Source organism: Salmo trutta, chromosome 34 (assembly GCF_901001165.1).
Source record: "Salmo trutta chromosome 34, fSalTru1.1, whole genome shotgun sequence".
Classification (NCBI taxonomy): Eukaryota; Metazoa; Chordata; class Actinopteri; order Salmoniformes; family Salmonidae; genus Salmo; species Salmo trutta.
Window position 1 is genome coordinate 23,046,027 of NC_042990.1, and position 71,551 is coordinate 23,117,577.

Genomic DNA, 71,551 nt, shown 5'->3' on the forward strand with positions numbered 1-71,551 from the left:
GTATCCCTCCAAGCCCACATCCCCTATATTGTACCTTGTCAGTATCCTTCCAAACCCACATCCCCTATACTGTACCTTGTCAGTATTCCTCCAAGCCCACATCCCCTATACTGCACCTTGTCAGTATCCCTCCAAGCTAACATCCCCCATACTGTACCTTGTCAGTCTCCCTCTTCCTCCAAACCCACATCCCCTATACTGTACCTTGTCAGTATCCCTCCAAACCCACATCCCCTATATTGTACCTTGTCAGTATCCTTCCAAACCCACATCCCCTATACTGTACCTTGTCAGTATCCCTCCAAGCCCACATCCCCTATATTGTACCTTGTCAGTATCCTTCCAAACCCACATCCCCTATACTGTACCTTGTCAGTATTCCTCCAAGCCCACATCCCCTATACTGCACCTTGTCAGTATCCCTCCAAGCTAACATCCCCCATACTGTACCTTGTCAGTCTCCCTCTTCCTCCAAACCCACATCCCCTATACTGTACCTTGTCAGTCTCCCTCTTCCTCCAAACCCACATCCCCTATACTGTACCTTGTCAGTATCCCTCTCATACTGCACCTTTTCAGTCTCCCTCTAGCACAGGGGTGTCAAACTCATTCCACCGATGCCCTGGTGTCTGCTGGTTTTTCCCTTTCAATTAAAAGACCGAAACAACCAGGTGAGGGGAGTTCCTAACTAATCAGTGACAATCAATCTTTTCCTCTCTTCCAGCTGCAGTCAGAGGTGAGGGGGCTGCATGGTGTGTGTGTGTATGGTTGTGTGATATGACGCAGTTAAGTCATCATGGCAACCACCTACATGTGTACGTGTGCGAGTTTGAACGTGTGTGTGTGAAGCAGAGTTGGGGTTGAGATTCTATTTCAATGCACTTCAACAGAGACTTTATATGAATTTAATACTTTTAATCAATTCCACCTTTCTTCTTACTTACAATGATAAAAAATGAAATGGCCATTAAGAGAAACCTTCAAACATGCACAATAAGAAAAAAAACAACACTCTCTCCATGTTTTGCCAGTGGAGTTGAGTTTTGATCAAATAAAACCGGCAATAGAAAATAAAAGTCACTAAAGCATTGAAGCACACCAAGTCAGGGGGAGCATGGAAGAGTCCACATGCCCTGTCTGGGAGGGATGGCCATTCTGCTATGGCAGTGGTTTCGAAGTACTACTGAGCTACCCAACACCCCTTCTCTCTCACGTTTGGTCTAGCTCTAGTCTGGCCAGCATTGCTCAACCTAATACAGCACCTCTTCCTCCCTCCTCCGTGTATCTTACTAGTCTAAAGTGGCTTCTCAACTCCTCTCCTCCATCTGCAAAAACATGGGTGACAACATTATGGTGGATGATCAACATCAGTGCAGCCAGAGAGAGGAAAACTTGTTAAGACTATTGAGATACACATTTCTTTCTACTCCTCTCAGGTACTGGTCAAACTCTCCCCTCCCTCTCATCTCATCTCAGGTGCTGGTCAAAATCTCCCCTCCCTCTCATCTCCTCTCAGGGGCTGGTCAAAATCTCCCCTCCTCCCTCCCTCTCATCTCCTTTCAGGTGCTCGTCACCTTGATTTTCACCTCTCAACTCCTGTTTTGTGCTGACATCTTTATTCCCATTCTCTGTCTCCCCCTCTTTCACCTCATCCTTCACCTCCTCTTCCTCCCTGGGTCCCTGCCCCTGTTTTTCTCTGAATACCTCGACCCCCAGCATGCGGAGGTAGTGGAACCTCTCGTTGCGGGGCACGAAGGCTCTGATGGAGGTCTTGCCTCTCCAGCCACACAGCTCTATAGGACACTGAGGACCATCAGGGTTACTGAGGAAAGAGGGAGAGGACGGTAAGGGAGAGGGTAGAGGACGGTAAGGGAGAGGGAGGGTAGAGGGAGAAGACGGTAAGGGAGAGGGGGGGTAGAGGACAGTAAGGGAGAGGGGGGGGGGTAGAGGACGGTAAGGGAGAGGGGGGGTAGAGGACGGTAAGGGAGAGGGGGGGGGTAGAGGGAGAGGACGGTGAGGGAGAGATGGGGGGATAGAGGGAGATCAAGGTGAATTCCCTGATAACAGATAATATAACATACACACAGACAGGCAAACAAAATGAACACTTACCTATTGTCAGGCTGGTACTTTAACACAATGCTGCCCATTCCTGTGGAAACACAGAGGAGGAAAACATGAAGCACTACTAGTAATACAGACATGAATGGGCCAACACCCAACATGGCCTTAGACACAGATCATTGCTTTCCAGTTGAGAACACACACCTATCTTCTTGGCCTGTTGGTGAGCATCTTCCTCCAGTTTGCTGAGGTACGGGTTCTCCTGAGTCAGTAGAATCTTGATGTCCTCAACACTCACTGTAATCATCCTGGAGCGGATGTAGGGAAACAGAGTATATATACCCTGGAGGAGGAGAGAGGAATGAGGAGAGGAGAATGAGGAGAGGAGAGCAGAATGAGGAGAGGAGAATGAGAGAGGAAAGCAGAATGAGGAGAGCGGAATGAGGAGAGGAGAGCAGAATGAGGAGAGGAGAGCAGAATGAGGAGAGGAGAATGAGAGAGGAGAGCGGAATGAGGAGAGGAGAATGAGAGAGGAGAGCAGAATGAGGAGAGCGGAATGAGGAGAGGAGAGCAGAATGAGGAGAGGAGAGCAGAATGAGGAGAGGAGAATGAGAGAGGAGAGCAGAATGAGGAGAGCGGAATGAGGAGAGGAGAGCAGAATGAGGAGAGGAGAATGAGAGAGGAGAGCAGAATGAGGAGAGCGGAATGAGGAGAGGAGAGCAGAATGAGGAGAGCGGAATGAGGAGAGGAGAGCAGAATGAGGAGAGGAGAATGAGAGAGGAGAGCAGAATGAGGAGAGCGGAATGAGGAGAGGAGAGCGGAATGAGGAGAGCGGAATGAGGAGAGGAGAGCGGAACGAGGAGAGCAGAATGAGGAGAGGAGAGCGGAATGAGGAGAGGAGAATGAGGAGAGGAGAGCAAAATGAGGAGAGCAGAATGAGGAGAGGAGAGCAGAATGAGGAGAGGAGAGCAGAATGAGGAGAGGAGAGCAGAATGAGGAGAGGAGAATGAGAGAGGAGAGCAGAATGAGGAGAGCAGAATGAGGAGAGGAGAGCAGAATGAGAGAGCAGAATGAGGAGAGGAGAGCAGAATGAGAGAGGAGAATGAGAGAGGAGAGCAGAATGAGAGAGGAGAGCAGAATGAGGAGAGCAGAATGAGGAGAGGAGAATGAGAGAGGAGAGCGGAATGAGGAGAGGAGAGCGGAATGAGGAGAAGAGAATGAGAGAGGAGAGCAGATTGAGGAGAGCGCAATGAGGAGAGGAGAGCGGAACGAGGAGAGCAGAATGAGGAGAGGAGAGCGGAACGAGGAGAGCAGAATGAGGAGAGGAGAATGAGGAGAGGAGAATGAGAGAGGAGAGCAGAATGAGGAGAGCGGAATGAGGAGAGGAGAGCAGAATGAGGAGAGGAGAGCAGAATGAGGAGAGCAGAATGAGGAGAGGAGAGCAGAATGAGGAGAGGAGAATGAGGAGAGCAGAATGAGGAGAGGAGAGCAGAATGAGGAGAGGAGAGCAGAATGAGGAGAGGAGAATGAGGAGAGGAGAGCAGAATGAGGAGAGGAGAATGAGAGAGGAGAGCAGAATGAGGAGAGCGGAATGAGGAGAGGAGAGCAGAATGAGGAGAGCAAGGAATTAATGTGCGTGTTTGTGCATGCACCTACTTCCTGGGCGAGTCTGAAGGCACAGCCAAACTCCTCCCCGTCGCTGTTGCGAGACCACACCTTCACCCCTGTGTTGATCACCTGCAAAACACACAAAATAATGAAATCATTACACTTTAGAATGACTGTTTCAGCAACATATTTACAATTGCTTCTCATTTCAACGTTGTTATTGTTGTTTTCAATAATAGTGATAACAGTTTCTCGATTTCTTAAGTTATGCAAATATTTGTTTATTAGGTCAAATTGCTCCACTTAGGAGATGGCCATTTGAAATAAACCATTGCTTCTAAGAAAACGAAATACTTTCTCCCATCATTGAGCCAGAACCCTGTTTAGTATGCTGCTTGTATGTCAGTATGTGTGCAGTTCTGGGAACCGACTGGTGATGGACTCAGCCTGTCTGTTACTACTGCTTACCTGGAGGCTGAACCTGGGTCAGGTCTAAACATCACATTACCAGAAAGGAGGGGGGAGATACATAGGGAGAGGAGGGGGAAAAGGAAAGGGCGAAAGGAGGGGAGAAGAAATAGACAAAGAGCGGAATGGGGGAGGGAGGGGGGGTCTCTGTCTGCTTGGATGCACACACACGGCCACCTGTGCAGGAGCTGTGTGTACTAGGGGGATTTGGGATGAAAAGGGTCCCATCTGTTAACTGGGCTCCCCTTGATGGGCTGGCAGTGACACACACAGTTGTTGTTAGGCAGGGCGCCACATTGTTCCTTAGAGAACATACAGGTCTCTCTCACACACACACACACACCTTCCTACCTTCATTCGCTCACTGTTGTTGAGCATGACGTTGCGTAGCTCCTTAGAGACCATGTACAGATGTCTCTTCTTCCCCTCGTGGGTTCTGGTCAGAACGTTTATCTTGGGGAAGTCTGGAGACAGGTCATAGAAGGACCTGCAAAACACACATTAATGGAATAGATCAATAACCAGGGATCAATCAAAACATGTAAAGGTAATACCATCTATGCTTGGTCAAAACATTGTCCCCTCTGTACAGATAACGCTGATATCGAGCAGCTGCTTACATAGGCTACACAATCCACCAGACACCAAACACACTCACTCTATCGGTGGGAAGACAGGGTCATCTTCAGTGAGGAAGACAAAGGGGTCTTCTTTAAAACCATGCCTCTTCATCTTTTTATTGGGAGGAGGCCTGGAACACAGAACAGAGTCAGAATACACACACACTCTTCCCTCCCACCCCTCTCAACTTACCCACACACGTTGGGTTCCTTGATCTGATCGCCTGCCTCTGGCTCTTTGGGCGAGTCCTCTCCTGCCTCCTTCCCTCCATCTCTCTCTCCATCCTCCAAGGGCGTCTCAGGAAGAGGGGTGCCCACCGGAGAGTCCTCTGGCTGGGGCACGGAGCTGGATGACTGCTCCTTCTTCAACTGGAGAAAGATGGATCATAGTTCACTTTAACGGGAACTTCTCTCTGGTATATGAGCTACCGGATGGAGTTGCATTCCATCTGAGATGTGGGCTTATCCGTGAGTGTGTGGCCGTGCATGTACATGTGTGTGTACCTTGGGGAATGTTCTGTTCCAGGGCATGGGGGCTTTCTTGACCAGGACAGCTACAAAGAAGCCTCCCGTGTTCTGGTGATGGGGCAGGATCCTCATACTGAATACACACATACGTATACACAGTATATACAAATATTAATTAGAGGCAACAGCACTCTCTGCTGGTAGAAATCAAATCAACACAAACCAGCAACACTTCACAGGGATTTGAAAGTCTGTCCAGCTTTTATTTTTCATCTCATTAGGATTAGGTATGCAGCTGTGTGCACAGGTGTAGCAAATACATATACATGATTGTCATGACTGACATTTTAGGCATATTCTAACCAAATAAAGTGTGGCCTGTGTGTTTGTGTGCACGCAGGTGAGTGTACCATCTCTCCAACTTCATGTTGGCCAGTTTCTCTGTGTCGGTGGGAGGGAACATGGTGGGTCTGATCTGTGTGTGTCGGTTGGCTGGCACCTCGGACCAGTCCTTATACCACTGACCCTCCTTAGTCATCAACTAGAGATGGAAGGAAAGATGGTGAGAGAGATTAAGTGTGTGTGAGAGGTAGCGGTTGGAAGGAGAGGATGGGATGGGAGAGAGCGCAAAAGACTCAGTTATAAAACGGCTCAATCTGTAGTCAAACTGACATGGTGGTGGAAGATCTCGACTATTGTAGTGGCTAGACTGTCAGGCCTATCAAATACCTCTAGTAGTAGCTAGCAGTCATGTGTTCCAACAGTTATATACCTTCCATTTGGTGACTCCAGGCATCCATTTTAACCCTGGCAGATCAACTGACGCATCTGCTAATTCTAACGCACCTGGAGATAGACAAAGAGGGAGACAGAGGCAGTTATCACCTGTGTGTGTGTGTGTGTGTGTGACACTGTATTTGTGTGTGTGTGCATCCGTGTTACCTTCACTCTTCTCCAGTAGCGTTGCTATGACAGCTTCGTCCTCTATAGGGTTGAGTGAACAGGTAGAGTAGACCATCCTCCCTCCTACAGCTAGCTGCTCCACACCACGCACTGCTATACGGATCTGGAGACTGGAGACACACACAGGTTATCACACACACACATACATACAGGCACACACACACCTGCTCTTTCTCTCTCTCCTCACCCATGGAGATGCAGGCTGTTACTGGTGGTCCATTTCTTCCACACATCAATGTTCTTCCTCATGGTGCCATCTCCACTGTAGAAACACACACAGAATACTTTACTTTTTAGGAACACACTTAAAAATTAGGGAAAAAAAACAAAATAGGAGTTTGTCAGCTTCCCTGGATCGTCTAACTACACATCAGCCTTCCCGGACAGACTATCCAACAATGTGGTTACAGGAGATCGCTCTCTCTCCAGTCTCATTCTCTTCCCGGACAGACTATCCAACAATGTGGTTACAGGAGATCGCTCTCTCTCCAGTCTCATTCTTGTGGTCACATTTGCTTCCCCTACTAAAAACAAAACAAGCAGTAGCCTACCCAGTGCAGCAACCAATCATAAATTAGACAGAAGAGCCAATCATAAGACACAGGGTAGAACCATGAGGTTGATATCTCTCCATATATCTGACTGTCTACACATCATGTCTAGTCCTTTACCCCCCACCTTTCTCCCCTACTTCTCTCAATCGCTATTTACTTCCTTCTCTCAGCTAAACAGGTAACCAGGTTAACTCTTTGTTCACCTGCAGGGGACGTCGCAGAGGACGCGGTCGTAGAACAGTGTGCCCTTCTGTCCGTTCTCCGTGTCTATCTGTAGTCTGGGGATGCAGGAGGCATCATGGTTCACCACCATGATACAGGGGCTGTTCAGTCTCTTAGCCTGGTGCACCAGCAGGTAACAACGCTTGTTGTCCACGTCATTGGCTATCACAAAGCCCTCTGAAGGGGGAAGAGAGAGAGAAAGAGAGGGGGGGAGATGAGGATGCTCAGGATTACAATGTTTTGTTACATTGTTTCACATTTTAGTCATTTTAGTCATTTAGCAGACGCTCTTATCCAGAGAGACTTACAGGAGCAATTAGGGTTAAGTGCCTTGCTCAAGGGCACAGACAGATTTTTCTCCTAGTCTGCTCGGGGATTCGAACCAGCAATGTTTTGGTTACTGTCCCAACTTTCTTAAACGCCATCTTTTCTGTCACAAAGTAACAGAAAAGATGCATTCAGCAACTTACCGCCTTTTCCATTGGGCCACAATTCAGATACTCCAATGCATCAGGTGTGTGTTGTTACATTTTTCTATTGATTTGATTCTGTGCATGCGGATTACCTGGGAAGGGTACGTCCATATCAGAATGGAGCATCTCAATCAACTGGGCCGTCTTAGATCCAGGAGCAGCACACAAGTCCAGAATCTACCCACAGAAATACACAGTTAGACTATACATGTTCCAAGGTTTAGGGTCTAGGGACAGAACCTACCCACAGAAACAGTTACACTATAATGTTCCCAGATTTAGGGCCTAGGGACAGAAATGGGAGCAGGTCTTAGCCAGAAAGGCATCCAGTGTGTCGTTTACCTTGTGGTGGGGCTCAATCTTCATCAGCAGAGGAGGGATCATACTAACAGCCTCCTGTCTGCTGATGTTACCCTGTAGAGACCAACGTAGAGAAAGAAACATCACAGTACATAAGGCAGCCATACAGCTAAGAAACCAGAGATCCTCTTAAATTACTTTCTAATTCTTAAATAACACTCAAGACTGGTCTTCCTCACCGACTCGGTCTCGCTGACCAGGAACTGATGGAACTTCTCCAGGAGAGGAGACTTCCTCAGGATCTTCCTGCTCATGTTGGTGTGCCACGCTAGCTCATCTGGGTACCTACACACACACACACAATTACAGCAGATGACCCTTTGTGAGTGAGTGTGTGTGTGTGTGTGTGTGTGTGTGTGTACGTACCAGCTCAGAGGCTGAGGAGCCTCTATCTTCTGCCCGTCGATCTCTACCTCCTGGATCTCCTTGAAGTACTTGTTCTTCAGACAGTGGAGGATCTCCTTGGCATGGCTACATCAAATCAAAGTTTATTTGTCACGTGCGCCGAATACAACAGGTGTAGACCTTACAGTGAAATGCTTACTTACAGGCCCTAACCAACATTGCGATTTTTAAGTAAAAAATAGGTATTAGGTGAACAATAGATAGGTAATCAAATATAAAAACAACAGTAAAAAGACAGTGAAAAATAACAGTAGCGAGGCATTATACAGTAGAGAGGCTATATACAGGTACCGGTTAGTCTGGCTAATTGAGGTAGTATGTACATGTAGGTATGGTTAAAGTGACTATGCATATATGATGAACAGAGAGTAGCAGTAGTGTAAAAGGGGGGTTGGCGGGTGGTGGGAAACAATGCAGACCCGGCCAGGTCTCTGACCTCCTCTGGCATCTGCAAACTTAATGGTGGTGTTGGAGTTGTGCCTGGCCACGCAGTCGTGGGTGAACAGGGAGTACAGGAGGGGACTGAGCACGCACCCGAGGGGCTCCAGTGTTGAGGATCAGCGTGGCGGATGTGTTGCTACCTACCCTCAACACCTGGGGGCGGCCCGTCAGGAAGTACATGGGGACAACCCAATGGACAATCCTTTTTAATACACTTACAGGTTTAACAGAGTGGTGTTCTGGAAAGCAATCTTCATAAGTATGAATCCTGACGTAGAGCAAGCATAGCCTGGTCCTAGACCTGTGTCTGCTGCCTCGCTAACCCCCTATGGTCATTGTCATGTCAAATTATCATGATCACAAACAAATCTGGGACCAGGCTAAAACAAGAGTGGGAGTGTATAAATCATCATCCCTTTACAAAAACATATACAGTGGTCAATTCCAACTAACAGTTTGTCACCTCACGTACAGGGTGAGAAAGACCACTTCCATCTGTGCCATAGAGGATCCAGAGTCCATGGATGTATTTATTAGCGCACACTGTAACAAACCGTTTCTCAACAGAAAACATCTGGCAAACAAGAGTTTCTATTGGACAAATGTAGATAGGTCCCACCATGTTCGGTATTGTTTACTTCCTAGTGAATACACCCCTGACCACTTGGCAGAGGTCTAGCTTAGTAGCTTCCCTTCTGTACCTCTTGTATCCAGTGATGCGGATGGTGGCGGGCAGCGGTTCTCTCATAGCCTCCATGAACTGGTCAAACTCCCCCTCAGGCACCAGGCCCAGCTCCCGGTAGTATGCCTCAAACAGCTTGTTCTCCTTGATGATGTCAGCGTAGCCTGCACCCCAACCCTACAGGACAGAGATATGATAGGAGAGGGAAGACGCCAGGCGACAGGGGGAGGAGAGCAGATGAGGGGGGAACCGAAGAGGAGACATGGGAGGAGAGGAATGGATGTGGGTTTTCTGAATTGCAGCCTCAGATGGATCGATATTGATAGAGTTTACTATCATAGTACAATAGCTATAACCTGGTCCCAGATCGTTTTTTACTGTATAGCCAACTCATAGACATGCCAGCACAAACATCTGGGACCAAGATAAAATAGCTAGCTACACATAGCTATGTCAACAAGTCATTATAAGCAATGAGTTGTGCAGTAGTAATCAAATCAATGTTGCTGGGAAGAAATTAAATCTCTTTGACTCGGCATACAGTAATTTGAGGTGACCTAGGCAAGTTAGCTGCAGTACGCTAAATTAGCCGGCTAGCTATGAAGAGCTATCAAAACTTACAGCATTGTCCCGGTTATCCCTTCCACCAGGCTTGCTATTATTTTGATGCTCCTTCTTTCTCAGTCGACTTCTCTTCCCCATTTTGGAAACACACACCACTCGAAATATGAACCTGCGAAGCAACGTTCTGATGTAGCTAAATGTATTTTACTAACAGGGTGGTTGAAACGCGAATGGTACTGCACTCGTGTTCTGTTTCATCCTCTGACGCACAAATGTGAGACAGGACCCCAGTTTATGGGTGGCGATGTATCAGCCTAAGAAATAGAAAATATCAGCGCAACATTTTGGCCAACTAAAACCTAAAACACACTCAAATATGTTTTCGTTTTGGAGATAGTCAGACAGTAACAAATGATGTGTTTTTGTGTGTGCACTAATACCCCTTCCTCCAAACAATGTCTGATCAGCGATAAAGTCCTTGGCTTATTCCTCGCCAGTTAAGGAAACAAGGGGCAATGGCTATATAATTTGTTTGTTTTTTTAAAACGGCAGTTTGCATAAATATGTAATGGAATTAATCTAAAATGACTAATTTCATATTTTTACCAGTGTGGTGGTTTCGCCTGAACACACCTTGTAGTTGAATAACATTGTATCCATTTTCAATTGGCTAGATAATGACGATGCAAAACAAAGTGACTCGATTGGTTCATTAGGAGTCATGCTCCTTTATTTATCCTTATGATTGGACGATGGAACTGAGCAGACCAGTGAGATGATCGCAGTACGCATCCTTGTGCAAGTGACATATGTGTTCATTATTGCCTTGGATACATTCACTTTATTTACATTGTTTTGAATATAAGTGTAATTTCTTAAACTATTTGCAGCTTATCTGGTAAAGATGGACAGTATTCTTTCAAAGCTTTTCGCCTCCGAGACAGAAGAGTTGTATGTTTTGGACTGCCTGGCATACTTCATGATTTTCATGGCTGCTTGTACCTTCATAACTTTACTCTTTGAGAATGTCCCCTATGGCAGATACGCAACAAGCAGATATGGATTCCCCGTCAACGTCAAATTCGCCTGGTTCGTGCAGGAACTACCTGCTTTTCTGGTGCCACTGTGCCTTGTGCTGTGGACTTCTGCTGCGAAAACCACTCATCTTCCCAATCAGTTACTGCTGGTCATGTACTTCTGCCACTATGTGCAAAGGTAAGACCCAATGGTTAGAAGATTGTACTTCACATGCATACAAAGTACTGTGTTACTTTGACAAACACTAACTGTCATATCTTCTAGGTCAGTGGTTCTCAAACTTTTTGTTGGTTACTGTACCACCAAGTACATTTTGCTCTGCCCAGAGTACCCCCTCATATGCAATTGCATTCTCAATTGTAATAACAACACATTGCTAAATGATGTGCCAACGTTGTAACTGGAATGCAGTGCATTCCCAGCCATGAGACACATGCATCCTAGACAACAGGTGGTGAAATTATTCATCAGTTGTATTTATTTTCTTCTAGATCTCTCATCTATCCATTTTTAATTCGTGGAGGGAAATCTACACCATTTGCATCGTTCGCCTTGGCCTTTGTGTTCTGCATCTATAATGGCTACATGCAGGTCAGATACCTGAGCCACTATGCAGAATACTCTGCTGATTGGGTTACCAGCCCTTGCTTTATCACAGGTAAGAGACATGGCTGACATGACATACAGCATAGGGTCTGTATTAATGCATAAACCACACATCCACAAATAACAGTTGTCTATTTCTATATGTTCCCATGAATTTCTTCTTGTTCTAGAGTTATCCATGTCATGCTATCCAAAAAATACCTTACATTTCCTCATTTTCACCTCATTGGTTGCCTTATACACACTGTCATTATAAATCAGCTTCCCCATTGGTTGATTTTCAGGCTCTGTGCTGTGGTTGGTGGGTTGGTTGGTGAACCTTCACTCAGACCACATCCTGAGGAACCTACGGAAGCCTGGAGAGACTGGCTACAAGATACCAACAGGTAAGATACCTGCTACCAGAGAGAGATGTAGAGAGACAGGTTTCCCCTGACCAGATGCCATGACCGTTTTGGACAGCATGCTGTAACATTTTCACATCAGTTCTCTCACGGCCTTCTGAACACATTGTAAATAATGGCTGTAAAATGTGTCTATGCTAGCAACAACCATAGTAGCACACTGATGTTCAAGTAGAGGTCAGTGTTGCTTAAAACAGGGAGTTCACTCTTTCCAGAGGGTGGATCCGGTATTCTATTTTAAATCCAGGGTTACAGAGAGTACAGTGTCACTATGACACAGCAGCAGAGAGGGTTGAAACCATCACCTTGTGCCTGAGGTGAACCGTTCATAACTGATGAACCAGTTGAAACCTGTCCACCCTAAAGCCTTTGTTGAAATGAAGGTTTTTACGGTAGAGAGAAGAATGCAGTAAGTCTAGTCAGACCGTATGAAACATTCTTACATTTTAGTCATTTAAGTGCCTTGCTCAAGGGCACAGACAGATTTTCCACCTAGTCGGATCAGGAATTAGAACCAATTCAGTTACTGGCCCAACGTTTTTAACCGTTAGGCTACCTGCCGCCCTGCAGGCACTCCTGGAATCCAGAGAAACATGATGGTTTTAGAAGAGGAGTGGTGAAGGCAGTGGCTGTACACAGTCTGTGTTCAAGCAGGGGGAGGACTGCAGCCATCTATGGTCTTTAGTGCCGTGTTTATGAATATTTTTTATGCTGCCGTATTTATCAGTCTATGACCTTTACACTCAAAATTGAGATCAACCTTCAGTGACTTAGAAGTGGGTTGAACCCAGAGACTGTGAAAGGATCTGAAATACAATGCTACAGTTTCACTGGAAACTGACCTGAGACCTGAAGAAATTGAAACGGGTAGATTAACGTTTGTCTTTAGCGTTTTTCTTCCTTTTGTAATAATGCCTCTTGAATGCTTTACTTAACTGCAGTTTATAAAATTATATTAGGGATCTCTTTCTCCAATTATCCAACCACAATGATAATTTGAATGGTCTTGATGAAAATAAGTGTGAAATTGTATCAGAGGTGGGTTTTCTGTATTGCAGCCTAGGATAGAGCTCACAATCATAGTACAATGGCTATAACCTGGTCCCAGACCTGTTTGTACTTTATAGCCAACTCCTTGACATTGGAGTTATTTTGCAGACGCTCTTGTACGGGGTGTCTTACAATAGTGTGTGTGCATACATTTGTACTTTTTCGTACTGACAAGCCAGTGAATGATCATAGACGTTGGCAAGACAACAAACATATGGGTCCAAGATAAATTAAATTGATGGGCACTGATATGGAAAATCTATATTGAAAATCCGTTGCATTTTATCAAACATATCTGTTTGAATGAATAACATTGCAACTGTGTGGATTTATCTTCCAAGGCTTTGAAGTTCAGATAACTGCTTCCTGATTTTCCCATGGGCCAGGTGTGAATGTTCTGGGGGCCTAAACTAGCTTGAAAACAATGGAAAGCCTGTTGATGGCCCATCAGCAGGCTGTTAAGTATGCTAAGTAAATAGCCTGTGAGAAGGTTCTGTGATTGCAGGAACAGTCATGAATTGACTTTTACACAATGGTGTAGGTTAACAGCAAGGATAAACCAATATCACGATATGCCGTGCTCATATCAGTATTAAATTATCAATATTTGTGCTCACCACTAAACATTAGTATTGGGGAAGGAAAAAAAAAGACATACATACATACATACACAGTACCAGTCAAATGTTTGGACACCAACTCATTCAAGGGTTTCTTTAGTTGTTCCATTTTCTACATTGAAAAAATAACACATGGAATCATGTCATAACCAAACAAGTGTTAAACAAATCAAAATATATATTTTAGATTCTTCAAAGTAGCCACCCTTTGCCAGCTTTGCACACTCTTGGCATTCTCTCAACCATCTTCACCTGGAATGCTTTTCCAACAGTTTTGAAGGAGTTCCCACATATGCTGAGCACTTGTTGGTTGCTTTTCCTTCACTCCATGGTCCAAACCATCTCAATTGGGTTGAGGTTGTGTGATTGTGGAGGCCAGGTCATCTGATGCAGTACTCCCATCACTCTCCTTGGTCAAATAGCCCTTACACAGCCTGGAGGTGTGTTGGGTCATTGTCCTGTTTAAAAACAAATGATAGTCCTACTAAGCGCAAACCAAATGGGATGGTGTATCGCTGCAGAATGCTGTGGTAGCCATGATGGTTGTGTTTTGAATTCTAAATAAATCAGTGTCACCAGCAAAGCACCATCACAGCACCACCTCTATGCTTCACGGTGGAACCACACATGCGGAGATCATCCATTCACCTACTCTGCGTCTCAGACACTGAGTTTGGAACCAAAAATCTCAGTTTTGAATGTAGAAAATAGTCAATATAAACTCTGGCATGAGTAGGCGTGTCCACACCTACTCATTCCAGGGTTTTTCTTTATTTTTGCTATTTTCTAAATTGTAGAATAAAAGAAACTATGAAATAACACATGGAATCATGTAGTAAACAAAAAGAGTGATAAACAAATCTAAATCTATTTTATATTTGAGATTCTTCAAAGTGGCCGCCCTTTGCCTTTGGCAGCTTTGCTCATTTATTAACAAGCTTCATGAGGTAGTCACCTGGATTGCATTTCAATTAACAGGTGTGCCTTGTTAAAAGTTAATTTGAGACAATCAGTTATGTTGTGACAAGGTAGGGTTGGTATACATAAGATTGCCCTATTTGGTAAATGACCAAGTCCATATTATGGCAAGAACAGCTCAAATAAGCAAAGAGAAACAACAGTCCATCATTACTTTAAGACATGAAGGTCAGTCAATACGGAACATTAAAAACTTTGAAAGTTTCTTCAAGTGCAGCTGCAAAAACCATCAAGCGATACAATGAAACTGGCTCTCATGAGGACCGCCACAGGAAAGGAAGACCTAGAGTTACCTCTGCTGCAGAGGATAGGTTCATTAGAGTTAACTGCACGTAAGATTGTAGCCCAAATAAATGCCTCAGTTCAAGTAACAGACACATCCCAACATCAACTGTTCAGAGGAGAATGCATGAATCAGGCCTTCATGGTCAAATTGCTGCAAAGAAACCACTACTAATGGACACCAATAATAAGAAGAGACTTGCTTGGGCCAAGAAACATGAGCAATGGACCTTAGACCGGTGGAAATCTGTCCTTTGGTCTGATAAATCCAAATTTGAGATTTTTGGTTCTAATCGCCGTGTCTTTGAGACGCAGAGTAGGTGAACGGATGATCTCCGCATGTGTGGTTCCCACCGTGAAGCATGGAGGAAGTGTGATGGTGCTTTGCTGGTGATAATGTCTGTGATTTATTTAGATGAAGGTACATTTAACCAGCATGGCTACCACAGCATTCTGTAGCATTACGCCATCCCATCTGGTTTGCGCTTAGTGGGACTATCACTTGTTTTTCAACAGGACAATAGCCCAACATCTCCAGGCTGTGTAAGGGCTATTTGACTAAGAAGGAGAGTGATGGAGTGCTGCATCAGATGACCTGGCCTCCAATCACTCGACCTCAACCCAATTGAGATGTTTTGGGATGAGTTGGACCGCAGAGTGAAGGAAAAGTGCTCAGCATATGTGGGCACTCCTTCAAGACTGTTGGAAAAGCATTCCAGGTGAAGCTGGTTGAGAGAATGCCAAGAGTGTGCAAAGCTGTCAAATGCAAAGGGTGGCTACTTTGAAGAATATAAAATATTTTGATTTGCTTAACACTTTTTGGTCACATGATTATTTGTGTTATTTCATAGTTCAGATGTCTTCACCACTATTCTACAATGTAGAACATTTTTTAAATAAAAAAACCCTTGAATGAGTAGGCGTGACCAAACTTTAGACCGGTACTGTGTGTGTATATATCTATATATTTTAAGTCAACTAACTCTGTTAGCTTCCATGAATGTACCGTGTGGCTCCGTTGGTAGAGCTTGGCGCTTGCAACGCCAGGGTTGTGGACTCGATTCCCACTGGGGACCAGTACGAAAAAGTACAAAAATGTATGTACCCACTACTGTAAGTCGGTCTGGATAAGCACATTTGCTAAGACTAAAACCCAGACCTTGGATCAGTGGAATCTTGACTGGCGCAGGTGATAAACATGCGACACAGGCCTGGTTAATCAAATTGCTGTCGTGACTGTTCCTGTGGTTCTACCAAATGATTTACATATACACTAGATGACTGATAGGGGGTGCCATTCATTCTCCTGGGCAGTGTCAATATGGTTGACTGGTGGCTTCAAAGCCTTTCACTGGTCAATACATAGCATCAGCAATCCAGGGTTTATATACTGTTCATCACTGGTTGTACCCTGTCTTATGTTCTCTCCTGTAGGTGGGCTGTTTGAATATGTGTCTGGAGCAAACTTCTTTGGCGAGATAACAGAGTGGGCGGGATTTGCCCTGGCGGCTCATTCTGTCCACAGCGCATCCTTCTCTATCTTCACTCTCATTGTTCTTGCCAGCAGAGCCTTCGCTCACCACAGGTAGGAAACACACACATTCCACAGGCACACAGATGAAGACACACACGGTTTGGGGTGAACTACACCTTTAACACTTGTAATACTATAATAGTGAATTCATGTCCTCCTGTCTTTCCTTCTCTCTAGGTGGTACCTTCAGAAATTCGAAGACTACCCCAAATCCAGGAAGGCGTTGATACCATTTGCATTATAATGATTCACTACAACAATCCAACCTCCAACAGCCCAACGCAACGAGCTGTGACCCTATGCTACATCAGCTGGGGTCTGGTTAGGTTTGTTATTGCTGGTTTGTTTGTGTTTACCTCAAGAGAAAATGTACAAGAATGAACACAATGAGTACTGACAATTCTATTCACTGGGAAGATATGAAGAGTTCTAGAAACCACAACACCACTGACAAGATTATTAGACATTCCCTGATGAAGGCTACAATGCCAAGTAGAGGCAATTTATTACATTTAAAATGTTCCTCCAAGGGTGGCTGGATATATTTTTCACATGGTTGCACCTCATATCACCATCAACTTGGATATGTCCCGCAATGAGATTTACTATAGTATGTGGTGACTATTACTTTTACGATAAGTTCACCGCGGACCAACCAACAGTACCAATCCATCTTACAAGGGTTCAGCTTCATTTCAACACGTCCCCTAACCTCTACCCTTCCCCTAACTCCATGAAGCAGCATGTGCATCTCTCGCCCTCTCTGTTGCGTGCAGGCTGAGATTGTGTGTTTTGATGGTTGGCTCAATCTGTCAGTAGAGCTCTAGTTTTCCCGGTGAGACAACCCAGTGCTAGAAGGACTGAGAATTAACTTACTGTCAACACACAGGAATGCACAGACAGATTTCACTGCTTGTGGAAGAAACTAGCTCTTTGTATATTGGTGCACTCATGTGCGTGTTAGAGTAATCTGTCATGAGCAGTGCTGTAGTCTTCCCCTATGATTTGTAGTGCTAGCAGCACTGAGGATGAACCGAACCAACCCTTCGCCACACACACACTTAGTGAGGCGACCCCAGCCTTAGGGCTGAAAATGAGGTTCTGAACCAAAGAGATACAAATGAGAGAAATGCTCCATTCAGTCAGTAAGGCCACTGGATTAGCCTATCACCCAGAGCTTGTTGCTGCCATAGAGAGAGACCAAAAGAAAGGGAGAATAAAAAGATAGAGTGGGCTAGTGATGGAGGTAGAGAGAGTGGGCTAGTGAGGGAGTGAGCAATACTCAACCAGACATTCTTGCTCTGGGGGTTTTCCTTGACTCTGTCACATGAAGCATGTGAGCAGGGAAGAAAGCAGACATTATGCAAAGAGCGCGTGCACACACACACAGTACAGAAGGTGCTGCCAGTAGGCTCCAGCTTGCCTCATTCCATTACAGAGTTTAATGGGCTGGAAGATGGCTGTGTGTAGGGTTGACTGCAAATGGTGTCTGGAATCGCTCTCTCTTTGCGTGTGTAATGATGAACACCTCTAGTTATGTGTTCCCCGTCTCCTTCCCAGGCCTCTGTCTTCACATGTTTATAGTATAAATCCTGTAAGTGAGTATAGTATATTTCTAATTGGGCAGCAATACTTTTTTTTTACTGAAACATTGGATTCATTTCAATGATATGTCAGGAATGGAATCAAAATGAGTAACTGAATTGGAAATGCTGAACTGCACTGTGGACTCCCTCTCTCTCTGTGTGTGTGTGTGTAGTGTTCTCAAGCTATTACACCCATTGCCCCAAGCAACATATTTGTCTGAGGTAAGAGCTCACCTTGTGAATTCCTTATGGTCTTAGGACAGCATTGCATTTTACTCACACTGAACTGAGCTGTTAGCAAGCAGGTAAATGGGTTGTTGAGCTCCTTAGCTTACCAGGGTCATTCAGGGAGAGACTAGGATCAATGACTTTAAAAAGTCACCCAGCTTGTGGTAAAACATTATCTTTTTTTACCTCTACAAGGACCATGAAGTCATTTAGACATAAGTATCTTCTGATATAAGAGGGATGCTCCAAATGAAACGACCTGTTAATGTAATCAATTAAATGTATTTTTTTTTATTGCCAATCTGTCATGCACAAAGGCTGTCCAACATTTTGCCAGGGTTATTAAAATTTCTCATTACCATGTTGACTGATTACTTATTTCAAATTAACTTTATCTTAGCTGTCTACTCCTATTATGATACTGGGTGCTGGTATTGAATTATTCATAATACATATTTTGCTGTATAAACATGGTCAACATTTTTTCAAATATTTACTTTTAACAGCATTGGGTGGTTTGTAATGAGTCAAATTGTGTGGCAGCTGAGAGCGAGGTGTGTGTCGTTACCACAGCTACAAAGCCAAAATTGGCTATATCTAAAAAATATATATAAACTAAAATGCATTTTTTGGTCTTAACTTAAGGATAGGCATAATGTTAACCACACGGCTAAGGTTAGGTTTCAAATCTGATTTTAAGAAGAGAAATTGTAGAAATAGGCGAGGGTTTATGACTTTGTGGCTGTGGTAACTGGGGACGACCGGGGTGTGTTCAAGCCGATCGTTTAAAATCCTACAGGCATGCGCACGGCGCTTCGGTTTGAAGAGAATACGCCATATTGAATCACCGTAGACTTCTGCTAGCGATTTTCAGCTAGCTGTTTGAAAAGGACAAGTCTTCTAATGGTCTTCATTTGGCGTTACCATTTCTCTCTGTCTTTAACACGGTTTATTATCACATTTCTTTAGTCAGGGCAGTAGTGTATTTTTAACGGACACATTGATTTGCTTGAAGGGGGTACAGAAAAAAAGTTGAATGGATCCGAGGGTGGCTTGGAATCAGCCCGAGCAGAAAGGACCTGCGAACGCATTATGGATGGGAATCTGGGAGACTTCTCAGGTACGGGCGACCTCCGGCCAGCATCATAATAATCAGAACCACAACCTGTGTGTAAATTATCCAGCGTTGGACGTTTATAAAAATGTTGCGGCATCGAGCAATAGCATTTGCAGCAACACCACTGCTAGTCTGAGCAGCAGCCATCACTGTATTTCAAACCGCACTACTTTTAATCACGGCACTGCATTTTCCTCCTTCGGGTCAACGTTACCCAAAGGCAACGTACAGAACACATTGACCCCATCCAACGCGAACGGTAACAGTGTAACGACAGATTTGTTGGGAGACAGTGAAATGCCCCAAAAGACGGAATCTGGAACGGACAGTCCATCTTTGAACTGCTCGTTGAGAAGGACTTGCGGTGGCAATGTAACGGGAAATAGTAATAAAAACCCTGGAGGTGCCAATCTGTTTTTTAGCTTCAGTGAAAGCGTGCATAATAATGTCAACCAATACCACCACCATCAAAGGCATCATCAGTATCACCCTCAGTACAATTTCCAACATAATTGTGTGAAGCGTCACCCGCCATCACCCTTAAATAACCACACACACCATCCAGGCCGAAGGAAAAGTGACAACAAGGCGAGCACCTATGGGATTAATTACTTGCTTTCTAACTGGACTAATGACAACCATGTTAGCTCGGGGACTGGGACTCCTTGGAAGACGAGGAAATACAGCCCCGGTGTTGATGGGTGAGTATTTTTGATAGAGTCATTGCCCCACGGATTGTTTGACGCCAACGCACAATGAAACAGATATTTCAACGGATGTATAAATGTGTAACATCCGGTTGGCCTTTCACTCACTACCAAATATGGTGATGAGAGGAAGCCCATTGGCCAGCTGTGGGAGAAGATTGAGCAATATGAATTTTGTTGTGCCGATCTCCATACAGTTTTCTGTATGCTTAGCTATAATATGTAGCTAACAGAGTGGATTGAGTTTTGTAGACTTTACCCTTTGCCAAAGTGAGGGAAAAAATGCGTTGTTTAGAAGTGCAAGGGCGAATTGAGTTATTGCACACACACGTTTCACAGAGTAGGCGTTCCTTAACGGAAATATGCAATTAAATACTGGAACGCGCCAATAGAATCTCACTAGCTCGTGCTTGGCTCTGCCCACTGATTAATCTGCGCCCATTGGAAACAACAGGCTCTAGTTTATCTTGAGCTAGTTATACTCTTTGGCTAACTTGCTAATGTTAATCGCGATAGCTAGCTATCATGGTTTCCTATTCCTATTAGTTAACGTTAGCTACTTTTATTTATGATTATAAAAATATGTCATCTTGTCATGCCTAAAGTCAACCAGTTAACGTGTAATTTGTGTTTGTTTGATTTGCTGCACGGGTGATAGTAATTCGAATGTTAACTTTTAGCTAGATTGGACTGCAGTGGCTAACCAGTTTTTACTTATTAGCAGTGCGTTAGCTAGCTTGCTAAGCAGGTAGCGGCTAACTAATGCTTTGGTAGTGTTAGCTTGCTAACTTATTTGTTTATTTAACATATGAATGGTTGTGTAAATTCTAGAATATAAATTTAAGTCACACAAACTTAAAAAGGGGATCATAGTTAGCCACTGAGGATGAACCTCTGACTCAATCTTCAGTTATTCAACTACATTCCATATATTATTGTTGATTAGATTAGCTAGCTATATATTTACAAGTTGGTGACCACTGCTATAAAATCTGAGGCTGCAACAAGTACTGCCAGGTGACTTTAAGATTAGAGGTCGGCTGATTAATCGGAATGGCCGATTAATTAAGGCCGATTTCAAGTTTTCATAACAATCGGTAATCGGTATTTTTGGCCACCGATTAGCCTATTTATTTGTTATTTTTTTAACACCTTTATTTAACTAGGCAAGTCAGATTAAGAACACATTCTTATTTACAATGACGGCCTAGAAACGGGGTTAACTGCCTTGTTCAGGGGGGATTCGTTTTTGCAACCTTCGGTTACCAGTCCAACGCTCTAATCACCTGCCTTACATTGCACTCCTGACTGACTACCTGTTACGCGAGGGCAGCAAGAAGCAAAGGTAAGTTGCTAGCTAGCATTAGACTTATAAAAAATGATCAATCTTAACATAATCACTAGTTAACTACACATGGTTGATGATATTACTAGTTTATCTAACGTGTCCTGCTTTGCATATGATCGATGCGGTGCCTTAATTTTCATTGAATCACAGCCTACTTTGACAAACGGGTGTTGATTTAACAAGCGCATTTGCGAAAAAAGTACTGTCGTTGCACCAATGTACCTAACCATAAACATCAATGCCTAACAGGAATATTTAGACCTAGTCACCCGTTAGATAAAATACGGAACGGTTCCGTATGTCACTGAAAGACAAAAACTTGTTTTCGAGATGATAGTTTCCAGATTCGACCATATTAATGACCCAAGGCTCGTATTTCTGTGTTTATTATAATTAAGTCTATGATTTGATAGAGCAGTCTGACTGAGCGGTGGTAGGCAGCAGCAGGCTCGTAAGCATTCATTCAAACAGCCCTTCGCTGTGCTTCAAGCATTGCGCTGTTTATGACTTCAACCTGGGTGGGTATAATTTGTGGAACGTTCCAACAGGAATCTATTCCAAAAACTTTGTAAATAACAAGGTTTCCAAAAAACAACGCATACAAAGTTGTATAGCGGCAGAATGAGATACCGGGTAGGGAGTGGTCTAATTTCGTTGCGTTTTTCACTCATCACGTTTATTCCGAAAAATGTCTGTCCTCACATGTCTGTTTGCCTATGGACAAACATTAAGAATAAGCTACGTGGTGAGTTGATGCCTATTCGACAGCTAGTTAGCTAGGTGTGTATGCGTTGCTACTTTGTATGCGTTGTTGGTTGGCAACCTTTTACTTTACGTTTTTTGGAACAGATTCCTGTTGGAACGTTTCACAAATTATACCCACCCCTTCAAGCCTATCAACTCCCAAGATTAGGCTGGTGTAACCGATGTGAAATGGCTAGCTAGTCAGCCGGGTGCACGCTAATAGCGTTTCAAACGTCACTCGCTCTGAGACTTGGAGTAGTTTTTCCCTTCCTCTGCATGGGTAACGCTGCTTCGAGGGTGGCTGTTGTCGATGTGTTCCTGGTTTGAGCGCAGGTAGGAGCGAGGAGAGGGATGGAAGCTATACTGTTACACTGGCAATACTAAAGTGCCTATAAGAACATCCAATAGTCAAAGGTATATGAAATACAAATTGTATAGAGAGAAATAGTCCTATAATTCCAATGATAATATAATAACTACAACCTAAAACTTCTTACCTGGGAATATTGAAGACTCATGTTAAAAGGAACCACTAGCTTTCATATGTTCCCATGTTCTGAGCAAGGCACTTAAACATTAGCTTTCTTACATGGCACATATTGCACTTTTACTTCCTTCTCCAACACTTTGTTTTGCATTATTTAAACCAAATTGAACATGTTTCATTATTTATTTGAGGCTAAATTGATTTTATTGATGTATTATATTAAGTTAAAATAAGTGTTCATTCAGTATTGTTGTAATTGTCATTATTATATATATATATATATAAAAAGAAAAATATTCGGCCGATTAATCGGTATCGGGCCTTTTGGTCCTCCAATAATCGGTATCGGTGTTGAAAAAATCATAATCGGTCGACCTCTATTTAAGATACCTAGATAACTACTATATTAGGAGTAAGAAAGCTATCAATAAATTACATTTCATCAGATTTGCTGAAAATACAAAATCATGTTTTAACAATAAATCTGTTTGTTGCCAAAAACATGCATACAAGAGTTCTCATTATTTACTTTTAGTATGCACAGAAGCATCCCAAAGGATCACGTGTCGCATGTTTCGTCACAATATTGTTTTGGACTGATGCCCGGTTGAGCGTTCTACTCGTATGCATCGTCGATGAAGATTTAATCAAAAGTGCATTACAGTGGCCTGGAAATACTGTCATTCCAAATGAGTCAAATAGTTAGTAGGGAAACCTTCTGTCTTAATTTTGATGTCGCCAGATTTACTTTAGATGTAGTATAACGTTAGCTAGCTTTCTAAAATTAAGGCCACCAGATTTTAGCTAGCTATTTTTGGCAAACTTTGCTAGCTGACGAGAACATTGAGATCCGTCAAGTAATTTTGACGACGTGATAATGCTGGCAAAGTTGTTTCCTACTAAATGTTTTAGTTCCCTAGCAATAGTGTAATCTAGAAGCAATAGTAGTTAGCCTCCGTCCAGAATGACTGGGTTTATCATCACTTTGGGTCCGCCGGCAGAGGGCGGCTTGAGAACGTTCATAACAAGGGCATGACGCGACCGTGTGACGGAGGAAGCACCCAGTGGCGATTTTAGCATGTAAGTCTTCGTGGGGAAAAACAAATACCACTAAAAGTGGGACATATGCCAGCAAAGCCAATACACAACACGTAACAATACATTAATTGAACTCTAACGGTGACACATGGTGGCCACAAACTGTTAGGGCATATATAAAGCTATCCCAATATCTTACCACTGCTACACCTGGCTATCAGCAGAGCCTTGTCTGGCAGTGAAACAGTCGATTCATTCTCATTTACTGCCTGTAAAAAAAAACATGGCTGACTTGCTTAAACAAATGTGATTTCTAATGACAATTGGGATATACAAACTATGGCATAAGGGGACGACAAGCGGATAAGAGGCAATCCGTAATTTCGATTAAGACATTAATGAGCGAGCTAGGACATACATAATCAATTTAACTATTTGTTTGGTACTTTTGAAATGTACAGTGACAGAATTCAGAACATGGGCCGTTCTTAGTGTTTTCCCTGTATACAAAGTCAGAACCGTAGGATAAATAACAGGGACATATAAGCAGACAATGAAAGCTCTTACAATATTCAATAATTCTCTAAAACAGGCTGTAGACTACCTGTGCTCCGCCAAGTCAGAACAGTGGGTTAAGTTAAGAGGGCTAAATACACCAAATTATTAGGGTGAGGCACATGGGCTACTAACAGCTTACTACACAATATACACTTAGTATTACTTTCTTAGCTACAGTATACATATCTCCCTGGCATATTACATCATTTATGCAGCAGCATACAATATTATTGTGCTGTGCTCACTTGAACAGGAAGGAGGCGCGGCGGTCCTTCGTGGGCAAATTTGGTCATCAAAGTCTGGCATTCTCTGGATTTATGGTGCTTTCAACTGGGAACTCAGAAAAAAACAAGGTCGAGTCTTGATGAGGTCATTGATCTTCAGGCCGTAGCTCTAGAAAGAGGCCTCAGTTCCCGACTTACAATTCCGAGTTGGATGACCGTTCAAAACTTATTTCCCAGTCGGAGCCCGTTTTTTCCTGAATTCCCAGTTGTCTTGAACTCACTGAAGTCAAGTTTTTGTAGTTCCGAGTTAACCTGTTATGCGGAACCCCTCGACAATATCCGGTGAAATGGCAGAGCGCAAAATTCCCAAAAAATTATTTGAAATATTTAACTTTCATACATTCACAAGTAAGCTCTAAGTCTAGCCATCGTGTCAGATTTAAAAAAGGCTTTACAGCGAAAGCACACCATACGATTGTTTGGTCAGCGCGTAGTCACAAAAAAACATACGGCCATTTTCCAGCCAAAGAGAGCAGTCACAAAAAGCAGAAATAGAGATAAAATTAATCACTAACCTTTGATGATCTTCATCAGATGGCACTCATAGGACTTCATGTTACACAATACATGTTTGTTTTGTTCGATAAAGTTCATATTTATATCCAAAAATCTCAGTTTACATTGGCGCGTTATGTTCAGTAATGTTGTGCCTCGAAAACATCTGGTGAATTTGCAGAGAACCACATCAATTTACAGAAATACTCATCATAAACTTTGATGAAAGATACGTGTTATTCATAGTATTAAAGATAAGCTTCCCCTTAATGCAACCGCTGTGTCAGATTGTGGAGTCAGTAAAAGTCAGAAATAGCATTATAAATATTCCCTTACCTTTTGATGATCTTCATCGGAATGCACTCCCAGAAATCCCAGTTCCACAATAAATGTTCGTTTTGTTCGATAAAGTTAATCTTTATGTCCAAATACCTCCATTTTGTTCGCGCGTTAGGTTCACTATTCTAAATGCACAAGGCGCGCGCACGAAGTCCAGACGAAAAGTAAAAAAAGTTCTATTACAGTTTGTAGAAACATGTCAAACGATGTATAGAATCAATCTTTAGGATGTTGTTATCATAAATCTTCAATAATATTCCAACCAGACAATTCCTTTGTCTTTAGAAATGAAAAGGAATGGAGCTCGTGCACACGGCCGCTAGCGATAAACAACTCATAGCTTTCAGCTGGTCCACTTACTCAAGGTGGTCTTATTCTCTCCCCTTTACAATAGAAGCCTGAAACAATGTTCTAAAGACTGTTGACATCTAGTGGAAGCCTTAGGAAGTGCAATATGACCCCACAGACACTGTATATTGCATAGGCAATCACTTGAAAAACTACAAATCCCAGATTTCCCACTTCCTGGTTGGATTTTTCTCTGGTTTTCACCTGCCATATGAGTTCTGTTATACTCACAGACATCATTTTAACAGTTTTAGAAACTTCAGAGTGTTTTCTATCCCAATCTACTAATATGCATATCCTAGCTTCTGGGCCTGAGTAGCAGGCAGTTTACTCTGGGCACGCTTTTCATCCTGATGTGAAAATACTGCCCCCAATCCCAAAGAAATTAACCCTCTCCTCTCCCTGTTCCCCTGTCCCTCCCTAGTCTCCATGAGGAGGTGGTGGACTTCTACAACTTCATGTCTCCCCAACCCGAGGAGGCTTCTATGAGGAAGGAGGTGGTCAACAGAATCGAGACTGTTATCAAGGAGCTGTGGCCTACTGCCGACGTGAGGACACACACACACCACACCAGCACATCAGACATTTTAGCCATTTGTTTACAAATATTGGTACAATAAAGTTTTTGTTTTTTTCTAACTTTCTCTCTCTCCAGGTGCAGATATTTGGCAGCTTCAGCACTGGACTCTACCTACCCACAAGGTAAGATAGCAGCCTTGTTGTGTAATGTGTTGAATCTTGTTCTCAGAATTTTCTCCAGGTGCTTGGCCACCAGTTGACCTACCACCATCTTTCTCTGTTGCCATAGTGACATAGACCTGGTGGTGTTTGGGAAATGGGAACGCCTCCCGTTGCAGCAATTGGAACAGGCCCTCCGGAAACACAACGTGGCGGAACCTTTCTCCATCAAAGTGCTGGACAAAGCTACGGTGAGTTGGTGCTGTGTTTTAAAAGAATGCTTACACGATCTGTTGGGATAGCTTCAATGCTGTTCAAACTGATAACCTGTTAAACTCAGTGTTTTGGGCTCTGTACTCATTCAGTCAATTTCATTCAGAAAATAGAAAGTGACCTATCATTCGAAAACTACAGCACTTGTCTTTTTGGAAATTGATCTCAAATCTCACTGCTGGTGATGTCATAAGAATGCCCCCACTACCGTCCACCCTACAGGCCATAAATCATGTGCAAAGGTCATATACATAGTGTGTATAATTTGGGTCAAGTGACAAAAAGTGGAAAAAAATGGTATGCATGGAAAGGGTACACCCTGGTGGTCCTCATAATGCAATGCATTTCTTTTCCATCCATATATAATATAACATTACCTTGAATGATTCCTCCATATTCGCCGTTGATCAATCTCAAATCGTTTCCAATGGGAAAAGTAGTTTGAAGTTTCCTTGGCTGTCTGTGTTATTTAAAAACAATACGTGATAACTAGAAAGTCCTGATCAGTAGGGTCATTTTAAGATGTCAGGCTTCAAAATCCGTTCAGCCATTTTTGCACAGTGAGGTACTACCCAAACCAGATCAAACCAGACGCATCTATTTTTTGTGTTCCAAAGTCACATGTGATCTTGCAATGGACGAACTGGAAATCAGACATGAGATTTGATTATACCAGTAAAAAGATTACAACTTCAGCTTTATGTATATCATTCCTGTAAGATGAAAAATTAATGCATGGCACCTTCCACAAGCCCTGCGCTTTTAACATGGCTGTGTCCTTTTGGAATGGTAATTGGTTATTTTATTTCAAACCTAGACATTCAAATCTCTTATTCCCCAACTAAGGGACTATTTTGTAAAAAACAAATTGTCACTGGCCTACACACAATAACCCCTCATGTCAAAGTGTAATTATGTTTAAGGATTTTTCTTTTTTTTTTACAAATTAAATGAAAAGCTGAAATGTCTTCAGTCAATAAGTGTTCAACCCCTTTGTTATAGCAAGCCTAAATACGTTTTAGGAGTAAAAATGTGGTTAACAAGTCGCATAATAAGTTGCATTGACTCTGTGTATAATAATAGTGTTTAACATAATTTTTTTAATGACTACCTCATCTCTGTACCCCACACATACAATTATCTTTAAGGTCCCTCAGACAAGCAGTGAATTTCAAACCCAGATTCAGACACAAAGACCAGGGAGGTTTTCCAATGTCTCACAAACAAAGGCATCTATTGGTAGATGGTAAAAAAAGCAGACATTGAATATCCCTTTGAGCGTGGTGAAGTTATTACACTTTGGATGGTGTATCAATACACCCAGTCACTACAAAGAAACAGGCTTCCTTCCTAACCAAATTGCCAGAGAGGAAGGAAACCGCTCAGGGATTTCACCATGAGGCCAATGGTGACTTTAAAACAGTTACAGAGTTTAATGGCTGGGATAGAAGAAAACTGAGGATGGATCAACATTGTAGTTAGTCCACAATACTAACCTAATTGACAGAGTGAAATGAAGAAAGCCTCTACAGAATAAAAAATATTCCAAAACACGCGTCTTGTTTGCAACAAGGCACTAAAATAATACTGCAGAAAATGTGGCAAAGCAATTCCCTTTTTGTCCTGAACACAATGCAACACATTACTGAGTACCACTCTATATTTTCAAGCATAGTGGCTGCATCATGTTATGGGTATGCTTGTAATCGTTAAGGACTGAGTTTTTCAGGATAAAAAAGAAACGTAATGGAGTTAAGCAAATCCTATAGAAAAACCTGGTTCAGTCTGCTTTCCACCAGACACTGGGAAATTAATTCACATTTCAGCAGGACAATAACCTAAAACAGAAGGCCAAACATATACTGGAGTTACTTACCAAGAAGACCATGACAGAGTTAGTTTTGACTTAAATCTGCTTGAAAATCTATGGCATAACCTGAAAAATGGTTGTCTAGCAATGATCAACAATCAATTTGACAGAGCTTGAAGAATAAAAAATAAATAAAAATGTGCAAATGTTTCACAATCCAGATGTGGAAAGCTCTTGAAGACTTACCCAGAAAGATTCACAGCTGTAACTGCTGCCAAAGATGATTCTAACATGTATTGACTCTGGGTTAAATACTTATAAAATAAAGATGTGTTACTGTTTATTTATATACAGTACCAGTCAAAAGTTTGGACACACCTACTCATTCCAGGGTTTTTCTTTATTTTTACTATTTTCTACATTGTAGAATAATAGTAAAGACATCAAAACTATGAAATAACATGTATGGAATCATGTAGTAACCAATATATTTGAGATTCTTCAAAGTAGCTACCCTTTGCCTTGATGAAAGCTTTGCACACTCTTGGCATTCTCTCAACCAGCTTCATGCTGAGTGTGCATCAGTCACCTGGAATGCATTTCAATTAACAGGTTACATTAAGACATGAAGATCAGTCAATGCAGAACATTTCAAGAACTTTGAAAGTTTCTGCAAGTGCAGTCGCAAAAACCATCAAGCTCTATGATGAAACTGGCTCTAATGAGGACCGCCACAGGAAAAGAAGACCCAGAGTTACCTCTGCTGCAGAGGACAAGTTCATTAGAGTGATTGGCCTCAGAAATTGCAGCCCAAATAAATGCTTCACAGAGTTCAAGTAACAGACACATCTCAACATTAACTGTTCAGAGGAGACTGTGTGAATCAGGCCTTCATTGTCGAATTGCTTCAAAGAAACCAGTAAAGGACCCAATAAGAAGGAGAGACTTGCTTGGGCCAAGAAACACGCCCAATGGACAATAGACCGGTGGAAATCTGTCCTCCAAATTTGATGTGTTTGGTCTGATGAGTCCAACCGCCATGTCTTTGTGTGACGCAGAGTAGGTGAACGGATGATCTCCGCATGTGTGGTTCCCACCGTGAAGCATGGAGGAGGAGGTGTGGGGGTGCTTTGCTGGTGATGCTGTTGGTGAATTATTTAGAATTCAAGGCACACTTTACCAGCATGGCTACCACAGCATTGTGCAGTGATACGCCATCCCATCCGCTTAGTGGGACTATCATTTGTTTTTCAACAGGACAATGACCCAGCACACCTCCAGGCTGTGTAAGGGCTACTTGACCAAGAAGGAGAGTGATGGGAGTGCTGCATCAGATGACCTGGCCTCCAATTGAGATGGTTTGGGATGAGTTGGACCGCAGAATGAAGGAAAAGCAGCCAACAAGTCCTCAGGATGTGTGGGAACTCCGTCAAGACAGGTGAAGCTGGTTGAGAGAATGCCAAGAGTGTGCAAAGCTGTCATCAAGGCAAAGGGTGGCTACTTTGAAGAATCTAAAATATATTTTCATTTGTTAACCTCTCTGGGACATATGGGACGGTAGAGTCCCACCTCGCCAACAGCCAGTGAAATAGCAGAGCGCCAAATTCAAAACAACAAAAATCTCATAATTCAAATTTCTCACACATACAAGTATTACACACCATTTTAAAGATAATCTTCTCGTTAATCCAACCACATTGTCTGATTTTTCAAAAAGGCTTTACGGCGAAAGCATAGCATTAGATTATGTAAGGGAACAGCACCTAGACAAGAAAAACCACACAGCCATTTTCCAAGCAAGGAGAGGTGTCACAAAAAACAGAAATGCAGCTAAAATTAATCACTAACCTTTGATCTTCATCAGATGGCACTCATAGGACTTCACGTTACACAATACATATATGTTTTGCTCGATAAAGTTCATATTTATATCCAAAACCCCCATTTTACATTGGCGTGTAATGTTCAGAAATGTTTTGCCTCAAACTTCCTGTGAATGAGCACATCAATTTACAGAAATACTCATCATAAACTTTGATAAAAGATACAAGTGTTATGCACGGAATTATAGATAAAGTTCTCCTTAATGCAACCGCTGTGTCAGATTTCAAAAAAAGCTTTACGGCGAAAGCACACTTTGCAATAATCTGAGTACAGCGCTCAGATATCAAAACAAGCCATACAGATACCCGCCATTTGAGTCAACAGAAGTCACAAATAACATTGTAAATATTCACTTACCTTTGATGATCTTCATCAGAATGCACTCCCAGGAATCCCAGTTCCACTATAAATGTTCGTTTTTGTTCGATAAAGTTCATATTTATGTCCAAATACCTCCATTTTGTTCACGCATTTAGTCCAGCACTCCAAATTAAATAAGCGCGTGAGTTTATTCCAGACGAAAAGTAAAAATAGTTCCATTACAGTTCGTAGAAACATGTCAAACGATGTATAGAATCAATCTTTAGGATGTTTTTATTATAAATCTGCAATAATATTCCAACCGGACAATTCCATTGTCTTTAGAATTGAAAGGAAAGGCAGCTTGCTCTCACGGCCGCGCGCATGTTTGAGCTCATGCCAATTTTCCAGACACACGACTGAATCAGCTCTTATTCTCTTCCCATTCACAGTAGAAGCCTGAAACAAGGTTTTAAAGACGGTTGACATCTAGTGGAAGCCTTAGGACGTGCAAAATGACCCCACAGACACTGTGTATTAGATAGGCAATCACTTGAAAAACTACAAATCTCAGATTTCCCACTTCCTGGTTGGATTTTTCTCAGGTTTTTGCCTGCTATATGAGTTATACTCACATACATCATTCAAACAGTTTTAGAAACTTCAGTGTTTTCTATCCAAATCTACTAATTATATGCATATTCTAGCTTTTGTGCCTGAGTAGCAGGCATTTTACTTTGGGCATGTTTTTCATCCAAGCTACTCAATACTGCCCCCCTTTCCTCAAAAAGTTAAACACTTTTTTTGGTTATTACATGATTCCTTATGTGTTATTTTATAGTTGATGTCTTCACTATTATTCTACAATGTCAAAAATAAAGAAAAACCATTGAATGAGTAGGTGTGTCCAAACTTTTGACTGATTATTATTATTATTATTTTATTTTTTACAAATGTTAGAATTTTTCTTCCACTTTGATGTTAGAGTAGTTTGTGTAGATTGTTAATAAAATATTACCATTTAAGTCCATTTTAATCCCACTTTGTAACACTAAAAATGTTAAAAAAGTAAAGGGATGTGAATCCTTTCTGAAGGCATTGTAGATGGGGTAATTAACTTATTAAACTTCCTATGTGAATGCAGCCTATACACACCGCTGTCTTACCAAAATAATGCAAATGAAATGCTGAAAGTAGTAGCCTAGTTATTCATTCATGCATGCACATGATTTTTTGGTGAATAGCAGTTTGGCAACTGCGAACAGATTAATGCGAAAGAAACACTGGTACCAAGTAGGCCGAGGTAAACAAAATATCAGATCAATAAAGGCATAACACAATCTATATTTAGGCTAGTTACATTAACAGTAAACAAAGCAGTAAATAAAAGGCGAATGGAGATCCAAAACATCCTACTTCAGTGAGATACAGCTGTCTTGCTAAATAAATAGGCCTATAGGCCCGCTTCAAACATGGAAAATCAAAACGAGTTCAGCAACACGTTTTCATATGACACATTCCACTTTTGTGGATCAAATTTGACCCACACAATCAATTAAGCAATGCCAGCCTACCATAACCATGTTTCTAATATGTACATTTCCATTTACAATCACAAAAACCACTAAGCTACCATTGAAACCATAATAGAATTGATCTATTTCCATACGGAAGCATACAGATACAGTTGAAATCAGAAGTTTACATACACTTAGGTTGGAGTCATTAAAACTCGTTTTTCAACCACTCCACAAATTTCTTGTTAACAAACTATAGTTTTGGCAAGTCGGTTAGGACATCTACTTTGTGTATCACACATAATTTTCCCAACAATTGTTTACAAACAGATTATTTCACTTATAACTCACTGTATCACAATTCCAGTGGGTCAGAAGTTTACATACACTGAGTTGACTGTGCCTTTAAACAGCTTGGTGAATTCCAGAAAATTATGTCATGGCTTTAGAAGCTTCTGATAGGCTAATTGACATCATTTGAGTCAATTGGAGGGGTACCTGTGGATGCATTTTAAGGCCTACCTTCAAACTCAGTGCCTCTTTGCTTGACATCATGGGAAAAATCAAAAGAAATCAGCCAAGACCTCAGGAAAAAAATGGTCGACCTCCACAAGTCTGGTTCATCCTTGGGAGCAATTTCCAAATGCCTGAAGGTACCACGTTCATCTGTACAAACAATAGTACACAAGTATAAACACCATGGGACCACGCGGCCATCATACTGCTCAGGAAGGAGACGTGTTCTGTTTCCTAGAGATGAACGTACTTTAGTACAAAAAGTGCTAATCAATCCCAGAACAACAGCAAAGGACCTTGTGAAGATGCTGGAGGAAACGGGTACAAAAGTATCTATATCCACAGTAAAACAAGTCCTATATCGACATAACCTGAAAGGCCGCTCAGCAAGGAAGAAGCCACTGCTTCAAAACCGCCATAAAAAAGCCAGACTACCGTTTGCAACTGCACATGGGGACAAAGATCGTACTTTTTGGAGAAATATCCTCCGGTCTGATGAAACAAAAAGAGAGACCGTTTGGCCATAATGACCATTGTTATGTTTGGAGGAAAAAGGGGGAGGCTTACAAGCTGAAGAACACCTTCCCAACCGTGAAGCACGGGGGTGGCAGCATCATGTTGTGGGGGTGCTTTGCTGCAGGAGGGACTGGTGCGCTTCACAAAATAGATGGCATCATGACGGAGGAAAATTAGGTGGATATATTGAAGCAACATCCCAAGACATCAGTCAGGAAGTTAAAGCTTGGTCACAAATGTGTCTTCCAAATGGACAATGACCCCAAGCATACTTCCAAAGTTGTGGCAAAATGGCTTATGACAACAAAGTCAAGGTATTGGAGTGGTCATCACAAAGCCCTGACCTCAATCCCATAGAAAATTTGTGGGCGGAACTGAAAAAGTGTGTGTAAGCAAGGAGGCCTACAAACCTGACTCAGTTACACCAGCTCTGTCAGGGGGAATGGACCAAAATTCACCCAACTTATTGTGGGAAGCTTGTGGAAGGCTACCTGGAACGTTTGACCCAAGTTAACCAATTTAAAGTCAATGCACCCAAATACTAATTGAGTGTATGTAAACTTCTGACCCACTGGGAATGTGATGAAAGAAATAAAAGCTGAATTAAATAATTCTCTCTACTATTATTCTGACATTTCACATTCTTAAAATAGAGTGGTGATCCTAACTGACCTAAGACAGGGAATTGTTACTCGGATTAAGAGTCAGGAATTGTGAAAAACTGAGTTTAAATGTATTTGGCTAAGGTGTATGTAAACTTCCGACTTCAACTGTATGTACTGTAGCTATACCCTGCGGCATCTTTTGGATTCTTGCATTGGAATTATATAGATTTCCGCTTATATCGTGCTGTACCACAATAGACGCCCGTTTAATTGCCGAGACCATTTGAGTGCTTTTGACCAAGAAGTGACCGGTTGGTGTGAATTGTTCGCTGCGCTCTATCACCACCATGGACAGCCCTCTACACACTAAACGAGGCTGTTGAAAACCTAGGCTGTTGGCTAAGGTAGTCATTTTGCCATTCCATACCCTAGGTTTTTGCTGAAATGACGCCACTGGCTATACCACCAAGATTTTGATAAAAACCAACCAGCAAGATTGTTTCTTTTCAGAAGAGTTGCAGCCGCCTTGATGCTCTGTGGAACTTCCTGAGTTATTGATCATTCCATTATCCCTGAAATATTCTTGTAAGATCCCCTTCAAATGACAGTTGAATTAGTTGAGCTTTCCTCAGATGTAGCATGCTTCTTCTGTGCTGTCTGAACACGTTTGTCAGTGGAAAATGAGATCCATGTGTCAGTGCAGTAAACACGGTCAGCGTAGTGGAGAGAGAACCAGAGAATCGTTGCAGTATATAGTGGGGTCCTCATTGGAGCTGGAGCGGGTGACTTTTCGGCCCAACTGGCGAGCGACACTAAACTCTGCTTCCACCAAATCTGTTTTGCTTAGCTCCAGTAGGGGTTTCACCTTTTTCCCATCTAGAAAGTCATGGCTCTCCAGGTCAAAGGCACACAGGGCCTCCACCATTTGGCTGTTGTGTTCGCTGAATCGTTCTGACATTTCACCAATGACGGTATCCAAGATGTCTTTTACACTCAGTCTCCTCTGTCCTGCTGGACTACTGTACTGCTAATAACACTAGCACTTTTTGCAGCTAGCTAAGAAGCTAACTAAACTCTGTAGTGGTAGGGCGTGAAGCAGAGTTGCGTGAAGCAGCTTCAACGGTAAACATGACCCCACCCTTATAAATGAAATATTACAGGTGGAGGCGTATCACGTTATCCATTTAGCCAATCACCCAAAGGAGTCTAACCGCCCCAGTGGCTTTCCATATCCCCATTCACACACTGCGGTGCACTCTGTCCATTGTACTGACGCAGTGCAGCAGAAATACAGATTTTGCGCCAACCTGTCACTCAATCATCATTTAAACATTTTTGCTATTTTTATATAGGGACATAACTTAAGCTGAGGGGGCACAAGTTTAAACTGAGGGGGCTAAGCCGTTTTTGCCCCCTTGTGGATCCGGCTCCGGCTCTTTAATAGTCATGACGTTGCTGTACAGCTATATCAGAATCCCACGGCACTTTCCCTTCTAACAGTGCTAAGCATGTGTTTGTAGGACTTATATTTCAATTTCAAAATTATATCTAATTAGGGTAGGTTACAGTTTGTGTCGCTTAGAAAATGACACCAGAGAGCGTCAGAATTGAACAGGGTTAACAAGTAGATGAGACTTAGTTGAATGTAAGGATTGGATCTGAGAATTGAGCGGGAATGAAATTGAAATGGATGTGAAATAAACTTTGTTTATTTTTTATAAAAAGTCAATGTTTCTCTTTTTCCCAGGTGCCAATCATCAAGCTGACTGACCAGGAGACAGACGTCAAAGTGGACATCAGCTTCAATGTGGAGACGGGAGTCAAAGCTGCTCTCTTCATCAAGGACTACACCAAGGTGAGAACACTAGCATTTGTAGTTTTTGTTTTAGCTTTATTTTCCCAAGACAGAGATGAGGTCGTCATTTAATAATCACGTGAAACACTATTATTGCACTCCGAGTGAGTTCATGCAACGTATTTTAACTTAAGCACATTTTTACTCCTGAACTTATTAGGCTTGCCATAACAAAGGGGTTGAATACTTATTGACTCAAAACATTTCAGCTTTTCATTGTGAGTTAATTAGTAAAAAAATAAAATAAACTTAATCCCACTTTGACATTATGGGATGTTGTATGTGCATGTGTAGGCCAGTGACACTAAATGTAATCAATTTTAAATTCAGGCAGTAAAACAACAACATCTGGAAAAAGTCAAGGGGTGTGAATACTTTCTGAAGGCACTGTATGCATTTTAAATTTGACTCTATACTCCAGCATTTTGGATTTGAGATGGAGTGTTCCATATTGGGCGAGAACAGAATCTACACCTGCACATTGGTTCAGAGTGGTGTCGTCTACTGTAATGTAGGGTTTTCCCGCTCAAATGAACTGTGCTTTTACTTCTCTAGCCAATCTTATTAGTTCTGCAGTAGTGCCTATGCCCTTGGGGTTAGGTGGAGATTTGGTGATGGGCCTACAATATGCTGTCAGTAAAGGAATTTCTCTGACCTGTCCTTTATTCAATGACATAACCCAACATGCTTCTGTAAGTCACCAAAAGCATAACGTACGAGTCTTTGTTCCATTGACAACCGCAGCCCCAAAATCAGCATATAATTTAAAAATGAGAACCTGTAAAAAGGAGGCAAATTGTATTTCAAGTAGTGATCCTCATACTAAGTTACATATTTTCATTAAATAAATACTTTTTCATCGTCTTAATTTTAAATAATTCCTGCTTTTAATAGGTGCTCTGCTCCTCAATGACTGTGTAAATTGAGCAGGGATTCGATTCTCTCCTTACTGTTTTTAATCTCTCTCGCCATCCTTCCCCCCTTTCGCTCTCGGGCCCCCTACAGAGGTATCCCGTGCTGCCTTACCTGATCTTTGTGCTGAAGCAGTTTCTGCTCCAGAGAGATCTCAACGAGGTGTTCACTGGAGGAATCAGCTCTTACAGCCTCATCCTGATGGTCATTAGCTTCCTCCAGGTACACACACACACTTTGTGTAATCTAGTATGACAGTGTACAGTTATGGCACTTGTAATGTTGTCATAACATGTCTGCCTATTCTCTCTCTCTATCCATCCAGCTCCACCCAAGGATTGACGCCAGTAGCCCCAACATCAACCTTGGCATCCTGCTGATTGAGTTCTTTGAGCTGTACGGCCGCCATTTTAACTACCTGAAGACGGGCATCCGCGTCAAGAACGGAGGGGCCTACATGGCCAAGGAGGACATGACGAAGGTTATGACCAATGGTTACAGACCCTCCATGCTCTGTATAGAGGACCCACTGATGCCAGGTGTGTGTGTGTGCGCATCTGATGGTGTGCAGGACTGAGTGTTTGAGCGACGATGTGTATGTGCGTGCATCTGATGGTGTGCTGGACAGTGTTTGAGCGAATGTGTGTCTTTTCCATTGGTAATGATGTTGGCCATAGTTTGTATGGGCCGATTTAGGTGTTTTAACCGTGTGTGTGTTCCAGGTAACGACGTTGGCAGGAGTTCGTACGGAGCCATGCAAGTCAAGCAGGTGTTTGACTACGCTTACATCGTCCTTGGTCACGCCGTCTCACCGCTAGCACGCTCCTACCCCAATAAGGACATCGACAGGTTGGTTCCCCTCTCTTTCAGAATGTCTTCTGTGTCCAGCTGGGCCTAGAAATGTTTGTACATGAATAAGTACAGAAGTTATCAAAGTAAAGATTGTCAAATAAATATGGTGGTTATGTTGGAAAGTGTAACTCATCCACTGCTGTGCAACATTTTAAATCCTGCCCTTTCCTATTTCTCACTATCCCTGCAGCACTTTGGGGAGGATAATCAAGGTGACCCAGGAAGTGATTGACTACAGGGAGTGGATCATGACGAAGTGGGGAGGAAGGCACCTCGCCCGCATGGAGAGCCAGGGTAAGAGAAGTGTGTGTGTGTGTGTGTGTGTACGTGTGTGTAACCCCTGCATAAAATAAGTCTTGACTGTCTTTTATGGCAGGTTTTGTGTGTGTGTATATATTGGCCTGTGTGTGCAAGGGTAACCTTTTGTTGTCTTGTTTGGGAAGTGTGTGTTGCTGTGTATAATAACCTGTTTCTCTCTTTAGGTTCTGTCCTGGAGCAGGACCCAGCACGGTGTGTGTTGGGTTTAGGTGTGGAGGAACAGAGGGACTCAGTCTCCCCTCACAGTGCAGACTCCCCCATGTCCCTGTCCAGTCCTCACCAACACTCCTCAGCCTCCTCGGTCTCCTCTCTGTCCGGGTCAGACAACGTAAGGGCACAGACACACACAATAAACACACACACTGCAGTCTTTATGATGAACTATCTAAATGCAATTGTGTTAATGATTTGACAGCTGATCATGTTTTAACCCCTCCCCTCTGCTGTGTGTTCCAGGACTCTGATTCGACGCCATGCCCTGGCCGCCCTCCGGCGCTGCCCCCCTACACCCTCCAGTCTCTGGGTATGACTCTACCCCTGGGCCTGGCACTGGGCAAGCCTGGCATCAACCAGCAGCACCTCATCATGTCCCCTGGCTCACAGGTACAGAACCTAGCAACTACTGACCTTTGTGTTGTTAGAGATGGGAGAGTTTAGCGTGATGGATCAACATGTTCTGTGAGTGGGACATGAAAGGTAGACTCAGCGACGCATTAAGTATAAACGATATCTGGCCAGTTTCCGCAACAACTAAGAGTGTTGAAGCACGAGGCTAAACTTCTGCTGTTTTGGTCCCGCAGACACCACGTTGTAGCAGGGTGAAGTGCATCCGTGCACATCCACAGGTATCCACAAAGTCTGGCATCTTAATGTCTGGGGTGCTGCTTCTGCCAGCATCATACCACAGTATACCTTATACGTTTATAAAAAAACAGCATTCCTCAAATTCCAGCTCCATCTTATCATTAAGATTTGTCATATATATTTCAATGAAATGGTCTCCATGCCTTGTGTTTTTAGTACTCACATCCCAGTAACAGGGATTGTGAAATGGTGATCTAAAGCGGTTTGTGATTGGACGTGTGATGGCTCAAAATGTCTCTCCCTCCCCTTCCTTCCAGGCGTGTATGTCTTTGCCCAGTGGCCTGACGATGCACTCCTTACCTGGCAGACAGGTGGGTATAGACATGACCCCCCCTACCCACCACCCTGCCCACCATAACCCTCATGCCCCCTCCAACCCCCAGCCTCTGTCCAGCCCCCACCCCACCAGCCACTCACACCAGGTAGGCGCTGGCCGCAATAACGGCTACACACACTAGACTGGGACAACCTCTTTGTCTTTCTCTCTCCTTTAAGACTCTCCTCACCTCTCACTTTCTTATTTCTGCTCTCTTTTTTGCTTTCCAACGCATCTTGCTTTCTCTTCTCCCTCTTTCTCTCCCCCCTGTTTCTCTCTGTTCTCTCAATCTGTCCCTCTTGGTTTCATGATTACATTGTTGTATTGAATATCTCCAAGATTTAACTGATTATAGGATTCCTTTCGTAGAGCACTTTGTGTGTGTGTTTCAGGTTTCAAACACTCAATGACTTGAATTCTAACTCTTCATCACTTCTCTCTCTCTCTCTTTCTCTCTCTCTCTCCAGAATGGTCCTAAGTTTCACGTGAAAGGCTTCCACAATCCAGCTGTGGTCCACAGTCCCGCCCTGGCCAACCGCGCCCACACACACCCTCTCACACACGCTCACACACACTCACACACGCAGTACCGCAACACCTGGCGCCGTCGGAAGAGGGACAGCCTGCCAGTAAGCCTGAGCAGATAAAGGATAAAACATCCCCTTTTTCCTCTCGTCCTCCCTTCATCCTTCTCTCATTCTGACTGATTGGGAAGACAACTTGATGAGACAATGCTCCCTGCTGTTCAACTTGGAGGACAGGCAGGCAGAGGCACCAGACCAGCATTGGGATTCATTCAACACTTTGGGCTGCTGAACTTTGGCCTCAAGGAGGGAAAGAAGTGTAGCTCTGGGAAAACTCCTTCTCCATCGCTCATCCTCTCCCCATCTCTGCATGTTTTTTACTGCGCAATGAACCAACGGCCAACGATACAGGAACGAGCAGTGCGGCTAGCGAACAGAACGCAGCGTAACCCAATGTGCATTCTGACCCCAGAACTTTTCCGCAGCTCTCCAGTCTTTCACTTCCTGTTTGGGATCCACCTTTGTTTTCTTTTCGTTAATGTTTATTGTTCACATTAATATAAAAAAAATTCTGCTTTGCCCTTTTTCACATGCGTTCGAGGAGACTGAGGATAGTGACATCTTTGCCAGGTGGAAGTAGTGAAGCCCAGTGTCGTGTGGTAAATTGAGTTTATTTTAGTTTTTTGGACTGGGTTGCGTTGAGAAGGCCTTTGTCCTTGAACCCTGCAGCCAAGCTGTATCTTTTTCAGTGTTCACACAATGGACGCTTTCTAATTTGTGCAATAATGTGTTCTATTTTTTTTATCTTATCAATCTTTATTTAATTTTATTATTCGTGTATGTAAAGGCATTTTGGTGTTATGTTTTTAAGATTGTAGTTTAAAAAAAAAAAATTGCCAAGAGTTTACAGAACCTTTCCCCAGATGGCCCCCGGTCTGGAGAGTGTGTGACGGAGTGTGTGTCTGTGTCAAGAGTGTGTGTCAATTGCTGAGTTGTGTGTATCTTGTTGGTGTCAATGTATAGTTGAACCCCCCCCCCCCCCATGGGTGTTTTATAATGTGTGAAAATGAAGAATCATAAGCAGCTAAGTCACTTCAGACTACTGCAATGCAACCTCTATTGTTGGCAGGTTAAACGTCTGTAATCTCACATTGTCTCACTAGATGGAGCTCTTACTACAGCAGAGTCACAGTGGACTGACTGACTGAGCTCTTACTATAGCAGAGTCACAGTGGACTGACTGACTGAGCTCTTACTACAGCAGAGTCACAGTGGACTGACTGACTGAGCTCTTACTATAGCAGAGTCACAGTGGACTGACTGACTGAGCTCTTACTACAGCAGAGTCACAGTGGACTGACTGACTGAGCTCTTACTACAGCAGAGTCACAGTGGACTGACTGACTGAGCTCTTACTACAGCAGAGTCACAGTGGACTGACTGACTGAGCTCTTACTACAGCAGAGTCACAGTGGACTGACTGACTGAGCTCTTACTACAGCAGAGTCACAGTGGACTGACTGACTGAGCTCTTACTACAGCAGAGTCACAGTGGACTGACTGACTGAGCTCTTACTATAGCAGAGTCACAGTGGACTGACTGACTGAGCTCTTACTATAGCAGAGTCACAGTGGACTGACTGACTGAGCTCTTACTATAGCAGAGTCACAGTGGACTGACTGACTGAGCTCTTACTATAGCAGAGTCACAGTGGACTGACTGACTGAACTCTTACTATAGCAGAGTCACAGTGGACTGACTGACTGAGCTCTTACTACAGCAGAGTCACAGTGGACTGACTGACTGAGCTCTTACTACAGCAGAGTCACAGTGGACTGACTGACTGAGCTCTTACTATAGCAGAGTCACAGTGGACTGACTGACTGAGCTCTTACTATAGCAGAGTCACAGTGGACTGACTGACTGAGCTCTTACTATAGCAGAGTCACAGTGGACTGACTGACTGAGCTCTTACTATAGCAGAGTCACAGTGGACTGACTGACTGAGCTCTTAATCACGCCCAATACCATAGCTGTTGTTTTTAAAACCCTGTGTGTGCGTGTATCAGTCAGGAGGACTTAGTCACCTAACGTTTGTGCCATTTCCGCTACTCAGTCCTAGTGTAGACTAGGGCTGAAAACTCTTCCCCATTGCAGGAGTTTGGCACAAGGCAAAGTACATATTGTATGCCCCAAGTGTGTTTCTGTTGGTGTGTGTCTGTATGCCTGTCATTGTTTAAAGATGTGCATGGTCTAGTGGCTCTGAAGGAACAGCCAAACTGACCTGAAGATTGGTGAGTGGTGTGAAATGGCACCCTAGCCCCTATGTCAAGTAGTGAACTACATAGGGGACAGGGTACCATTTAGACATGCCCTAAAAGACTAGGTGCTCTAAAGGCTAAAGGGTCTTTCTTCTTAGTGGGGGAGAAAGTTCTGGAAAGTTCTGGAACAATGGAGGAAAGGGAATCATTTTGATTCCATTCTGGAATCTAGTGTATATTTGATTGCCAGGTACTTCCGCTAGTTAGTTGTCGTGTGTGTGTGTGTGTGTGTGTGTGTGTGTGTGTGTCGTCTCTGCAAGTATACAGCCCCACACACACACACGAGTGACTGTGTGTGGCTGAGGCTCAGCGCGGTAGCTGCACACTGAACATATGATGTTATTACTATGCAAGTGGTTATTTTTGAGTGCCCCAGTATTTCTGTTTCCAATGACAACCACTGCTTCTTGGATCGGAGTGACGTTACTGTAAACTCCAGTTTGAATGACTAGGCCTGTAATTGGTGGGCTAGGCTAGATGGTGGTTAGCCAGCCTCAGCCCAGTTACAAGTGAACCACAAAACTGTCTTTGTATGCAAGTCCTGATGTTTTAAAAGTCTCTAGTTTTGTATTTCTATTTCTATCTGGCAGAAAGTCTATGGAAGGGGATGTGTGTTTTAAGTGGTCAGGTATCTGGCTTGTCTGAGCGAATAGCAAGACTTTTTTTTCTTCTTTTTTTTCAAATGACACCCTATTCTCTATATAGTGCATGCTATTGTACCCTAGTGCTGTTCTAAAGTAGTGTCCTATATAGGGGTTAGGGTGTCATTTGAGTGCACATGAGGAGCGACTTGCACTCTGTAGTGGACGACTTCATACCCTTCGTAGTGCACTAGAGTCCTCTACCCTTACTGAGACTGTATTAGGCGCCAACGTCACTCTCTGTAATGTTACTATAGAAACTTTTAACCACCAATCAAAACTCGACCTGGCCAATATACCGCCTTTGACAGGGTCGTCGGCCCCAAATGGCATCCTGTTCTGAATGTATTGCACTACTTTTGATTAGATCTTTGTAGTGTCTTGTGGAAGGTAGCTGGGCTATATAGGACATAGGGTGCCATTTGGGACTCAAGCTGTGTCTGCTTTTAGAGAATAGAACCAGCATCTGTCAGAGAGAAGAGCTCAAACACTATCTCTGGTTGGAGATTTGTCAAGCCTGTCAGTTGTCCATTTTTACAGATTCTATTAAGACTGAAATGCAGTGTGAAGTCTATGGATTCAACTCTGTGTGCATCCCAATGGTCTACACAAGCTTCCTCCCCTCATGTCCTTTATCTGATCTGAAAGAAATTGGAACAGGTAAAAGCCAATTCTTTGGTAGATCTGCCATTTTGTTTTCACCGATCTACAACCCTACTGATCGGAGAGATGTGGAGGAGAGGAAGCCTCTTTAGACCATTGAGAACAAGAAACACATGTACACATAGATGCAATGTAATGCACTCCATTGCATCACAATGAGGGATTTTAAACTTAACGGCCGCCATTTTGTGAAAGGTGGCGGCTCTTCTGTCATGGCCAACTCATCTGAAGAGGAACTCCTAAAATGGTCGCCAAACTAGCGGCGGTCACGGAGTGACAGCCTGGCTTTTGTTTTGAACATTTTTTTTATGTACCAGTATATTTTTTTCTATCTTATTTTTTAATAAACATCATAAAACTGCCAGTTATCATAGTGATCTTGTCTTGTTTTTGTATGCTTAAGTCCCTTCTCTACAAGATCCAGAAAAGCGTGATTATAAAATGAGGTCAAATGTGATCCTGTACTAATGCTCATCTACACTAGGTGGCACACCCATAGCAAAGATTTTTATAACTAACCCAAGATGGACCAGAGCCTGTCATTTCATAGTAGGCAGAACAAGCAAGGAGGTGGGCAGAGCCAAGCATGAGCTGGTGAGATCCTATTGGCCAGTTCAAGTATTTATTTGCATATTTCCATTAGGGACTGCCTACTCTGAACTGCATGTGTGCAATAACTACATTTTTTTTAAACTTTGGCAAAGTGTTAACTCTACAAAATGCAGTCCACTCTTTGTTACAGGTTTTAGTTTTGGAACCATAACTGTATGGAGATCAAAAGTTTCATCGATGAGAAAATTAGATTTTTGCCGCCATTCTGCTATCTTGCTCCATCTTCTTTCACTGCTGGCCACTGGGCTTCCTCTCATCACCATATTTGGTAGTGCGTGGAAACGACAAACGAATGCTTCACATTTATACATCCAGGGAAATATATGTCTCATTGTTCTATCTGTGCCCATAGCCTTGAATCCAGTTTGCAACATGGCAAATTGCTGTTCTTCCAAACTATTCTTCAGAGATCCCTAGGCTCTATTCGATGTTGTGGCGTATAATCAGGAGTCCCGACACTCACCAACAGGCCAAGAAAATAGTTGCTAGTGTAAGTCTACCCACCCCTTGCAGTCTTCACATTTTGCTGCCTTTTTCAAATTCTATCTTAAAAGGGAATAAATAAGATGTTTTTTCCTACTGATCTACACAACCTACTGAGGTGGGTTTTCCTGTCTGGTAATATAGTCAGGTGCAGTAAAGAAAGACCTAGCAAAGCTGCAGCTGGCTCGAAACAGAGCAGCATGCCTTGCCCCTAACTGCGCACACAGAACTAACATCAACAACATGCATCATAGTCTTTCATGGTTGAAGGTTGAGGAGAAATTGACTACTTCTCTTCTAGTCTTTTTAAGAAACATTTGTGTGATGAAAATGCCTAACCACTTGTATAATCTATTTGCATACACTTCAAACACACCATACCCAAACCAAAAACAGATTTAATGCTTCGCTCAGTTATGTATAGAATCATGTCATCATACTCCGGCAAAAAGCAAGTTAAGCTTAAAAAAAAAAACAGATAAATGTCTTGTATCACAGCGCCTCTCTCTAAAAATATATTTTAACTGTACCGTATACACTACCATTCAAAAGTTTGGGTTCACTTAGCCCTTGGTTTTGAAAGAAAAGCACATTTTTTGACCATTTAAAATAACATCAAATTGATCTGAAATACCGTGTAGACATTGTTAATGTTGTAAATGACCATTGTAGCTGGAAACGGCAGATTATTTTTATGGAATATCTACATAGGCTTACAAAGTCCCATTATTAGCAACCATCACTCGTGTTCCAATGGCACTTTGTGTTAGCTAATCCAAGTTTATAATTTTAAAAGGCTAATTGAAGGCTAAACCCTTTTGCAATTATGTTAGCACCGCTGGAAACGGTGGTTCAGATTAAAGAAGCAATAAAACTGGCCTTCTTTAGACTAGTTGAGTATCTGGAGCATCAGCATTTGTGGGTTCGATTACAGGCTCAAAATGGCCAGAAACAAAGACCTTTCTTCTGAAACTCGTCAGAGAGGAGTGGGAGGCCCCGGTGCACAACTGAGCAAGAGGACAAGTACATTAGTGTCTAGTTTGAGAAACCGACGCCTCACAAGTCCGTAACTGGCAGCTTCATTAAATCGTACCCGCAAAACACCAGTCTCAACGTCAACAGTGAAGAGGCAACTCCGGGATGCTGGCCTTCTAGACAGAGTTGCAAAGAAAAAAACATATCTCAGACTGGCCAATAAAAAGAAAAGATTAAGATGGGCAAAAGAACACAGACACTGGACAGAGGAACTCTGCCTAGAAGGCCAGCATCCCGGAGTCGCCTCTTCACTGTTGACGTTGAGACTGGAGTTTTGCAGGTACTATTTAATGAAGCTGCCAGTTGAGGACTTGAGGCATCTGTTTCTCAAATGTACTTGTCGGTGACAAGCATATCCATAACATGATGCTGCCACCACAATACTTTAAAAAACAGAGGAGTTCATTCTGTTTTGTTGTATTGGACGTGACCGAAGCCTGCAGTTTTTAATTTCGGCCAATTTCAGCCTGTTTTGGTGGGAAGGAGTTTTAGCCTCACTCTGCCTCACCAGGTGGTAAATTCGTTAATAGACCAATAAGAAAGACACTTCCAAACCTCTCAGCTAGTTTTCAGTTTTCCCCTCCCCACTCAGACCACTCCCAGACAGCTAGCAAAATTCTTGCTTGAGAAATTGCTCTTTGCAAAGAAGCATTTTTTTGTTGTTGTTGACCATTTTAATTGAAAAATGTAATTAAACAATGTGTAGATACTCTTGTCCAAAACAGCTAGGGTTAACTGCCTTGCTCAAGGGCACATCAACAGATTTTTCACCTAGTTGGCGCTGCAATTTGAACCAGCAACCTATTGGTTATTGGCCCAATGCTCTTAACCACCAGGCTACCTGCAACCCAGGTTCGTCAATCACAATAAGGTACTTAATTTGATATTGAGATAAAAATGGCTACATTGGACCTTTAAAGGAACTGTCCATTGAAAGTCTTACATTTAATAGCTCATATTCTGTTAACCCATAACCAAATGTTATTGACTCATCCTATACTCTTATTTGTGGCCAAAGCATAAATTGAAGAAAATAAAACACTTAAACTCCACTTCAAAATTGTACCTTAAACAGAAGTTTCAAAAATGCTTCCTCATAGAGCTCCCGTGCACGATGAGCTGGCCAATAAGCGGTCTACTTACCATTATTATGTTTAATGACTGTATACGCCCACCATTCTGTTGTTGGAGTATGCCCACACCAGTTCAACACAGAAAAGCAGATTTTTAACATACTTAATAATTTTTGTGTAGGAAAACTATAGTGTTAACCTCATATTGGAATTAATTATAGGTCATAATTCATAGAAATCTGGAAACACCGGACAATTACTTTAACAGCCTTGTTGCAAACAGAGTGGATTTAAAAAAAAAAAAACAGTATGTATATACTGTACTCCATACCATCTATTACATCTTGCCTATGCCGTTCGGCCATCACTCATTTATATATTTTTATGTACATATTCGTATTCATTCCTTTACACTTGTGTGTATAAGGTAGTTGTTGTGGAATTGGTAGATTACTTGTTAGATATTACTGCATGGTCGGAACTAGAAGCACAAGCATTTCGCTACACTTGCATTAACACCTGCTAACCATGTGTATGTGACAAATACATTTTGATTTGATTTGATGTTATGGGTATGCTTGTTACCAGCAAGGACAGGGGAGTTTGTCAGGATGAAAATAAATATGAAAGGAGCAAAGTCCAGATAAAAATGTCGAGGAAACCCTGCCTCAAGCTTCTTAATACCTAACCTTGGCATACAGTTTTTCAGCAGGACAGTTTCCAATAGGTGGATGTACCTGGATGGTCCTGTCTCAGTTCTGACATCAATGACTCCCAACCAAATATACTAAGCTTGAGCAATTTTTACAAAAACAATGTTTTTGCCCTAATGGTTGTCCAAAGTTGGTCGATTCTTATTCAAAATGTTTCACAGCTGTAATGGCTGCCAAAGGAGCTTTCCACCAAGTATTTACTCTGGGGTGTGAAGACATATGCAATCAAGACATCTTCATTTTTTTTTTATTAATTTGGAAAATTGTACAGAATTTATCTTTCATTTTTGAAAGGTTGTACATTGATAGGAAGAAAATCCAATTTAATACTTTTTTTAAATATATTTTTATGGCAGCAAAATGTGAAGACTCTGCCACCCCACTGGGCACACACTAGTTGAATGAATGTTGTTTCCACATCGTTTCAATGAAATGATGTTGAACCAACGTGAAATAGACGTTGAATTGACATCTTTGCCCAGTGGGAGGGGTATGTAGAATTTCACTAGATATTGACTGTAGGTGTGTGTTGAGCCTCAACTGAAAGCCATGATCTGTGTCTGTTTGACTGATGGCCCAGTCATGTTTCTACTAGTACTGTAAGTGTTTTATATGTTTTTCTCCTCTGTGTTTCCACAGGAATGGGCAGCATCGTGTTGAGATACCTGCCTGACAATATGTATGTGTCCATGTTGTTTGTGTCTGTCTGTGTTTCTGTTTTATATTGATCTCTCTCTCCCTCCCCCTCTCTCTCTCTGACGCTCTCTTACCCCATTACAAAGGCTTTTAAATCAAAATAAATATGACAAGTGTGTTCTCTTATTACGTTTCTGAGCTGAATCATTTTCCAGAAGGAGAGCGAAGGAAGTAGAGGCTGAGCGGGAGAGAGAGAGATGGAGAATGAGAGATACCTCTGCGTTGTAAAGTAGCCAGCCTATAAGGGTTTCTCATCTGGATTAGTGTTCAGAGAGAGAGGGATGAGGGAGGGAGGGATGGGGAGAGAGATGACTCAAAAGAGAAGAAAGGGAGAAGAGAATCAAAGGTTCTCAGATAAGACAGCACCTCTAGGTAATAACATGGGAGAGAGAGAGAGAAAGACAGATAAATAATAACAATAAGAGGGAGGTAGACACAGATGCAATTTGTCATGTTTCTCCTCTCCCCAACAAGTGTTGTCATATTTCCATCACAAATACAAACACAGTATCTGTCAACTATCCATGCCAAATACACACAGAGAATAGATCCTTGGGAAAGCTAAGTTTTGTCACCGTTCCAAGACGGGGATAAATATTGGAAATGGCATGACAGTCCTCTGCCAGCCTGCCTTCTGTTCATATACAGTGCCTTCAGAAAGTATTCCTACCCCTTGACTTATTCCACATTTTGTGGTGTTATAGCCTGAATTCAAAATGGATTAAATAGATGTTTCTACACACAATACCCCATAATGACAGTGAAAACATGTTTTTAGACATTTAAGCTAATTTATTGAAAATGAAATACAGTATTCACACCCCTGAGTCAATACATGTTAGAATCACCTGGCAGCTATTACAGCTGTGAGTCATTCTGGGTAAGTCTCTAAGAGCTTTGCACACCTGGATTGTACAATATTTGCCCATTTATTATTTTAAAAATTATTCAAGCTCTGTCAAATTGGTTGATGATCATTGCTAGACAACCATTTTCAAGTCTTGCCATAGACTTTCAAGCAGATTTAAGTCAAAAGTGTAACTCGGCCACTCAGGAGCATTCACTGTCTTCTTGGTAAGCAACTCCAGTGTAGATTTGGCCTTGTGTTTTAGGTTTGTCACGTCCTGACTATAGTAAGATTTTATTTTCTATGGTAGAATAGGTCAGGGTGTGACAGGGGGTGTTTTTCTATGTTTTATATTTCTATGTTCATGTTCTAGTTTTGTATTTCTATGTTGGTTTTGTTTGGGATAATCTCAAATTAGAGGCAGCTGGTCCTCGTTGTCTCTAATTGGAGATCATACTTAAGTAGGGGTTTTTTTCCACCTGGGTTTGTGGGAGATTAATTTTGAGTTGTGTATGTTTCACCTCTGCGTCACGGTTTGTTGTTTTTTGGTCCTTCAGTTTATTTATGTATTGCATAGTGTCACAGTATAAATAAAATGTGGAACGACACACACGCTGCACTTTGGTCCGCTCATTCCTACGACAACCGTGACAGAATCTCCCACCACCAAAGGACCAAGCAGCGTGATCAGGAGTGGACATGGGAGGACATTTTGAATGGCAAGGGATCCTGGAAGTGGGAGGAGAACCAGGCTGGATGGGATCGCCTCCCATGGGAACAGGTGGAGACAGCGAGGGAGGAACGGCAACGTTACGAGGAAGTAGCACGGCAACGACGGAAGCACGAGAGGCACCACCCCAAAAAAATGTTTGGAGGGGGGGGGGGTGCACGCGGCAAGTTTGGCAGAGTCAGGGTGGAGACCTGAGCCAACTCCCTGTGCTTACCATGGGGAGCAAGTGAAGAAGCAAGCACCGTGTTATGCGGTGATGCACACTGTGTCGCCAGTGCGCATTCACAGCCCGGTGCGATCTGTGCCCGCGCCCCGCATTCGCCGTGCTAGGTTGAGCATTCAGCCAGGAAGGGTGGTGCCAGCTCAACGCTCCTGGTCTCCAGTTCACCTTCTCAGTCCAGGATATCCTGCGCCGGCGCTATGCACTGTGTCGCCAGTGCGCCTGCACAGCCCAGTTTGTCCTGTGCCAGCGACTCGCCCTTGCCGGACTAAAGCAAGCATCCAGCCAGGACGGGTTGTGCCAGTCATAACCTCCAGACCCCAGTGCGCCTCCACGACCCAGTATACTCTGTGCCTGCTCTGCGCACCCGGCCTCCAGCGACGTTCCCTAGTCCAGAGCTCCCAATGACGTTCCCCAGTCCGGAGCCACCAGCGACGTTCCCTAGTCCTGTGAGACCTGTTCCGGCTCCATGTACGAAGCCTCCAGTGATGATCCATGGCCCGGAGCCTGTAGGGATAATCCATGGCAAGAAGCCTGTAGGGATGATCCATGGCCCGGAGCCTGTAGAGATGATCCGTGGCACGAAGCATCCAGTGATAATCCATGGCCCGGAGCCCCCAGTGATGATCCATGGCACAAAGCCTCCAGTGGTGATCCATGGCGCCGAGCCTGCAGTGATGATCCATGGCATGGAGCCTGTAGCGACGGTCCCCAGTCCGGAACCTCCTGAGGCAACCTGCAGCCCGGAACCTCCTGAGGTGGACCTGCAGCCCGGAACCTCCTGAGGTGGACCTGCAGCCCGGAACCTCCTGAGGTGGACCTGCAGCCCGGAACCTCCTGAGGTGGACCTGCAGCCCGGAACCTCCTGAGGTGGACCTGCAGCCCGGAACCTCCTGAGGTGGACCTGCAGCCCGGAACCTCCTGAGGTGGACCTGCAGCCCGGAACCTCCTGAGGTGGACCTGCAGCCCGGAACCTCCTGAGGTGGACCTGCAGCCCGGAACCTCCTGAGGTGGACCTGCAGCCCGGAACCTCCTGAGGTGGACCTGCAGCCCGGAACCTCCTGAGGTGGACCGCAGCCCGGAACCTCCTGAGGCGGCCTGCAGCCCGGAACCTCCGGCGACGATCCACGGTCCGGTGGTACAGAAGCAGAGGGATCAGCGGGCGGAGCGGGGGTTAGGCCCCGAACCAGAGCCGCCGCCTCTGGGGGAGGATCCGTGGGATGAGAAGGTTATGGGTACTGCACCAGAGCCACCATAGACAATAGTTACCCACCCTGCCCTCCCTTTTTTTTGGGGGGGGGGTTGTTGTTTTGTTTAGGTGCGGTCATAGTCCGCACATTTTGGGGAGGTACTGTCACGTCCTGACCATAGTAAGATGTTATTTTCTATGGTAGAGTAGGTCAGGGCGTGACGGGGGTGTTTTTCTATCTTTTGTATTTCTATGTTCATGTTCTAGTTTTGTATTTCTATGTTGGTTTTGTTTGGGATGATCTCCAATTAGAGGCAGCTGGTCCTCGTTGTCTCTAATTGGAGATCATACTTAAGTAGGGTTTTTTTCCACCTGGGTTTGTGGGAGATTAATTTTATAAACAACAGTATAAATAAAATGTGGAACAACACACGCTGCACTTTGGTCCGCTCATTCCTACGACAACCGTGACAAGGTTATTGTCCTGCTGAAAGGGGAATTCATCTCCCAGTGTCTGGTGGAAAGCAGGCTGAACCAGGTTTTCCTCTAGGATGTTGCTTGTGCTTAGCTCCATTCCATTTATTTTTTTATCCTGAAAAACCCAGTCCTTAACGATTACAAGCATACCCATAACATGATGCAGCCACCACTATGCTTGAATATATGGAGAGTGGTACTCAGTAATGTGTTATATTGGATTTTCCCCAAACATAACACTGTATTTAGAACAAAAAGTTAATTGCTTTGCCACATTTTTTGCAATATTACTTAAGAGCCTTGTTGCAAACAGGATGTATGTTTTGGAATGTTATTAATGTTTTTATAATAAATTCAGGCAATTTTCCCCATATTCCCAGATTTTCCAGAACTGCTGTTTGGAGGATTCCAGATTTCCTGCTTATTCCTTACTGATTCCAGAAATATTCTAACCAGGATTTCTGGGAATACTGGTATTTTTGAGAAAGTTAACAGAATTTTCAAACCCTAAGCAGCACTGTGTCCAAGACAATAAAGTTGATCTTATACTGCACTCACAAAGACAGCCCCAGATGGACAGCAGATGGGATAAGGAAGCGTGGCCGGCTGCCCAAAGAAACCTGGCAAAGGACTAGGGAGAAGGAGATGAAGAACTGGGCCTGTTATGGAAAACAATCCCAAAAGATTGGCAGCAGTGTCACTCACTCGTGAAAACATTATGTTTCACATAGGAACGAAGCAGGTTCAGTGAGTAAGAACGAATTAACTAACAAATGAACAAACAAATGAATGAACAGACTTCATTGATGTGAATTGAAGTGTCTGTGTGTATCTGATAGCCCAGCAGCATGTTCTTACTGAGCTGCTTCAGACAAAGACAGAAATCTCCCTGTATGACATCACATCATTAAAAGCCTGATTAGTTGACTGGCTTAACAATCCCTGATTAACACTGCAGCACTCATCTCGAGCATGTCGTTAGACACACACACATGTGCACACACACACACGTGTGCAAACTCACATTTGATGTATTGTATAGTCTCTCTGGCTCTCTCTCTCTGTCACTCTGTCTCCGTTCTTTAATTTCTATAACAATAAAACCATGTTAAAACTAGACTCTTTATTTAAACTCTTCTCCCTTCACCCTCTGTTTCTCTCCTCCCCCTCTTTCTCATCTCCTCGCTCCCCCTCTCCTCTCACTGCTCTCCTCTGTCCAGAATAACCTAGTTTCAACCTCACCTCCATATTCTCTTCTTTCACTCCTCCTCCTCCCTCCATATCCCCTCCCTCCTTTCCTCTATCAAACACTTTAAATTACACTTGAAAGATTAGTTCCACCAGACCCACCAGCCTGCGTCTGAGGGAATTTTGTGTGTGACAGGCTGGGGGAGTAGATCTGTCAGAGAAGGGCACTAGCCTGTCCAGCGCTTCACTGCATTTACAATTAAATCAGAGAGGGAGCGAGAGGGATACGGAGGGGCAGGAGGAGAGAGGTTTGGAAGAAAGGACAGTGATGAGAGAGTAGAACCCCAGTTTTGCTCTTTCAAGAATTGAAACACAGGTTTTTGCTGATATTTGCAAAGAGCAATGTAATAGAATTTCATTACTTAATTCCTTCTTTGAAAGAGAGTGTGGGCGAGGGAGAGAGTGTTACGCTCGTCAATGGAAGGATCGGACCAAGGTGCAGCGTTGTAGGCGTACATTTTCATTTAATAAATGAACACCAAAAAACAACAGAATACAAACATAACGTAAAGTTCTGGGCTGCTCTCAGGCAGCTAACCAAAAACAAGATCCCACAAATTAAAGGTGGAAAAAGACTGCCTAAGTATGATCCCCAATCAGAGACAATGATAGACAGCTGCCTCTGATTGGGAACCATAACAGGCCAACAAAGAAATAGAAAAACTAGATTGCCCACCCTAGTCACACGCTGACCTAACCAAATAGAGAATTAAAAGGATCTCTAAGGTCATAGCGTGACAGAGAGAGAGAGAGAGAAAAGAAGGAAGAGCGAGAGAAAAAAGAACAAATCATGCTGCAATAAAATATGTTCAGTAGAAAGCAAACATTAGTAAGTATGCCACCTACTTTTGGAGCAGCTATGTGACAGTGGGTAAGCACATTCATATTTTACCGTGTTAATTTTAATTGACTATTCTCTTTACTTATATCACTCTGAATGCAAAACACCTGCTCCCCTGTTGTACCCACTGCTGCTGTAGTGACAGAATGAGAGCGCCGGGAAAAACACTGACCTTACTTCCTAAACAGTACACACGTTGTTACGGGTGCTAATTTTGTCACAGCACCCTCCAGCATGGACATGTTGATGCATGATGGTTGGAGTGTGTGTAACTAGTGTAACTAGCAGTAGACAGAAAGGGATATTCATACGGCTGTGTGTGTGTGTGTGTGTGTGTGTGTGTGTGTGTGTGTGTGTGTGTGTGTGTGTGTGTGTGTGTGTGTGTGTGCGTGTGTGTGTGTGTGTGTGTGTGTGTACACACGTTGTTACGGGTGCTAATTTTGTCACAGCACCCTCCAGCATGGACATGTTGATGCATGATGGTTGGAGTGTGTGTAACTAGTGTAACTAGCAGTAGACAGAAAGGGATATTCATACGGCTGTGTGTGTGTGTGTGTGTGTGTGTGTGTGTGTGTGTGTGTGTGTGTGTGTGTGTGTGTGTGTGTGTGTGTGTGTGTGTGTGCGTGTGTGTGCGTGTGTGTGTGTGTGTGTGTGCGCGTGTGTTTAATCACATCCTCCAGTATAATGACACCTTACAAATTTGGGGGGATGTATCATCTCTCTCTCTCTCTCTCAATTTAAGGGCTTTATTGGCATGGGAAACATATGTTTACACTGCCAAAGCAAGTGAAATAGATAATAAACAAAAGTGAAATAAACAATAAAAAGTGAACAGTAAATATTACATTCACAAAAGTTCCAAAAGAATAAAGACATTTCAAATGTCATATTATGTATATATACAGTGTTGTAACAATGTACAAATGGTTAAAGTACAAAAAAGGGAAAACAAATAAACATAAATATAGGTTGTATTTACAATGGTGTTTGTTCTTCACTGGTTGCCCTTTTCTTTTTGCAACAGGTCACACATTTTGCTGCTGTGATTGCACACTGGTATTTCACCCAATAGATATGGGAGTTTATCAAAATTGAATTTGTTTTCAAATCCTTTGTCGGTCTGTGTAATCTGAGGGAAATATGTGTCTCTATGGCTCTCCACCTCATTTTGTGGGCAGTGTGCACACAAAATGAGAACCAGGTCTGCCTTCGGCGGCCTTTCTCAATAGCAATGCCATGCTCACTGAGTCTGTGCATAGTCAATGATTTCCTTAATTTTGGGTCAGTCACAGTGGTCAGGTATTCTGCCACTCTGTACTCTCTGTTTAGGGCCACATAGCATTCTAGTTTGCTCAGTTTTTTTGTAAATTCTTTCCAATGTGTCAAGTAATTATGATTTGGTTGGGTCAAGTTGTGTTGCTTTCCTGGACCAGCTTGCTTAGGGGGCTCTTCTCCAAGTTAATTTCTCTATAGGTGTGGGGATGGTCTGTGTTAATATAGCACTGTACCATGCCAGGGGATGGTCTGTGTTAATATAGCACTGTGCCATGCCAGGGGATGTTCTGTGTTAATATAGCACTGTGCCATGCCAGGGCATGGTCTGTGTTAATATAGCACTGTGTCATGCCAGGGGATGGTCTGTGTTAATATAGCACTGTGTCATGCCAGGGGATGGTCTGTGTTAATATAGCACTGTGTCATGCCAGGGGATGGTCTGGTTAATATAGCACTGTGCCATGCCAGGGGATGGTCTGTGTTAATATAGCACTGTGCCATGCCAGGGGATGGTCTGTGTTAATATAGCACTGTGTCATGCCAGGGGATGGTCTGTGTTAATATAGCACTGTGTCATGCCAGGGGATGGTCTGGTTAATATAGCACTGTACCATGCCAGGGGATGGTCTGGTTAATATAGCACTGTACCATGCCAGGGGATGGTCTGTGTGGGAAATTAAGTTGTTTACGTTCCCCTCTTTGTAGCAGTCAGCAAATAGTTTCTCTGGATCATCCTTGAGGAGCTTCTTTTGTACTTATTCCATGCAGTGTTATTTTTTATACCCATGGGGCACTGTATTGTAATGACCTCTGCACAAGGATAAGCCATTGGGGCTCTGAATTTTCACACCTCTCATTTCACACTTCAGTGCTAATTGAAGTTGCAGACAGGTCAGTTCTGTCCTAGCAGCTTGGTAGCTTAGTAGCCTTATTTATTAAGCTTTATATAACACAATTACCTAGAGATTATTGTCTTTTACTTTTTGGCTTCAGAAGTAGGTTCAGACTGAACATTACTCACTCAGTTTTGTGTTGGATGGTGTTTCCAGGTTCCACTGTGTTTCTTCTGCAGGTTTTGGTTTGTTAGAAGTTTGATCTTGATAGTCCTTGATAGTAATAGTTCATTCATGTCATTTTGACCAAAATCAAGGTTTTAGGTAAGTCATTTTGATTTGGATTGAAGGGTTTGAAGTACTTTGCGAAAAAAATCAGGTTTATCTACATTTATCCAACTCTAATTCTATATTTTTGCAGAAGAACTCAGGAGCCCATGAGCTCACTACCTCTCTCTCTCTTTCTCTCTCTCTCCCACCTCTGCCTCACTCTATCTCTCTCTCTTTCTCTAGGTATCTCTCTCTCTTGGTATATATCTACAACAGTGTAATTGACTCCCAACCCATCAATTTACCACACTGTCCACAGGATGGTTTAATCACAGGTGAACTGACACCAATGGTCTAGGGAAGACACGCACGCACGCACGCACGCACACACACACACACACACACACACATACAAACATTTACCAGTGGTTTTCTAGGTCACTCTCCACACCATGATATATAATATTTATAAATGATGGGGACACATGCAGCCTGGGTTAGATACTACATTACATGATGTTGATTATACTGTATATACTTAAATCTAGTCTGTGTCCCAAAATGGTACCCTGTTCCCTTCAAGCGTGCCTTTTATAAATTGAATAGCTCAAATCATATCAAATGCATATGCTTGAAGGTGGATTTGAGCTTATCATATAATGTAAAGGACTATGGATTAAACCGACGGATTTACATCAATTAAATGTAATGGATGCAACTAACATAGCCTACAGTTACAGCAGCGTCTATGTTCCTAAGCTGATAGATAGAGATGTGTTGCTAATTAGATTCACTTATTAACAGAGAACCCTGTCACTCATACTCCCATCTGTGACACATCATGAAATTACAGTATAGAGAGAACCAGTGTGAACTGAGTGAGTCCAATTAGACACACACACACACACACACACACACACACACACACACACACACACACTCTCGAACACACGCTCTCTCACTTTCTCTCTCACTTTCTCTCTATCTCACTCACTCACTCACTCACTCACTCACTCACTCACTCACTCACTCACTCACACACACACACACACACACACACACACACACACACACACACACACACACACACACACACACACACACACACACACACACACACACACACTCTCGAACACACGCTCTCTCACTTTCTCTCTATCTCACTCACTCACTCACTCACTCACTCACTCACTCACACACACACACACACACACACACACACACACACACACACACACACACACACACACACACACACACATTCTCTCTCTCTCACTTACACACAAACACACACATGTTATGTTCTTCTATCCTCGTATGGACCTAAAATTAATTTCCATTCAAAATCCTATTTTTCCTAACCCTTAACCCTAAACCTAAGTTTCAAATAGCCTTTGTACTCGTGGGGACATTTCCCACATCCCCATAAGTCTTCATTTTCCTTATTTTATTATCCTTGTGGGAACCTTTGGGGATTTAAGATCCCCACAAGGATAGAATAACCAACCCACACACACTCTGTACCTATCAGACAGTGAACACATTGAAGAAACTAAGTACAGAACTGAGTCAACAGGAGAGAACTGGTGTCTTGGACAGAATTTGTCATTTTTTTTATTTAACCAGGCAAGTCAGTTATTAGCCTCCAAATCACAATGTGTACTACAGTGTACCACCATTGGAATTACCTTAGTTCAAATACATTTCAAACACACTTAGAGCCACAGTCTGTAACATTCTCAGTAAACTCAACTCATGAGATATAGCCATTGATTTGGAAGAATTTGACTTCTTAAATCTAGCTTCAAATCATGTATAAAAAAGGAATATTTCTAAAATGGAATGCAATTCCTTGAGCACAATCCATAACATCGTAGAAATCAAGTGTATCTGTGAAAATGGAATGGAATGCATGCCTCAGTTGGTTCACATTTGGTGCAGTGTGGATTTGAAATAAAGTGTGAGCATAACCAATGGTATTTAATTGACAGAGTGCCCAGTGCAATGACATCATACAGGTTAGCTCATCAATTGTGAAAACGTCAGACGCGAGAGAGAGAGAAACGGAGAGTAGATGAGTGAATAGTCTTACTTGAGAAAAATAATTGGGAAGGGATAAGTGTTTAGACTGCTAAGAGGGAGTTCTCGGCGATCGATCCGGATGACAGTTTTCACACCTCAGATATTGTCATGTGGTGGAGACATGAAAGGAAAAGGAGTGAGGAAGAGAGAAAGGGATACAGAAAAAAATGGAGAGCAGGGAGGGAGGGAGGGAGGGAGGGAGGGAGGGGCAGACAGGAGGAGAGAGTGTGGCACGGGACATATTGTAGAATGAGTCACGACAACCTGGGGATCCCTGTCTCTTTCATTCTACACTCAATCTATTATTCTATAGGGCTGAATTCAATCTGTAATGCCAAAGTTCAGCACTATAGAGGAATTTAAATTTAAAGGCAATGTTTCTGCGTTCGCAGAAACTGCATTCACGGTAAACTATGCATATGTCATCTCAATTGAAAATTACCTTTCAATTTCAACCTCTCTCTCTCTCTTTCACTCTCGCTTTTCCCTTCCAGATCTTGCACATATTTCCATTTCCCCTCCTTTTCCTTCGTCTCTCTCTCTCTCTCTCTCTCTCTCTCTGTCTCTGTCTCTTCCCATTCATTCTCCAGCTGTTACACACTGTCTTTCTTTTCCAAATCTCCCTTACTCCCTCGTTCCTCTCACATTAGCACAGCTTACATCCCTCCCTACCCCTCTCTCTTTCTCCCACTCCCCTCTATACCAACCCCTATCTCTAACTCTGCCTCCCTGTTTGACTCTCTAGTGCTACATTCTCCTTCTGTCTAGCTCTTAGTCTCTTTCACACTCTTGTTCTCTCTTGCCCCCTTTTTCTGACTCTCCCTCTCTCTCCTTTCGCTCCATCTCTCTGAGCCACTTCGACACTTTCCCTCCTTCTCTTTCTCTCTCTCTCATGCTCTCTCTCTCTCTTCCGCAATCACACACACACACACACACACACACACACACACACACACACACACACACACACACACACACACACACACACACACACACACACACACACACACACACACATACACACACACACACACACACACTCTCTCTCTCTCTCTCGCTCTCGCTCTCGCTCTCTTTCTCTCTCTCCCTCCCACAAATACACACACGCACACGCTTTCTCTCTCTCTCAGTCTCTCTCTCCTCTCTGACGAGGGAACATGTTGCCTAGGAGCAGCAGCAGCAGCAGCAGTGTGGTACACGTGGAGACAACCTATCTCTGTAATAAACCAGGGACAGGAGGAAGAAAGAAGGACCTGTCTCTTTTTTCCTTGTCTGACCAGACTCATTGAGGAAGAGGAGGAGGAGGAGAAGGAAGACAGGAAAAGGATCAGTACACAGAGGGATTCAGGATTTGATTGTGACTGTGAGTCTGACCAAACTCACAGAGGTGGACTAGCGAGAGGAAGAAGAGGAGGAGGAAAAGGAGGAGGAAAGGAGTCAAGATTTGTTTGTTTATCTAACAAAACTCCACAAAGAGGAAGAGGAGGAGGAAAAAGAGAAAGAGCTAGTGGGTTTGGACTGGGATAGTGGGTTTTGCACACCCCCCAAAGTTGCTATCATGTGGCAGGAGGCCTTACGGACGCGGGGGCGCTACCTTTTGGAGCGCGGGGGAGAGGGGGGAGACGGGGGAGAAGGAGGAGATGCCCTGGGGGATGTGTTCGTAGGTTTTGGGGAGACCCCGACACAGGGACAGGTGTGTGTGGGTGCGCCGGGACAGAAGACCCAGGACTGGCTGTATGAGTCCTACTACCGTATGAGCCAACAACACCCTCTCATCGTGTTCCTACTGCTCATAGTGATGGGAGCATGCCTCGCTCTACTGGCCGTGTTCTTTGCCTCCGGACTGGTGAGTGTGTGTGTGTGTGTGTGTGTGTGTGTGTGTGTGTGTGTGTGTGTGTGTGTGTGTGTGTGTGTGTGTGTGTGTGTGTGTGTGTGTGTGTGTGTGTGTGTGTGTGGTGTGTGTGTGTGTGTGTGTGTGTGTGTGTGTGTGTGTGTGGAAGCGGGGTGGGGAGGGACTGTGTGTGTGTCATGTTGATATGAAATGCAGAGCTGTACTGACTGATTGGAGTGGTGCAGAATATGACAACAGGGCTTATTTCAAGTGCTGTTTCTGCTGTGGGACACACACACTTGAAGAGCGCTGCCTATTACTGAAGTGTGTTCACTATTGTTTGCGTCTCAGCATGTATGTGACAATGAGAGATGAACAGGGAGAGAGAGGGCGGAGAGAGAGAGAAAGAAAGAGTGATGAAAAGAGAGAGAGAGACATGGTCAGACTGTGATTTATCATTCAGTCCATTGATGTGTTTTCCTCTGCAGAGTGTTATAACATGTCTCGCCTCCCACAGTGTACACACACACACGCACGCACACATACACACGCACACACCTCGCCACCGCAGCAGAAAAGTTACAGTATTGCAGCATCAGCAACAGAGCCAGAAAGGTCCAAACGCTGTTTTCAGTGTAACAGCAGAATATCAATTCATAACTCATGATAGGTCTGGATGGATGTGAAAAAATAACATAGAGTGTGATTCAATGTGGGATTCAGCCCTAGGTCTTTCTGCCACTAGAGGGTTGACTATGGGAGATTTATCAAGGACCGTGACAATATAGCATATATAAGTGGGTCAATGTGGAGCATGTACTGTATGTAACGGTTCCGTGTGGCTCAGTTGGCAGAGCATGGTGTTTGCAACGCCAGGGTTGTGGGTTCGATTCCCACGGGGGACCAGTACAGAGAAAAACATTTATAAAATGTATGCATTCACTACCGTAAGTAGCTCTGGATAAGAGCGTCTGCTAAATGACTAAAATGTAACTGTTCAACAACAATTCCTTCTTTACTGCCTCTGAAGGAAATAAAGTTGTAATATAGGCTTAGTAATCATATAAACCTATCAGATGCTTTTATCTAAAGTGGCTTACAGTATAATGAATGCATGCATACATATTTATGTATGATTCCAGTGGGAACTGAAATCCAAAATCTTGGCATTGCCAGTGCCATGCTCTTACCAAATGAGCAACACAGGACGGAATACATTATACTGAGTTGAACTCTGCCATGCACTGTCTTAAATAAAAACTCCAGCCATCTCATATTATCAGGCTGCCAGAATGCTATTATATAATCAAAGCTAGCTGTTAGTTTCTAGGTGTATCTTCATGCCATTTCTTCAGTCTTCTCTCTCTGATCTATTCATGGAACACTCCAGCAACAGAACCACACTGGGTTGTTCTTACAAAGTATAAACCATAGTGGGTTGTTCTTGGAATGTTTTCCTTTCACCTAGTCAAAAACATTCCTGGAATAACACTCTTGGCTAAATCCTGAATGATTGATTACGATGTCGCCTCACAGGTTGTTATCAATGAGGTCATATCCCGTTCCAATTCAAACATTCCATTCTCAGCTGGGAGGGCAAAAGCCCGTAGCCTGCTCCAGTGCATTACAGCGCAAAACACCGCTGGAGTACACCTCTATCTCTCAATATAAGCCACCATTTAATTAGATTTAAATAGAAGTATACTAGCTATACCTGACAAGTATGTGTAGTTTATATACATTTTCCATCCATTGTGGGCTCTGCCGATCAAGCAGCAGAAGGGTGCATTTGCCCATGTAATGTAGCTAGGTAGCTAGAGAAATTGTTTGCAAGCCAGCTAGAAACTTTGTAAAGTTGCCTAAACATTGTGGTAAGTTAGCTAAGTACATTTTTCTCCAACCAACGTACCTAGTATAGCTAACATATTTATCTCCATCCCCTTATTTACATTGTGTTAAGACCTTTTAAAATCACTGTTGCTGCTGTGCAATGAGACAGACATGACATTGATTGATGGACCAAGTCAAATTGAATAACTAGCTAATGACAGATCATGTCAATTTGGCCAGCTAGGTAATAAGCTAACTTTCAGTGTATACAACTAGGTTAGCTATCTAGCTAGTTATCTAAATATTGCTTGATTTGCTTGCCAGCTGACAGTAATCAGACAGACAACTAGGACAGGCTTGGACTCAAAATAAATCTTACATGTCCGTCTCTTTACAAAAGCCTTAGCTATCTCTGATGAACCAAGCTAAATGACAGAAGTTGTTTGCTTAGCTAGCTAGCTAGCTAGACCTACATGTCAAAAAGATAGGCTACCCTCTGAAATTACATAAATGCTAATTACGAAAAGCATGCAGTTATATGCTGTAGAGCTAAATAGAGCTAAATGCGCGCAATTGCATTGTATGTAAAAATATGAAATGAGTAGTTCTGCTTTTAAAGAGGTGATCATATTACAACCAAATAACTGTAACATTTCTTAAACAATCCCTTGAAAACCGCAAGCAGTTATCAATAGTTTTAGCGGAACTGGGGTTCTCCCTGCACCCCAGCAGGCAAAACAAATGTTCTGCACCTTATTGGGACATTTATTGATAACAACCTGTGTATTATTGTCATTACTGTGTAATGTTCCTGTCATAGAAATAAAATATTTCTATGGTTCATGTATTGTTCCAATAGGAATGTTATAGTTACGTTACCCATCAGCCAACAAGAATGGCACAATCAAATACCGTCAGTCTCCCCGTGCTGGCTCTAGCCTTTTGGGGGCCCCAAGAGAGATTTGGGTGGGGGGCAGTTCTACATTATATCTGAGTAGGAATGACTAACCAAATCAATGGGGACCCCTTGGAGGTCAGGACCCCTGGGCACATGCCCTGCATGCCCGGTCGGTTTTCGGCCATGATTACCACAAGTTTAGATAGCTGGCTAGACTAACTACCTATCTAAACATTTTAGAAATTGCACCTTGTGTATTCTACTATTTTTACTCTCAACAGTAAGTTGAGACCCTGACTGAGTTCCTAAAAAATATTTAGGTTTGGGGGCCCCCTAGCAGCCGGGGGCCCTAAGCAACCACTTCTGTTGCTTATGCCTGGAACTGGCCCTGAGTCTCTATCTCTGCTCTATCTCTCTCTACCTCACCTCTCTCTCCCTGATTCTCTCTCTTTTCTTTCTCACTCTTTTCCTCTCTGTCTCTGTAACATATCTTACATACTAGCAAACAAACAATAGACAGAAAGCACTCCAGTAAGAGTTGTGTTTAATGCACTCTTAATGCACTGTACCTGTGTATTCTGAAGAGGATGTTGATGTTTGTGTGGTCAGTACAACCACAGAAGCCTAACCAAAGCACCACTAGTACTGCTGAAATGTCAGACACAAAAACAACTGATCTGAGATTTTCTTTGTGTGTGTGTGTGTGCATGCATGCTCGCACGTTCATACGTTTGTGTGTGTGTACGTTTGTGCCTTTGCGTGTGTGTGTGTCGTGAAGTTTTACCCTGAAACCCTGCCTGTTCTGTATCTCAGGAAGTCTCTCATTTCCTATCGAAGCTTATCTTGTGTTTTCAGAGAAAATATCCCTGAAGATTGTTCTCTCATATAGTCCTGAGGTTGCATTGCTTTAAAAATGTGTGTGTGTGTGTGTGTGTGTGTGTGTGTGTGTGTGTGTGTGTGTGTGTGTGTGTGTGTGTGTGTGTGTGTGTGTGTGTGTGTGTGTGTGTGTGTGTGTGTGTGTGTGTGTGTTTGTAACCAAGTGATAACATGGAAAAAAGTGATCATGCAGTAATTGTACCAGACTGTGTGTGTGCATTATACAGTTCAGGGGGTAACGCAATGTGACAGAATACAAGCCACCCATTGTAGGTTGCTATTTATTTCCCTGTTTAGTCCATTTGTTTATGTTTCCACACCCTGGCAATCTCTGGTTGTGAAAAGGACTGCTATTAGATCAGATAGTTAGAATGTTGAACTACTGTATGCCTACCTGTATATTGGAACAGATTTGACTGTTGAACTACTTATTAATGTCAGTGTGGGTTACTACTGTAATGGTGAAACCCTTGTCTGGACTAGTGTTGTTAGGGTTGACTCATAACCCGCAGTCCCTGCAGTTACACTACATGACCAAAAGTATGTGGACAAAAACATTTGTTATATACTATATACAAAAGTATGTGGACACCCCGTCAAATTAGTGGATTCTGCTATTTTAGCCTCACCCATTGTATAAAATCGAGCACACAGCCATGCAATCTCCATAGACAAACACTGGCAGTAGAATGGCCTGACTGAAGAGCTCAGTAATTTTCAACGTGGCAGCGTCATAGGATGTCACCTCAGTTTGTCAAATGTCTGCCCTGCTAGAGCTGCCCTGGTCAACTGTAAATGCTGTTATTGTGAAATGGAAACGTATATGAGCAACAACGGCTCAGCCGTGAAGTGGTAGGCCACACGAGCTAACAGAAATGGACCGCAGAGTTCTGAAGCGTGTACAAATCATCTGTCCTCGGTTGCAACTCTCACTACAACACTCACAACACTCGTTGCTTCCAAACTGCCTCTGGAAGCAACGTCAGCACAATGACTGTTCGTTGGGAGCTTCATGAAATGGGTTTCCATGGCCGAGCAGCCGCACACAAGCCTAAGATCACCATGCGCAATGCCAAGTGTCGTCTGGAGTGGTGTAATGCTTGCCACCATTGGAAAGGGAAAGGGAAAGGGGGACAATGCATTCAACTGAAATGTGTCTTCCGCATTTAACCCAACCCCTCTGAATCAGAGAGGTGCGGGGGGCTGCCAGGACTCTGGAGCAGTGGAAACACTTTCTCTGGAGTGATGAATCACGCTTCACCATCTGGCAGTCTGAGGGACGACTCTGGGTTTGGTGGATGCCAGGAGAATGCTACCTGCCCGAATGCATAGTGCCAACTGTAATGTTTGGTGGAGGAGCAATAATGGTCTGGGGCTGTATTTCATGGTTCAGACTAGGCCCCTTAGTTCCAGTGAAAGGAAACCTTAACGCTACAGCACACAATGACATACTATACCATTCTTGCAACAGTTTGGTGAAGGCCCTATCCTGTTTAAGCATGACAATGCCCCTGTGCACAAAGTGAGGTCCATATAGAAATGGTCCATACAGAGTCCTAATCTCAAAACCATCGAACACCTTTGGGATGAATTGGAACGCCGACTGTGAGCCAGGCCTAATCGCCCAACATTAGTGCCCAACCTCACTAATGCTCTTGTGGTTGAATGGAAGAAAGTCCCTGCAGCAATGTTCCAACATCTAGTGGAAAACCTTCCCAGAAGAGTGGAGGCTGTTATAGCAGCAAAGAGGGGATAAACTCCATGTTAATGCCCATGATTTTGGAATGAGATGTTTGACGAGCAGGTGTCCACATACTTTTGGTCTTGTAATGTATATTAGCGGGTTAGGGTCAGTCGCAGGCCTCAGATTTTAGCCTCAGATTTTCACTTTATCACATATAGTCGCTGATAGTCTGGAGCTTGCGGATGGGTTATTAGCAATTGCAGGCGGATGTGGGTGAACAAACAGCTGACCCCCGCAGCATTAGTCTGGACACTTCTGTTGTTGTTGATGTCGCTGCACCCTCTGTCTCTATTCCAAGATATCCCAGGAAGAGACAGTGATCTGTGATAGTCTTCTTCACACACTTGTCTTCACACTTCACACACCATCAAACACATGCGCATGCACACACACACACACACACACACACACACACACTCACACACACACACACACACACACACACACACACACACACACACACACACACACACACACACACACACACACACACACACACACACACACACACACACACAGACAGACTGTGGCACTCTTAACACTCTGACACTTTCACACTTCACACAGTCATGTTGTAACACTTCTAGAATAGAAAGCTCCAGGCAATACAATGGTGGCTGTCCATTAAACACGACAGGGAGAGCGAGATATGTCTAATAATCTGCATCACGTGTCGGATAAATGTTCAACACTTTCAGAAAACATGGAAATGTCATATTTATTTTATAAATCATGCTACCTATGCTATTCATATACACACACACATGGCGGTACGCATACACACATGCACACACCCTTCCCCCTTGCTGACTGACATAATGTTCCCTCCCTCTTCCCCCTTTTATAAAGGTGGATTCAGTCAGTCTGAGGTAAAAGGGAGGTAATTATTCTTGTAGAGAACGGTAGCTGGTAACCTCCCCCCTCTCTCTTTATCCTGCCTGGGAAATAGGCTTAAATAGCTGTAAATGGTTTTAAATAGTTAACAGTATGAAATGTGCAAATGGCAGGAGTTTTCACCACAGATAGGCTTAGTGAGAGCAGTAAAGTGGTGAAGAGCAGGACTATTCAGTTATTTAGTTACAGACCGGGAAGAGATGAGCTGTTCGGTTTGTGTGTTTAATGTGCGTGTGTGTGTGTATGTGTATGTGTATGTGTGTACACATGTGGGTTCCTGCAAGCATGTGTGTTTGCTTGTATGAGTGTGTGTGTGTGTGTGTGTGTGTGTGTGTGTGTGTCAATAGCAGTGCGTGGGTAAAATCACTGGGGAAGCCATAAAAAAAGCAATTTTACAAACTATGTGTTATGATAATTGGGTTGTTTGCTCTATAACCTATTAGTTCATATGCCTTGATACCGTGATATACAGACCTAAGACTGAGACAATAAGAAAACACAGTGGCAGAATAAACTCAAGCACACCTTTGTTTTTTCACAAAACTGGATAGCAACCTCTACAAAGCATATTGAATGCAACAGACAGTTACATGACCTACAGCATGGTCAAGCAAGTTAATGTTTTCTGACATTTTCGGACCACTAAACAACTATTGATTTAGAACCACAGAGAGTTACAGCAAGTCGCAAAGAAAACAGGAGCTGCCTCCTCTATTCCAGCACCATTTCAACTTCAACATTTCAACATTATCATATCACCTCTGCTTAGTCTAATACAGTGACAACTAGAAGATACCAAAAACGATTTAGTCCAATCAACATAAACTAAATATGATTGTGGCTGTCCATGGTTCTGATTTCTTTGTGCATGTGTGTATGTGTGTGTGTGTGCGTGTTCGTGCAAGAAGAAAAATAAGTTGACTCTCCCTACTAGAGAAACGCCAATGCCATCATCCTCTCTTTCATGTTGTCGAAACGGTCTGTGACTCTGTCATACAGTACACGCTTTTATTTTTTATTGTCCTAGGCTACCTGGCTATTTTTTTGTTGTCCTAGGCTACCTGTTTATTTTTTTGTTATCCTAGGCTACCTGTCTATTTTTTTGTTATCCTAGGCTACCTGGCTAAAATGCTTCCAAACTTCCATTCATGGGTAACGTTAGCTAGTTAACATTAGCCTTCTACATCCAGCTACATGTTGAACTTCCATCCTCTCAGGCCAGGGGCACAATGTATGAATTAATTGTTGGAACAGAATCGCCTTTATAATCATCGGCCAGTACGGAGAATTAACTCAAACCAAAAGTCCAAATCCCTATATCTATCCATGGCTAATTTAGGAACACAACTAGATGCAACAATCCAAGCTGGCTTTCATTGACACTTTTTTTTGGTGTGCCAGGATCATTCACAGTTAAGCTCGCTAATTTTGTATACTTTTTTATCAAGGGAGGCCAAATGCTCGCTGGCTTCCCTTGCATTTCATTCAATGCTACGGGCGGCAACAATGTCATACTCTTTATGACCAGACAGCATTGGAAAGATGGCCTGCACATACAGAGGGGCACTGTTTCGCTTGCTCGGATGCTTTCTCCGGTGAGATACATTCAGCCTCTTGGGAATTTAAGGATAATTATGAAACATAGAGAGACGAAAGATAAGATAAGTATTTTGGAGGGGGGGGGCTGACTTCCCTTGACATCCATGAATACACGCCACTGGTGTGTGCATATGTATGTGTGTGTCTGAATGTGTGTTCCTGCGAGCATGTGTGTGTGTGTGACAAAGGTAAAGTAAGGCATTATGTTGCTAATCACACAGTTAGTGAGTCACTGCATTAATTGGTCTTTTATACACAGGATCAAATATTCATGAGCGTGGTTTAGGGAGGAAATAAGCATTGGTATTAATGGCTGTGACCGGAGCGGTGTGTTTGTTGTATGTGTGCGCCGTGCATGCGTACGTAGATACGTACAGTGAGGGAAAAGTATTTGATCCCCTGCTGATTTTGTATGTTTGCCCACTGACAAAGAAATTATCAGTCTATAATTTTAATAGTAGGTTTATTTGAACAGTGAGAGACAGAATAACAACAAACAAACCCAGAAAAACGCATGTCAGAAATGTTATAAATTGATTTGCATTTTAATGATGGAAATAAGTATTTGACACCCTCTCAATCAGAAAGATTTCTGGCTCCCAGGTGTCTTTTATACAGGTAACGAGCTGAGATTAGGAGCACACTCTTAAAGGGAGTGCTCCTAATCTCAGCTTGTTACCTGTAAAAAAGACACCTGTCCACAGAAGCAATCAATCAATGAGATTCCAAACTCTCCACCATGGCCAAGACCAAAGAGCTCTCCAAGGATGTCAGGGACAAGATTGTAGACCTACACAAGGCTGGAATGGGCTACAAGACCATCGCCAAGCAGCTTGGTGAGAAGGTGACAACAGTTGGTGCGATTATTCGCAAATTGAAGAAACACAAAAGAACTGTCAATCTCCCTCGGCCTGGGGCTCCATGCAAGATCTCACCTCGTGGAGTTGCAATGATCATGAGAACAGTGAGGAATCAGCCCAGAACTACACGGGAGGATCTTGTCAATGATCTCAAGGCAGCTGGGACCATAGTCACCAAGAAAACAATTGGTAACACACTACGCCGTGAAGGACTGAAATCCTGCAGCGCCAGCAAGGTCCCCCTGCTCAAGAAAGCACATATACATGCCCGTCTGAAGTTTGCCAATGAACATCTGAATGATTCAGAGGACAACTGGATGAAAGCGTTGTGGTCAGATGAGACCAAAATGGAGCTCTTTGGCATCAACTCAACTCGCCGTGTTTGGAGGAGGAGGAATGCTGCCTATGACCCCAAGAACACCATCCCCACCGTCAAACATGGAGGTGGAAACATTATACTTTGGGGTGTTTTTCTGCTAAGGGGACAGGACAACTTCACCGCATCAAAGGGACGATGGACAGGGCCATGTACCGTCAAATCTTGGGTGAGAACCTCCTTCCCTCAGCCAGGGCATTGAAAATGGGTCGTGGATGGGTATTCCAGCATGACAATGACAAAATGACAATGACAAAATCCCTCCTGAGATGTGTGCAAACCTGGTGGCCAACTACAAGAAACGTCTGACCTCTGTGATTGCCAACAAGGGTTTTGCCACCAAGTACTAAGTCATGTTTTGCAGAGGGGTCAAATACTTATTTCCCTCATTAAAATGCAAATCAACTTATACCATTTTTGACATGCGTTTTTATGGATTTTTTTGTTGTTTTTCTGTCTCTCACTGTTCAAATAAACCTACCATTAAAATTATAGACTGATAATTGCTTTGTCAGTGGGCAAACGTACATGTCACGCTCTGACCTAAGAAAGCTGTTTTTTCTCTGTTTAGTTAGGTCAGGGGGTGATAGGGGGTGGGCATTCTATGTGTTTGTTTTCTATGTTTTGGCCGGGTATGGTTTCCAATCAGAGACAGCTGTCTATCATTGTCTCTGATTGGAAGCCATACTAAGGCAGCCTTTTTCCCTTGGTTTGTGTGGGTAGTTGCTTTCTGTTTTGTTTGTATAACCTGACGGAACTGTTGGCTGTCATTTTGTTTATTTTGTCTAGTGTTCGTTTTCATTAAAATATAACGATGAGCACTCAACACGCTGCGCCTTGGTCTCCTCTATATGACGCCCATTACAGTACAAAATCAGCAGGGGATCAAATACTTTTTTCCCTCACTGTATGTACATGTGTGTCTGCGCTCTGTGTATGCATTGTGAGTGTATATATATTTAAAGCTCATTATAATTCTGTCTGGGTGTTTGTTCTCTGTGATACTTGGGACATCAGTAGCTAGCTAGTAGTCCCCTGAGTAAATTTACTGCTGTTAATGCATTTCTCTACCCCCTAACAATGTGTCCCCCTCACCTCAGCCTGGCTCCAAACACCCTGACTCATACTTATACTAGCATAGAAACGTAGAGCACCATCCTATTCTAGCATAGAAATATAGAGCACCCATGTGTTCTAGCATAGAAATATAGAGCACCCATGTGTTCTAGCATAGAAATATAGAGCACCCATGTGTTCTAGCATAGAAATATAGAGCACCCATGTGTTCTAGCATAGAAATATAGAACACCCATGTGTTCTAGCATAGAAATATAGAGCACCCATGTGTTCTAGCATAGAGTTATATAGCACCCGTGTGGCTCAGTTGGTAGAGCATGGTGTTTGCAACGCCAGGGTTGTGGGTTCGATTCCCACGGGGGACCAGTACGGAGAAGAAAAATGTATGAAATGTGTGCATTCACTACTGTAAGTCGCTCTGGATAAGAGCGTCTGCTAAATGATTAAAATGTAAATGTTCTAGCATAGAAATATAAAGCACCGATGTGTTTTAACTAGCATAGAAACATAGGGCAACAATCTATTTGACCAAAGAGGGGTGGCATGTAGCCTAGCAGTAGAAGATAAGAGCATTGGGTCAGTAACCAAAAGGTTGCTGGTTTGAATCCCAGAGCCAACTAGGTGAAAAAATCTCTCTGTGCCCTTGAACACGGCACTTAACCCTAATTGCTCCTGTAAGTTGCTCTGGATAAGTGACTAAATGACTAAAAATAAAATAGAACTTGAAGCATATTAGAACATTACTGTGTTCTACCATAGAATCATCACAGCACTATTCTACCAGAGAATTCTATCACAGATGCAGCACTATTCTACCATAGAACCTAATAACACCACTGTATTCTACAATACAATCATCACAGAACAACACTATTCTACCATAGAATCATGAAATACAAATCATAGAGCTGTAGAATGATAGACTGTATTCTACTGACGTGTTCACAGGATCACCATACGCAGGGACTGATGATATTCTAGGCTCCCAATGTGCTTATGCAAAATGTTCTTCACTTGGAAAATGATGGAGATTTTTGCATTGTTCTATAATTAATAAACTCTTAGAGGGTCAGAAGGGAACGGTAAATATTTGATTCAGACTCTGTACTCTGGATGTCAGAGAATTAGGCCTTGACCTCCATCCGGCCTCTAGCTCTAAAGCCAACAAGCTCTCATAGTCTCACTGCAAAATTAGACATTTGTCCACATTTCTCCAAACGTCAAATTTCAAATAGTTTATTTATACCTCAGTGCCAATAACTGGGATTGAACATGAGAACCTGGAATTACACCGCTATCCATGTCCACAATGCCCTAGCAAAACCCAAGCCTACTAGATTGTACTAGCGCTCACTGTTGCCCCTAGTGGCCAGTTTTGACTTGTCTTGATTTAGGCGTTAATTACGACTTGGTTAAGTAAAACAGAAAATCATTTATTCCGATTGGTTAGGGTTTGGGATACGGTTAAATTTAGGCATGAATTCTGATTGGTTAGGGTTTGCAATAGGCTTAATTAAATTCATGCATTAATTCCAATTGGTTGAGTTCAGAAAAACAACAATTGCTAAACTAAAACAGTGTTTAGTTTAGCAATTGATTAAGACTGGCTCTGTTAATTCATTGTGGATGGTGCAGCGGTCTAAATTGCAGTCTATCATTATATAGACCTGGGTTAAATCCAAGCTCTGGGCTTCATCTTTCTGCTCCAGTGGACGATTTGACGCCGCCTCCCGACATCCTGGGGACCTACAAAAATGTCAAATGTCACCTTGAATCTGGAGGGATCTCCTTGCTAATGGAACTCTGACTACACTACCACACCATCAGGCTACCCAACACCTGTCACTTTATCCTGGGTGTGTATGAGAGGAGACACACACAGGCAGTAGCCAG

At 43.1% G+C, this 71,551-nt stretch overlaps 4 protein-coding genes across 9 annotated transcripts in view; 3 read left to right on the forward strand and 1 right to left on the reverse strand.

Annotated features, from left to right (window-relative positions):
• Window positions 1–894: 894 nt before the first annotated feature.
• nsun2 (NOP2/Sun RNA methyltransferase 2) lies at window positions 895–10,189 on the reverse strand. The gene is made up of 19 exons (XM_029732272.1): window positions 9,950–10,189; window positions 9,348–9,505; window positions 8,167–8,271; window positions 7,980–8,085; window positions 7,783–7,854; window positions 7,533–7,617; window positions 6,949–7,144; window positions 6,379–6,453; window positions 6,171–6,301; window positions 6,001–6,074; window positions 5,639–5,769; window positions 5,265–5,361; window positions 4,954–5,129; window positions 4,799–4,891; window positions 4,492–4,627; window positions 3,721–3,801; window positions 2,269–2,407; window positions 2,113–2,152; window positions 895–1,822 (listed from the first exon to the last, which is right to left on the reverse strand). The coding sequence occupies exons 1-19, from the start codon at window positions 10,028–10,030 to the stop codon at window positions 1,513–1,515; spliced, it is 2,286 nt and encodes a 761-aa protein (XP_029588132.1). The 5' UTR covers window positions 10,031–10,189; the 3' UTR covers window positions 895–1,512.
• A 467-nt stretch (window positions 10,190–10,656) lies between these two features.
• On the forward strand, window positions 10,657–18,580 carry srd5a1 (steroid-5-alpha-reductase, alpha polypeptide 1 (3-oxo-5 alpha-steroid delta 4-dehydrogenase alpha 1)). The gene is made up of 5 exons (XM_029732273.1): window positions 10,657–11,107; window positions 11,422–11,588; window positions 11,821–11,922; window positions 16,305–16,455; window positions 16,582–18,580. The coding sequence occupies exons 1-5, from the start codon at window positions 10,797–10,799 to the stop codon at window positions 16,646–16,648; spliced, it is 798 nt and encodes a 265-aa protein (XP_029588133.1). The 5' UTR covers window positions 10,657–10,796; the 3' UTR covers window positions 16,649–18,580.
• A 296-nt stretch (window positions 18,581–18,876) lies between these two features.
• tent4a (terminal nucleotidyltransferase 4A) lies at window positions 18,877–40,570 on the forward strand. 3 transcript variants are annotated; one of them, XM_029732269.1, is made up of 13 exons: window positions 18,877–20,036; window positions 26,108–26,231; window positions 26,339–26,385; window positions 26,492–26,612; window positions 35,530–35,637; window positions 36,643–36,771; window positions 36,875–37,088; window positions 37,272–37,398; window positions 37,592–37,695; window positions 37,884–38,047; window positions 38,176–38,322; window positions 38,841–39,005; window positions 39,367–40,570. In XM_029732269.1, exons 1-13 carry the CDS (start codon window positions 19,255–19,257, stop codon window positions 39,544–39,546), a joined length of 2,412 nt encoding a protein of 803 aa, XP_029588129.1. In that variant the 5' UTR covers window positions 18,877–19,254; the 3' UTR covers window positions 39,547–40,570. The 3 variants fall into 3 exon arrangements, with proteins under 3 accessions (XP_029588129.1, XP_029588130.1, XP_029588131.1); XM_029732270.1 differs by having other exon boundaries at window positions 18,878–20,036; window positions 38,841–38,894; XM_029732271.1 differs by having other exon boundaries at window positions 19,279–19,338.
• An 18,238-nt stretch (window positions 40,571–58,808) lies between these two features.
• Window positions 58,809–71,551, forward strand: part of adcy2b (adenylate cyclase 2b (brain)) — a 95,607-nt gene continuing 82,864 nt past the window's right edge. For all 4 annotated transcript variants that reach the window (XM_029732274.1, XM_029732276.1, XM_029732275.1 and 1 more), the window contains exon 1: window positions 58,809–59,519. In XM_029732274.1, the coding sequence (XP_029588134.1) occupies window positions 59,232–59,519 (288 nt within the window). In that variant the 5' untranslated portion in view covers window positions 58,809–59,231. The remainder of the gene's footprint in view (window positions 59,520–71,551) is intronic.

What these genes read in the sequence shown, in the direction of transcription:
- nsun2 (XM_029732272.1), bottom strand. Translation starts at nt 10,030, where the DNA reads ATGGGGAAGAGAAGTCGACTGAGAAAGAAGGAGCATCAAAATAATAGC. An exon ending in CTGGAGTCACCAAATGGAAG is followed by an intron (nt 5,770 to 6,000) that starts GTATATAACTGT and finishes TTCCATCTCTAG; the next exon opens with TTGATGACTAAGGAGGGTCA. An exon ending in AACATGAAGTTGGAGAGATG is followed by an intron (nt 5,362 to 5,638) that starts GTACACTCACCT and finishes GTGTGTATTCAG; the next exon opens with TATGAGGATCCTGCCCCATC.
- srd5a1 (XM_029732273.1), top strand. Translation starts at nt 10,797, where the DNA reads ATGGACAGTATTCTTTCAAAGCTTTTCGCCTCCGAGACAGAAGAGTTG. An exon ending in TTCTGCCACTATGTGCAAAG is followed by an intron (nt 11,108 to 11,421) that starts GTAAGACCCAAT and finishes ATTTTCTTCTAG; the next exon opens with ATCTCTCATCTATCCATTTT. An exon ending in TGGCTACAAGATACCAACAG is followed by an intron (nt 11,923 to 16,304) that starts GTAAGATACCTG and finishes TCTCTCCTGTAG; the next exon opens with GTGGGCTGTTTGAATATGTG.
- tent4a (XM_029732269.1), top strand. Translation starts at nt 19,255, where the DNA reads ATGGATCCGAGGGTGGCTTGGAATCAGCCCGAGCAGAAAGGACCTGCG. An exon ending in TACAGCCCCGGTGTTGATGG is followed by an intron (nt 20,037 to 26,107) that starts GTGAGTATTTTT and finishes GTCCCTCCCTAG; the next exon opens with TCTCCATGAGGAGGTGGTGG. An exon ending in CCCAATAAGGACATCGACAG is followed by an intron (nt 37,399 to 37,591) that starts GTTGGTTCCCCT and finishes CTATCCCTGCAG; the next exon opens with CACTTTGGGGAGGATAATCA.